This window comes from Anastrepha ludens, chromosome 4 (genome assembly GCF_028408465.1).
Source record: "Anastrepha ludens isolate Willacy chromosome 4, idAnaLude1.1, whole genome shotgun sequence".
NCBI classification, from domain to species: Eukaryota; Metazoa; Arthropoda; class Insecta; order Diptera; family Tephritidae; genus Anastrepha; species Anastrepha ludens.
Genome location: NC_071500.1, coordinates 125,385,670 through 125,457,758, shown reverse-complemented (window position 1 = coordinate 125,457,758; position 72,089 = coordinate 125,385,670). Strand labels below are relative to the sequence as shown.

Below are 72,089 nucleotides of genomic sequence, written 5' to 3'. Positions count from 1 at the left end.
GTTCGTTTTTATAACGCAGTGTTATGAGCCTGATCTCTTATCCGAACAAACTTTTTTTGAAGCCGTGTGTAAAAGAAAGGTACGCAAATAGGAGCACTTTGAAATTTGTTTCTTTTCTAATTTTTTCATTACCACTTTAATGATTTAAATATTTTTTATTGCTAGAAATATGTACTTTAAAATTGGGCAAAAACAAACTTTTTTTTGAAAATTTCTAGGTTTAAATTACTATACGAAGTGTGTTCAAAAAGTATCGCGAATTTTGAATTTTCGTATAATCGAATTTCGATTTTTTTGTAGCGATATGTTGGTACTCATGTCTCTCATTCATGCCGCATTAAGCTTAAAATTTTGTAAAAATATTTAACAAAATTTTTTTTAATTTAATAAATCCACAGGTTAGTTCAAGGAACACTTAGGAGTGTAAAGGATGTGGTCCAGTGGTTTCACAATGGCACTACTCAGGCCTAAGTGTGTCGAATGACAGCCACTCAAACTTACCTAACCTAACCTAATTTAAAAATATAAGCACTTACTTTTTTGTCAATGATTGTATATTCCCCACACCATTATCGACGAATACCTACTGTTCATGCCTGTTATATTCGGTCCTATTGGCTACCATTGAAAAACACAACTCATCCACCGCAACAGCTAGACAAGTAATAAAAATTATAGCTTCAGCATTTTTCAGATCACATACGCCGCCTGTCATAAAAATCGTTCAGCGCAAATGAATAACATAAATAGGAAAAAAAATACTAAAACAACAATAAAAACGAGCATGAAGGAAGTTAACAAATGAACAAATTTCACGCATTAATGTGCGGGCAATAGCTAAATACACTCCTCCTTATGAGTGCATGTGTGTGTGTGTGTGTGTAGGGGATATGACAATGCGTTGTTTTAAAATGGAAGTGGTCATAAAACAAAATGGCAATGAAACAATGGAATGTTTACGGACAGTATAATACTCGTAAATATTCCACATAAACCTTTTATGAACACAATTTTGCCCCTGTACATACATACATAGTACATACATGCATACATACATACATACATATGTACATACATATAGCATTGAAAATTCGTTAATTTTATTATGAATCAAAGTATTTCGATGCTGCATGCAAATACCGTCATATGTAATTCTACTTTAAAAGTGCTAAATTCTTGACACTTAACTGGTGGCGAGGAGTTCATGGGGACTCGGACACTATAGTAATTTTTTAAATATTTATTAGATATCGGATATTTCTATAAGGCGATTAAAAAAAAAATTGTTAAGGGTTATGTGCTTGGTGAAGCCAGTCATATATTATAGCATTCCAAAATGTAGGTAAAAAGTGACAACTTAGCACCACCAGAGGTGAGAAGTCGGAGTAGGTGGCACAAACAACTTGTTGCTATTTATAAGTCCAGTATGTGAGCAAGCAGCCGAAATAGGTATCCATTACAATTCATACTGTCATAGTTGTAATCAACCCGAGAAAAAGGAAACGATCTTCCACTTTCTCTTAGAGTGTACTGCCCTATAGAAGACGAGGTTGTTAACCCTTGACAATCTACCTTTTGGGAACCTCGAAGAGCTCGCTGGCACAGACATAAACAACCTAATAAGGTTTCCCAATCGCACAGACTGGATATAGTCGTGTGGGAATAACCCGTATTATTTGTTGGTAGCCAGGATGTGGAAATCTTGGAGTTGGACCGACAAGTAATCACTATTTCACTGCCTAGAAACTGAAGATTAGTCAAAAAACCTTTTGAAACCATTTGCATAACACTGGGTTCAATGTGAGTACCACATAATTAATGCAAAAAAATTTGGGCCCAAATAACCGAAGGCCATTTTTTGCTGCATTGTAAGGAACTCGACCCATTTTTGAACAGATGATAACTGATAAAGAAAATTTGGACAAATACGAGAAAGACAGCCGAAGAATATAGCGGTGAGCCGACTCAAATGATTGCCAAGCCTGGATTAGGGGTCAATCAGGCTTGGCTGTTAGTTGTGTGGTATTCTCTCTTAGCTTCACAGTCTGTGGTGGACCATAGCTTCATCAACAAACCTCCTCCAATTCAGTCCTTCTCTTCCCTTATTTTTACAATTACGAACGATCATCGCTTTTAAGTCTGCTTCTACGTCATCAAGCCATCTCTTTCTTGGTCGGCCTCTCTTTCTTCCTCCAATTGGACGCAAACTAAACACCCTTTTTTGAATTCTTTCGATAGAACCGTAAAATTTTCGCATTATAGTGTGTGGTATTACAAAAAGGAATAATCCGCCACCGTAGCTAAATGAGTTCGTGAGTGACTACCATTCGGAATTGCGTATGTTCGACTCTCCATGCATGAAATATCAAAATTTTCTTCTAATTGCGGTCGCCCCTCGGCAGGCATTGGCAAACCTCCGAGGGCATTTCTGCCAATAAAACGCTTCTCATAAAAAAATGTGCTGTTCGGAAAAAAATCTTCCTGTCGTAGCTGCAGAAATAAAGAGGAGTTGGAAACAATTCAATACCTTTTTTTCACACGTCCGGCTCTAGCCAGCGGCAGGAACCGATATTTAAGATCCTACTTCTTAACGAATATAGATCATCTATACACCTTACCGATCAACAACCTTTTACGTTTTGTCAAAAGCTCAGGATGGTTCAATATGGAAAGGAAAATGTAGCCCAGCCCCTGCGGCTCACAACGGACCCATTTCGTGGTTTAAGTGGCATTGCTGTCTCCATGTGCGATGCGGCTGCAAAACCTAGCTCCCTAACCAAGCGACTATCAACTTTCAAAGCATTTGCAAAGAGTTTTAATGGCACAAAACTGGCCTCAAGAGAGGCTGAAGATGAAAGGTGAATATGAGCAGCTCAAAGTTTTCACCAATAGGGGCGAGGAACTCTAAAGGATAATCAACTTAGAAGTATCGGATTGTAAATTTAAAAATAAAACAACGAAAATTCAATTTGGTTGATTCATGACATTTATTTTTTAAAGATAATCCCTTTCAAATCTTGTCCGCAACTGCGCTGTAATTTGGTCATCCGTAAACACCAATTTTGAATGACTCGCTGGAAGACTGCGGTCGGTATCCCGCGAGAATAACTTTAGCAATGTTAGCTTCTAATGCAGTGGTCGCCAAACCGTCGATCGCGAGCTACCGGTAGCTCGCAAAGGCAATTCTGGTAGCTCGCGCTGCTCACGTTGCAAAAAATCCAAAAGTCTGAAAATCATACCAGTATTAGCAAATTTCAGAAATTTTCATAATAAATAGATAAACAGCGGCAACACTTCGGTAAGCGATTTCGCGTCGACAAACACGACGCGAAGTCGCGTCTCCGTTCCAGGATCGGCTGGAACCGATTAGCGTGTTCGAGAATTTTTTGGCTTTATATAGGTATACGCAATGCACGTCGACATTGCGCTCAGTTTAATACTGAACGGCATTATCAACGTTCTGCGTGCAGCGGTTGGGTTAGAGTTCGAAACATTATGGCAAGCAGTAGTAAGAAGGCGAAGACATACCATTTCCATTCGGAATGGGAAGAACAATACTTCTTCACAGAAGTTAAAGGCAAAAGTGTTTGTTTGTTATGTAATACATCTGTGTCAGTTCCTAAAAAAGGAAATATTGAGAGGCATAATAAAACTGTACATTCGAATTTTGAGAAGGTATTCCCGTTAAATTCTGCCACCAGAAAAGAAAAACTGAAACATTTAAAAATCCAGTTAATTGGACAACAGTCAATATTTTTGAAAACAATCGACAAAAATAAGGCTGCAACTGAAGCATCTTATCGTATTTGCCAGATAATTGCACAAAAGAAAAAACCTTATGAAGACGGGGAAATCATAAAACAAGCATTTTGGGAAGCTGCAGATTCTTTATTCGCCAACTTTAGAAATAAAGACGAAATAGTGTCTGCTATAAAATCTATGCAACTTTCTGCTAATACAGTGATGAGGCGAGTAGAAGTAATGAGCAATGATATTTTTTTACAGTTAAGAAGTGACTTAGATAACTGTATTTATTTTTCACTGCAACTGGATGAATCAACAGATGTAGTTGACACCTCACAGATGGCCATATTTGTCAGGATGGCTTTTAGTGATTTTACAATTAAAGAAGATCTTTTGAAGTTTATTCCACTCAAAGGACATACTACTGGGCTAGAGCTATTTTCTCATTTAAAAAATCTCATCTCTTCTGAGAAAATTCCAATATCAAAAATGCTAGGCCTGACAACTGACGGTGCTCCAGCTATGGTGGGTTGTGATAAGGGGCTCGTGGCGCTATGTCATAAGGATGAAAGTTTTCCACAATTTCTTAGTTACCACTGTATTATATATCAGCAAGCATTATGTGGAAGTTTTCTGAACTTGAACAACGTTATGAAACTGGTGGTGAAAATTGTGAACAAGATTAGAGCTCAAGCGTTACAAAGAAGATTATTTAAAACCTTGGCTGATGAAATTGACTGTCAATACGGAGAGCTACTTCTTCACTCTGAAGTGCGATGATTAAGCAGAGGACGAGTGCTCAAACGTTTCAATGATGTCCTGCCTGCTATACTCCAATTTTTCAAAGAACGCGATGAGCCGATTCCTGAACTGGAAAATTCGACTTGGCTCAGAGATTTGGGTTTTCTTGTGGACATTACAGAAAAATTCAATGAGCTTAACTTGCAGCTTCAAGGCAGGGATAAAGACTTAGCGGAAATGATTTCTGATATAAATGCATTTATTACAAAACTTGAATTTTGGGAACAAAACCTAAAAAACCGCGATACTAAGCATTTTCCTACTCTTTCCGAAAAGATATCCAAAAATCTATTAGAGCCCTATGACAGTAAATATCATATGGAAATAGTTTCTAACTTGAAGGAAAACTTCAAAAATCGTTTCAAGGATTTCAGCAAAATTGCTTTAGTGACGCAATTTGTTGTTTCACCCTTCATGGACTTTGGCGAAGACATTGCTGTGACAGAAATGGAACTGATTGCTTTTCAAAGTGACTTGACTTTAAAATCTTTAGGTTCAAATACAAAATGTATATGGACTTTAGTAAGTAAAGATAAGTATTCAGTTTTATGTCGTGTTGCGTTGAAAGTGAAAGCGTTATTCAGTTCAACTTATTTGTTCTTTTTCCAATATGAAATTTATTAAAAATAAATACCGCAATAGGCTTACAGATGTGCATTTGGGTAATTGTATTCGAATGACTGTATCAAATTATACTGCAAATATTAAAAAAATTATCGATGAGTCAGAATGTCAACCTTCTCATTAAACATGCTCTTTTTATCTGCCCATATTTTATTTATATAATAATGTACTATTACTGTTTTGTTGTTTTTTTAAGTCGCTTTGATTTGCCATTATGACTGCAAAAAATTTTGTTACGATTGATAGGTGTGAACATGGATGTAGTTATGCATAAGTATAAGCACTATAAGTCATAAGTTTATTATATATAGAACGTATATTAGTAAAATAAATACATGTATTGTATGTCGAATATAACTGTGTATTATTTAATTTATGTTGGCTTGTGCAAGTAGCTCGCTGTTTATTTCAAAATCTTGAAAGTAGCTCAACACATTGAAAAGGTTGGCGACCACTGTTCTAATGTCTCAATCGAAGCTGGTCTATCCACAAAGCATTTGGACTTTGCATAACCCACAAATAAAATAAATAAAAGTCCAAAGGTGTGATATCACTCGATCTTGGTGGCCACTGATACGAGACGGGAGATAAATTCCTCACCGAAACGACTTCGCAGGAAATCCATTGTTTCAGGGGCTGTATGGTAAGTGGCCGTCTTGTTGGAACGAAATGTTTGGAGATCACGGGTTTCAGTTTTCGTTTATCATGGCGCGTTTCGTTCGCCTTTCACTGTTATATTGGCGCTAGCATCGTCTTTGAAGAAATATGGCCGATGGATCCTCCAGCCTATAGGCCGCACCAAACGGTTGTTTTCAATGGATGTAATTATAAAATATTTTTCTCAAACCACCCTGACAACAAAGCCCATGGTGGCACAGCGATAATAATTAGGCAAGACATTAAATGCATTGAATTAGAAAAATACGAAAAAGAATACATACAAGCAACATCGATCCAAATTGAAGATGAAGGCGGCAAACTAACAATCTCTGCTGTATATTGTCCCCCAAAATACATAAATTCCATACCACAATACTACGACTTTTTGAAAACACTTGGCAAACGATACATAGCTGGCGGGGATTATAATGCTAAAAATGCAATTTGGGATTCAAGATTGACGAACTCCAAAAGACGTAATTTACTGGACGCCATAAAAAGGAACAACAGCAAGTTCATAAGTAGTGGCGACCCAACATACTGGTCAACTGATCTAAAAAAAAGTCCAGATCTGATCGACTTTTTTATAACCAAAAACGTTAACCACGAAGATTTGTCAATTAAATCGTTAATTGAATTGTCGTCTGACCATTCGACAATAATAATGATATATCAGAGCTCATATACAAAGGAATCCTCGAATAGAAACATATATAACAAAAAAACCTGCTGGGATGCATTTAGAGAAATAGTTATTCGTAATCTTAACAATAAAATAAGCTTAAAGAACTTTGACGAAATCGACAGTGCGATAGCCTATTTTAATCACACAATAATGAACGCCACTATGAAATCAACTCCACAAGAAACTATCTGTTCCTCGAGCTACAATATATTATACCTGCACACGTCCAAGAAAAAATCAAAATCAAAAACCGCTTACGTAAACGCTGGCAAATAACAAGGCTGCCACTTGACAAAAGCAAGCTAAACGCTGCTACAAAGGAAATCAAGCAAATGCTATTCGACCATAAAAATATGAAACTTAAGAGACGCATCGAAAAACTTGGACCCGGTATAACGACAAACTATTCACTATGGAGAGCTACAAACAAAATCGAAAATAAAATTTAATACAAACCTCCTATCAGAAAATTTGATGGCAGCTGGACTAGAACAAATCTTGACAAGGCTAAAGTTCTCGCAAAACACTTCAAAAGTACTTTTACGAACAATACGCTAATGTAAACCTTTTTTCGACCCAAGCAAAAAAAAATCCATGCAAACCAAAAAATGTTACATTAGAAGAAATAAAACAATGCATATGTAAGTGAAGTGATCCTAAGAAGTCGCCAGGATACGACCTAATAACTGGAAAAATTTTAAGAGAACTCCCAGAGAAGGGGCTTATCTATATAAGGAACTTGTTAAATCAAATCTTGAACTTGAAATATTTCTCAAAAGTATGGAAAATTGTTCAAATTATCGCAATACCTAAACCATGCAAAGATCCTACGCAAGTAACTTCGTACAGAGCTATAAGTCTACTACCAGTATCATCAAAAATTTTTGAAAAGTTACTTTTTGACAGAATCGATCCCATTACACAAAAGGACAAAATAATACCTTGCCACCAATTCGGATTCAGGCAAAAACATTCTACCATCCAACAAGTTCACAGAGTTACAAACAAAATTTTTGAAGACATCGATAAAAAACGAACGTATGAAGCAGTATATCTCGAGGTAGCCAATGCTTTTGACACAGTATGGCACGCAGGACTTCTACAAAAACTCTTGACTTATTTACCAACATACTACTACGAATTAATGAAAAGTTATATAACTGAAGACAATTTTATGTAAAATTCGAAGATAAGTATTCTGATATATTAACAATGGAAGCAGGTGTACCGCAAGGTAGTGTCCTTGGGCCCCTTCTTTACACAGCTGATATCTGTACACCGGCAACTAAGAATTCTCTAATAGCAACATTTGCAGACGACACTGTCTTGCTAGCATCAGACAAAGATCCAAGAACGGCTGCTTATAAACTTCAGGAATTACTTGACAACACCACTCAATGGTTCGAGAAATGGGGAATCAAAATAAATGAAGATGAGACCGCCCACGTCACATACACTAACAAGAGAAAAAAAAATACAATCCAATATTCATAAAGAATAAACAAACCCACCACAACACAAGGGCAAAATACTTGGGTATGATTATAGACAATAAACTTAACTGGAAGTTACACATTGGACAAAAACGACGCGAAATCAAGACTAGGTTTAAACAACTTCATTGGCTTTTGGGACAAAATTCAACGCTCTCACTAAAAAATAAGATACTAATATACAAAGTAATTATAATACCAATATGGAAATATGGCTCAGAACTTTGGGGAACTGCGAGCAGTACAAATATAAAAATTATACAACAAATGCAAAATAAGATACTCCATATAATATCAAAAGCAGAGTGGTATATACCAAATGATAATATCCAAAGAGAACTTAAAGTAAAAACAGTCCATGAAGAAATACGCAACAACTGCTTAAGACACACAAACCGACTACTAGAACATTCTAACAGGGAAATTCGGCTACTTCCATTAAAAGAGTAGACCGAGACGAGGAGGCTTAAGCGCAAACGACCAACTGACCTGCAGATGTAAATGGTGTCACAATTTTATGAATAAATATATAATTAAATAACGAGTTAATTGTTTTTTAAATAAATGTACATAGTGGTATTGGCTTCTAAATACTGTTGAAACCCAAAAAGAAAGAAAAATTAAAAATATTTTAAGTTGAAATAGAAGCATTAATAAAGGGTTAAATCACAATGTCCTGATATTTAATTTCTTCGTATTAGTACTAAATTTTACATAGTATATTTATAACAATTTATCAATACATACCTGTTCTAACTGGAAATTAATTTCCAAATTTTAACTTCACTTTCACTGAATATATATGTATTTAAATATTAACTATTATTTAATAATAATTTTGAGGAACTCGTGGACTACACAAATCCGCGTCGTTTTCTACATGTCTAGGCGTCTGCGTCTCCTCACCCCTGTAATATCACGCGCATGCGCGTGTATACGGATGTCACCATATGACAGGCCGTAGGCTGCAGTATATGGCATAGTATTAGTGTATATTGTCTATGGATACTCGGCAAGCGGTCGACAACTAAATGGGGAGACCACGAAGCACCGTACAAAGCGAAGAAAGAGAATAGCTTGTATGCCGTAGGCTTATAATAGGACTATGAATAAGTTCGTTTCGGTTTTACAACAGATGGCGTAACTTGATTATTATTCCATCGATCCACATTTCCAAACATTCATTGGAGAGCTACTGTCGTAAGGCACAAACGTCAGTATAAGTTTTTTATTTGAAGCGTAAACAACAATATTTTTACCACACTTGAAAATGTCGAACTTCGTGCCAAATAATGTGTTTTTGCGGGGAATTCTTCTTCATTATTTTAATATGAAGAAAAAAGCAGCCGAAAGTCATCGTATCTTGGTGGAAGTTTATGGTGAGCATGCTCTATCTGAGCGAACGTGCCAGAAGTGGTTTGCACGCTTTAAAAGTGGTGATTTTGGCTTGGAAGACGAAGAACGCGAGGGTGCGCCGCCAAAGTTCATGGATACCGAATTGGAGGAATTGCTCGATCAAGATCCGGCTCAAACGCAAGAAGAGGTTGCAAAAACTTTGGGAGTTGATCAATCAACCATTTCCAAACGTTTAAAAGCCATGGGAATGATCCGAAAGGTAGGCCATTGGGTGCCGTATGAATTGAAGCCAAGAGACGTTGAACGCCGTTTTATGGCATGCGAACAACTGCTTCAACGGCACAAAAGAAAGGGTTTTTTGCATCGAATTGTGACTGGCGATGAAAAGTGGGTCCATTACGACAATCCAAAACGTCGGGCAACGTATGGATACCCTGGCCATGCTTCAACATCGACGTCGGCGCAGAATATTCATGGCCTGAAGGTTATGCTGTGTATCTGGTGGGACCAGCTGGGTGTTGTGTATTATGAGCTACTGAAACCGAATGAAACGATTACGGGGGATGTCTACCGACGACAATTGATGCGTTTGAGCCGAGCACTGCGAGAAAAACGGCCGCAATACGCCGATAGACACGACAAAGTTATTTTGCAACATGACAATGCTCGGCCACATGTTGCACAAGTGGTCAAAACATACTTAGAAACGCTCAAATGGGATGTCCTACCCCACCCGCCGTATAGTCCAGACCTTGCGCCATCCGATTACTATCTCTTCCGATCGATGCAACATGGCCTGGCTGACCAGCACTTCCGTAATTACGATGAAGTCAAAAAATGGATCGATTCGTGGATTGCGGCAAAACCGACCGAATTTTTCACAAAGGGAATCCGTGAATTGCCAGAAAGATGGGAAAAAGTAGTAGTAAGCGATGGACAATATTTTGAATATTAAATTTGTAACCATTTTACGTCAATAAAGTTTCAAATTTCGAAAAAAAACCGCACGAACTTATTCATAGTCCTATTACATTTCGTGACGGTTTTTCGTAACGCTAGCTCGTGTGTCGCGGCTTTGAAATTATACTCTGACGCGCGTAAAGAAGTTTCACTTCAAACATTTTACACATTGTTTATTAGTACTTAAACTTAAAAAAATTTGTTTTAATTTTTCTTTACAAAAATTAGTATAAAAAAAATCACGTGACCCAAAGTACAATGAAAAAAAGTTGCTCCACGGTCTGCATCATTTCTCCTTGAAATGTTGATGGATCTGTAAAATATGAAAAAATTCTTGTAAAATAAAGTTGTAGTTAAAGCCTGTCAGCTGGATTTTTGAATTTGAAAATTTTTTGCTATTTACGGCATTTAAAAAAAGTATGCGTTTTACATCATAACTGTCACACTTTAATTATATTTATAAATTTTTTTAAATTAAAATATAAAAAATCCGGTTCAACAGGCTATAGAGAAAACACTTTCGAATATTTAAAACAAAAACGAATCAAAAATATTAAAAACTGTATGAGCTATCACGCAGACCGTGCCGAATTTTTGAAAATTCTGTACGTATGTAATCCCTTAATCGTCGTATTAAAGTGCGCAAATACTCAGAACTTTTTATTCGACCAATATTCGTAAATGGGCAAATGTATGCGAAACTTTCGTACACCTATTCATGCGCAATTTTCGGCCAAAACCATATGAGTGTGTGGGCATAAACATTTTATTACCCACTTTCATTGCTATTATTATAGCTTTTATTGCTCTGTCACTGCTGTTCGTTTCGTTTGAGATGTCGTGGTTTTTACTTTAACATTTACGAATTGTGCATCACATTTGCGCTCTCTTACCGTTATTTAATGCTACCGTTTATTACGAATATTCTGACCACAATAACAATGTTGACCATGCGAGCGATTGTGGATTGTAGCATGGCAACCCTAATTAAAGGCTTACGTTTCTATGAGTGTATGTAGTAAGTATGTCCTTTCCTTTTATGATGAAAATTTCGTTAAATTTTTGTGCTACTCCTCATGCTTTTCATTATTTCTGTTATTTATATGTGCATAAAATATCCGACTGGCACCCGTTGAATTGCTGCGCATTGCTCGAAATTTTACAATGACAGGAAACATGTGTAACTAATGTGTCCTTAGTCGAAGTTTTAATTAGTTGTATCCTCCATACACATATTACGCGCCCATATGCAACTGTATGCGTGTGGCTCATTTTTATTTTTTTAGATGAAAAAGTGCCAAAATAATAGACGGCTTTAGTGAAAAATAGTCCTGGCATTATTGCAATGTGTTGGCAAATTGAAAATTATCGCTTTAACTCGAAAATTTTGATTTAATTTTTTTTGTCTCCCCTTCTTTCAAAAACTTCAACCCTACTGATGTCCTTAAATACACGTCATAGCCGTCGGTCAAAGTTGCGCAAGAAATTCGATAGCATAACCTTCACCGCACCGCACCCCTATGCGTGTATCGTTTCCGTTAAATCCTATTAAAAACTTTGAAGCGCCAATTTATGCAGCTCTGCGCTGGAAGGACATAATTAACTAGCTACTTCCATTAAAATTGCAACCCTGGACAGTCACCAACACAAAAGTTTTAATTTTAATTTCTGCACTTTGCCCACCACCAAAGGCACAATTTCACCCATACACTTAATTCCTTTTATTTTTATTTTTTGCTTAGCCCTTTCTTCTTTTGAAACTATTTTAGCTCGTTATCTGTACTAACTAACACGTTTTTTATCTTATTTTTGAGTAAAACTTTGTGAGCAAAAAAATTGATTAGTAGAGCGAAAAGCTACTAAGTACTCATGGCAATGTAGTTACATACACACATGCGAATATATTTTGTAAATGATTTAGAGCATTGCAGTAAAACTCAGTATACAGAAAAAATGCACGCGCGATCCTAATGCCAATGCCAATGCCAATTTTCTCTATTCCAAATTATTTCAGCGTTTTTCAAATTTGTCTCGGCACCTCTGTCTGAATTTACTTCAGAGATAGAAATACCTACATACATAAATGATATAATATTTGCTTGTCATCATTCCCATTATGGAACCAATTTTAGTTATCTCAAAACAGCCGCCGAAAAGGAAATAGTTTGTAATTTATAAGAAAAGAATCGTCTGGGTCACTGTTCAATTCTTTGCATGCAGATGCGGGATGGCAACTTATTTGATTTTACGACATAGAATGAGGTCTAAGTGAGAAACAGATCTAAGTGCGAGTAGATGATTTCTAATTTTTTAGTTGTGCAGTCTTTCGAGTTCGAGGTTTATAGCAGTATTTTGACCGTTGGATAGAGTCTCTTTTGAAAGCTTGAATCCAAGGATGATAGATTTACCAGGTTTGGCTATTAGCTAGGGGGAAAATAAAATTGTGCGAGCAACAAAGTATCAGATCCACATAGAGATTTCTCTAACCGCAAACTGGAGTTTGAGGGTTGTGTCAGGGCAATCTTTCCAAGTAGACAGGATTGGAACGGAGGGGAAATCTGTACCGAGGATGTTACCTCTGTCTTTGACGGTTCCAGGATGCAATCCGAAGTCGGAGCAGGGGTGTTATCTAAATCAGCCAATTTATCTATTTCCTTAAAACTGTCGAATACTGCTAGAATTTTTCCGGCGGAAGTCTTTGCTATCCTGCAGGCATGCAAAATGCTTATGGAACATGGGAGCGAGGGAGATGTTAACATTGTTTCCGATAGTCAAGCCGCGATCAAAGCTCTGACGACGCCATGGTGCAGATTGAAATTGGTCAACTCCTGTAAGGAGAAGAACAAATCTCTTGGATGTGCAGGAAACACACCTGTGATTTGGGTTCCAGGACATAAGAACATAGAGCAAAATGAAATTGCTGAAGAGCTTGCCAAGAGTACCCTTGAGTTGGCCTCAGAGAGCTCATACTCCGTCATCGGCATCCCCCTGATTGTTGTTAAAGGGGAATTGCACAACTTACTTCTGAAGAAAACGCATAAAATATGGAGTTCCATTTCTTCATGTGCTATTTCGAAAGCCTTTTGACCTCAGTACAATAGACGGAGGACTCAGAAAGTTCTGCTGACTCCACGCCATTCAACTTCTAAACTGAGTTTGCCTGTCACTGGACGATCAGCGCACACGCGAAAAAAGCTACGTTTACCATTTCATCCCCATTACAGAAGCTGTAGGGACCTTTCAGGGAAGGAGACTGCCGAGCACTTTCTCTGTAAATGTCCGGAATTGACAGCTAGACGATTAAGGTCACCTGGTGCTCATTTCTTCGACAGCCTGGGCAGTGCGACAACCTAAATCCCATTAATCTTCTCAATTGAATCTACAGCTCTTCTTCTTCTTCTTAATTGGCTCTAAAACCGCTTACGCGATTTTGGCCGAGTTTAACAAAGCGCGCCAGTCGTTTCTTTCTCGTGCTAACCGGCGCCAGTTGGACACACCAAGTGAAGCCAAGTCCTTCTCCAACTGATCTTTCCAACGCAGAGGATGCTACCACCAGCTGGTACCACATCGAATACTTTCAAAACCGGAGCGTTTGTATCCATTCGGACGACATGACCCGCTGCGCTATGTCTATGTCGTCGTAAAGCTCATACAGCTCATCGTTCCATCGTCTGCGATATTCGCCGTTGCCAACATGCAAAGGTCCAAAAATCTTACGCAGAATCTTTCCCTCGAACACTCCAAGCGTCGCTTCATCGGATGTTGTCATCGTCCAAGCTTCTGCGCCATACGTTAGGACGGGCATGATGAGAGTCTTGTAGAGTGTTAGTTTTGTTCGTCGAGAGAGGACTTTACTGCTCAGTTGCCTACTTAGTCCAAAGTAGCACTTGTTGGCAAGTTGGATTTCAAGGCTGACATTGTTATCGGTGTTAATGCTGGTTCCTAAATAGACGAAGTCTTTTACAACCTCGAAATTATAACTGTCTACAGTGACGTGGGTGCCGATACGCGAGTGCGCCGACTGTTTGTTTGAAGACAGGAGGTACTTCGTTTTGTCCTCGTTCACCACCAGACCCATTCGCTTTGCCTCTTTATCCAGTTTGGAGAAGGCAGAACTAACAGCGCGGTTGTTAAGGCCGATGATGTCAATATCATCGGCATACGCCAGCAATTGTACGCTCTTATAAAAAATTGTGCCTGAGCGATTAAGTTCTGCGACTCGTACGATGCTCTCCAACATCAGGTTAAAGAAGTCACACGACAGCGAGTCACCCTGTCTGAAACCTCGTTTGGTATCAAACGGCTCGGAGAGGTCCTTCCCAATTCTGACGGCGCTGCTGGTGTTGAGCAACGTCATCTTACATAGCCGTATTAGTTTTGCGGGGATACCAAATTCAGACATCGCGGCATACAGGTAACTCCTTTCCGTACTGTTGAATGCAGCTTTGAAGTCGACGAAAAGATGGTGTGTGTCGATTCTCCTTTCATGGGTCTTTTCCAAGATTTGGCGTATTGTAAATATTTGGTCGATGGTAGACTTTCCAGGTCTGATGCCACACTGATAAGGTCCAGTCTGTTGGTTGACGGTGGGCTTCAGTCTTTCACACAATACGCTCGCTAGAACCTTATAGGCGATATTTAGAAGACTAATCCCGCGGTAATTGGCACAAATTGAAGGATCGCCCTTCTTATGGATTGGGCAGAGCACACTTAAATTCCAATCGGCAGGCATGCTTTCATCCGACCATATTTTGCATAGGAGCTGATGCATGCACCTTACCAGCTCCTCGCCGCCATGTTTGAATAGCTCAGCCGGCAGTCCGTCGGCGCCCGCGGCTTTGTTTTTCTTTAGGAATCTACAGCTCTGGCTGGCTATAAATATCTGCCTGTTGGAGGTCTCATAATAGTATCAAAACGGCGCTTTAGTGCCACTTGGGGAGTGCCAGAGGGGTACTTTAGCCATTTCACTTATCTAACTGCTTAGGCTGCCATGTGACAAAGCCCTCGGTAGCCGATTTCTACCCGCTCGTTTCACGCGTATTTACACACTCGTCCAGTCAGTCAAAAATATACTAGCATTTGAACGGTCCTGTACATGCAATATACTTATATAGATAATTGGGCATCACATCCTTTATTCGGTGTTTGGCCGAGCTTCTTCTCCTATTTGTAGGTGTGCCTCTCGTTGTTTGTTCCACAAATGAAGAGGCCTACAGTTTTAAGCCGCCACCGAACGGCAGATGGTTTTTTATGAGGAGCTTTTTCCATTGCCTCCCGCGGGACGACCGCTATTAGAAAAACCTTTTTCTATCATGTGATGGTTAATGCCCGGAGATTCGAATCTGGGCACCTCCTAGTAGTAGTCACGCACCAACTCAAGCCGCTACGACGGCCGCATAGTGCACGTACGCATCTGTAAAACAACTTTTTTAATTAATGTAATTGCACTTCTACCACAAAAGGACAATGAAAATCACTAAAAAGTAATAAAACAGTACATATGTACATACATATGTATGTTGCACGTAAATGCTTGCCCTCGACCGTAAGAGTAATTTTTAATGACTACTCCAAACAGCATTTTTTTTCATACAAAACGCTCCCTTTTCGTTGTATTTCTTCTGCAACGCCATTATTCCCTTTCTACGGATTAAATACTGGCTTTTCACTTCAATTTCGCGTCAATACTTCCAAATCCTCTACTTCATTTGGGCAACGCCACAAACGGCACTGTGCAGCTACTCTCTTTTTAACGGGAACTTTTTACTTTACGTCATTTTACTTTTTTGTGGCGCCTCCACTTAAAACCCGCTCATACGGCCGCTCTTCCTTTCTTCAGCAACATCCAATAGAGTTTTCTCTGTCGTCACACGCCCGCTCGTTTGCCAGGCTTCTTTTATACTTAACTACTCCACTGTTGCCTTTGAAGTGTCGCTTCAATGTCAATTCGCTAATTGACAGAAGAATGTTACAAAGCGCACTTTGAAAAAAAGAAGTAAGGCAAAGGTTCAAGTATGTGTGTGTGTGTGTAGATGAGCAAACTTCGGCATGGAGCAGCAATAGTAACGTTGACCGTTACTATAAATACTTCATTGCTGTAATTGAAGTGCTTCGTGTGAATTTCATTGGTCCACATAGTCACGTGTCGATTTTATTACTTCCCCACCATTTATTGTCTCATTTCACATATGGTTCACTCGTTCTCCATCCTTTTTACGCTCTATACGAGTACACTCAAGAAATGCACTTCGAATTAGTGTTTTTTGTTCTGCTAATGTTGTTAGTTTTGAAATTTCCTCCTTCTGCTTAAAACCGGTAATAGCATTCTCCTTTAGCACACCAAATAGCGGATTTATGAAATTCCTATGTGAGTTTCAATTAGTCTCTGTTTTAGAGGAATTGCGATTCACCCGGTGGGGATGATTTTCGCACAACTCATTTTTTTTGCTAAATAAACAATCGTTTCCCAATTTTTTGCCCAATTATGCACACTTTAAATACCATTAAAATTGAAAGGTAAGTACAAATGAATAAAGTAATTGATGAATTGATGCCTGCATACATGCATACGTTCATATGTAGGGGCAGAGGTTACTGGACTCATGACTTACTAGGACTCCACTTTTATGAACATTTATGTACATATTTTGATATATGACAGAATCTGAATTCTCTCTTGTAAGAGGTCATGTAATATTTAGATAAATGCAGCGAACGGTAATATACGGTAATAATTTTGTTACATTTATTATGCACAGTTTGCTACATTTATCGGGCTGCATCAAAAACTTTTAAATTAATTTTTTTTTTTAAGAATTTTATATTAAAAGTGTAATTTTTTCACTCGATTAGGTGACTTATAACAAAAATTTAACAAATTTCCAAAACTTTTCATCAAAATTTTCAACTTTTTAATTAGGATATTTTAAAATCTTCCAGGAATGCAGTTTTGTGGCCAATTCAATTTTAATATATGTAACAGGTTTGTGACGATTTTTTTGCATAAGATATGGAGCATTTTCTGCCATATAAAGCACATGTTTGAAAATATTTTAGGTCCATAAAACTGTATACCCAGAATTTTCGAAAAATGTTGATAAAAAATTAACAAAAAAAATTTACCATGAAAAATATTACTAACAATGATAAAGTAGCTTAATTATGTGAGCAGTAGTGTATGTACGTATATAACGGGTGATTTTTTAGCTATTATCTTTTTAAACAGTTGGTTTAAACAGCTGACGCACGTTTCGTGTTTTGTTTCACTGTCAAACATCTTTAGTTTGGTCTATAATTTAATCATGAATTGTCTTACAAACGCTTGCAAATCATTGAATTTTATTATAAAAATGCGTGTTCTGTTAAGAAAGTTTATCGCGCGCTTCTTCCATTTTATGGTCAGTTTAATCGACCCACTGAAGCGGCTATTCGAGCTATTGTGACTAAATTTAGAACAAAACTTACATTATTGGACATCAAACCACCAACAGGCTTACGTAGAGTGTGAACTGAAGAAAATATCGCAGCTGTATCGGCCAGTGTTAATGATGACCATCAATTACCGATTCGTCGCCGTTCGTAGCAATTGGGCCTCTGTTACTCAACAACGTGGAAAATTTTGCGAAAGGATTTAGGTGTGAAGCCTTTCAAAATACAACTGGTGCAAGAATTGAAGTCGAACGATCTACCGTAACGCAGAACTTTTGGTGAAAGGGCCCTTGGAAAGTTGACCGAAGATCCACTTTTTATCGAAAAATTGTATTCAGCGACGAAGCTCATTTTTGGATCAATGGGTACGCAGAATTGTCGATTTTGGAGTGAAGATCAGCCAGAAGAATTGCAAGAGCTACCAATGCATCCTGAAAAGGTCACAGTTTCGTGCGGTTTACGGGCTGGAGGTATCATTGGACCGTACTTCTTCAAAGATGCTGCGAATCGTAACGTAACGTGAATGGTGAGCGCCACCGTTAAATGATATCCAACTTTTTTTGGCCCAAAATGCAAGAGCTTGACTTGCATGACATGTGGTTTCAGCAAGACGGTGCCACATGCCACACAGCACGCGTAACAATGGACTTGTTGAGAGGCGAGTTCGGTGAACAATTTATTTCACGTTCGGGACCTGTCAATTGGCCACCCAGATCGTGCGATATAACGCCTTTAGATTATTTTTTGTGGGGCTGTGTTAAAACTCATCTGAATAGACATCAAGCCTGCTTGAATTAACGCATTGGAAGACAACATTAAAGCATTTATATGTGAGATACCGGCCGAAACGTTGGAAAGAGTATGCCAAAATTGGACTAAGCGGATGGACCATTTGAAGCGCAGTCGCGGTCAAATTTTTTTTTTTTTATTAATACGAATGTGAAGCTAAAAATAGTTTTACATCTAGCAAAAGCAGAATGATTTTTGAAACCTGTTAGGTATAAATGAACTACTAAACTGCCACGTTATTGTTAACTAATAGTTTTATAAAAGGTGGTGCAAAATTATTCATCCAGTTTTGTTTTTGAATAACTTTTGACGTGATAACGTCTTATAATTCGATTTAGCCGGCTGCACGCACGAAAAAATGTGTCGTTACCTTGCTCATTGCCGTTACCTTGAATGAACTGCAAGCGAAAGCGCGGAACGAACGACAAAGCAAACGAAAGGCAACGTTCGACATCTTGCTCTCACCTATTTAAGTGAGCGTATATATGTATGTATATGCGCATATGTACATATATAAATTCACGTATTTGTACTTGTATATGCCTTCTTATTGATTATTATTAATTTGATTTACTTGAAGAATTTAAAATAAAACCAAGTTTGTTAATAATACCTGTTGTTTTAATGTTATTATTATTAATTTTTTTATTATATATGAAGGAAAAAATTTATGGTAATATTTACCACATACCTTATAAGATATGTTGTATACTAATTAATATAAATATGTATATAAACATGCATATACATATACAATTTCGCGCAATTTTCAAAAGGAATAAATCTATATGTAAAGATGCATACAAGTCATATGGACATATCAAATATACGAATCTATTCCGTACGCAAGCAAATGTAAGCTTATGTGCTTGAACTGCAAGCGAGAGCGCGGAACGAACGACAAAGAGCACAATCGGTCCCCGCGTTCGGCAACGTTCGACATCTGGCTCTGTCCTACTTGTGTGAGCATATATATGTATGTATATGCGCATTTGTATATAAATTCACATACTTGTATTTGCATATGCCTTCTTCCTGTGTGCATGGTAATGAACCAATTCTCTGTTGAGAATAAACGATGATAGGAATAATAGGAAATGAAAGGGAGTGTTTCAAGTGTAATGTGTCTTGAGAAAGTCAAATCGATGATGATGCCTCTAAGTGTTGTTGACTTATTAACGTCTGATGCACAATCGAAATTGAAGATATCTTTCATGAATTTGATAAATTTTTCGTCATTTTTCACGTTTGTGTAAATGTAACTTGACCTATTCCATTGCAATTCCATTTACCTCCTCCTCTATATCCATACAAAATATCTATCAAACAAATAAAATTCAAATTTTGTTTTGAAAATTGCAACCATTCCATCAATATTTTCTTATGACGTTGTCACGTTAAACTATCGTCAGTAAACCGACTTTACAGGCAACTTCTTTTTTTACTAAATCAAGGCGCATTCATTAAAAGAGGTAGCAATAGACCAACAACAATGTTCTATACGTTTGATTGTCAAAGCAAAGTATTGAAAAACTAGAAAATAAAATAAAAACAACTGAGCTGATTTACCAACACCAACTTTAATACTTAGATTCGCTTTGTACTAAATCAAGAAAATCATTTTAAGTGATGGAAGTATTTATTTTGACATTTACGCATTTCATTACTTCATGATTCTAATTCACAAGTGTCAAATATGATTAACGTACGACGCCATATGTAAGAATTATAAATATTCCAATAAGGTCATTAATTTGGCGCCACCTTATAGTAATAACAACACGAAAAACATATACAGATATGTGTGTATTTTGAAGCAGTCGTAATTTTTGTATCACACAGCTTGTGAAATTAAAAGTCAGCCGACTCTTTTCCTGATTGTGCGTCATCTACCGGCAAAAAGCAGCTATCGTAACTTTTGCCTTTCGTTGTGCCACTAAATAACGCAAATTCCAGCACCATCTAGCACGGACGAGAACAAGTGAGCAAAGAACGTAAACCAAACAAAACGTATATCGTATGTGATTAAGGGATGCTTCCACGCAGAGTCAATTTCTTAATGCCAGATTTGACAGATTTGTGTATTTTTATGTTATTTTAAATATTAGTCAGATCCAAATATAAGGCCTCTTCTATTTGACATTTCCTCGCTATCTCTATGCTCGATTACATTAAACGAAAAAATTGCATGCGAAAGCAACAACAAAGTTATCGAGCAAGATTCGCCGCTAGCTAGAATGGAAAAACAAACCCATTTAAAAATATAGCCCCACTTGCTTTTTCACTTAAGTTCCAAGGTGAAGTCCAAAATAAACAATACTGGCGTCCTACAAATGTTTTTGATGGCGCCATCTTCTTAATGAGTTAGTGCGTTGGAAGTAACATCCCTAGCTGACTTCTAGTGAAAACGTGGTGACATTTGGTTCAGTGGAAGCGAAGTTCTAGCGTCTAAAGTGTCAGTATCGAGCACAGAGCTAATATCAAAGTTTGATTTAAAATCGCTAAAACGTTTTTCGAAATATTTGAATTGATGAAACAAGTTTATGGCGATGATTGTCTATCTCGTGCCAGGGTTCACGAGTGGTTTAGACGTTTCAAAATAATGACAATGAACATACGGGCCGCCCAAAATCAGTAATCACCGAAAACTTAATCGAAATGGTTCGTATATTTATCAAAAATGAATCGAAAGCATTGTTGAAGTTCATGGAATCGGCTTTAAATATCTCCTAAACAGCGGTTCATCGCATTTTAACTGATCTTTTGGGCTCACGAAAGATCTGCGCACGTTTCATTCCGCACAAGTTAACTGAGGACCAAAAATTGTTCAGAATTCAACATTCGAAAGACCTCATTAAAGAAGCGAGAAATGACGAGTCTTCTACCTAGTCGGAAAGTTGCATTTGGCAATGAAAAGAAAACGTTTTCGTCCGTAGAGCCGTCCAAAAAGTTTGTACCAACATCCTGAAGGACATTCCAATCAGTGACCTGAAACACTCTTTCGAAAAGCTTTTAGATCGCGCAAAACACTGTATCGAGACCAGACGGGACTATTTTGAATAAATAAACTCGAAGTTATCAGAACAAAGCTTCTCTCGTTTCTATTTTTACTCAGCCTTGTTTATTTTGGACTTCACCTTGTATTATAGAGTATAAAAGATGAGACATTTAATGGGAACTTCTTCTTCTTAATGGCGCGAAAGCTGCTTACGCAATTTTGGTCGAGTCTGGACACACCAAGTGAAGCCAAGCCCTTCTCCACCTGATCTTTCCAACGCATAGGGTGCCTTCCTCTTCCTCTGCCGCCACCAGCTGGTACTGCATCCAGTACTTTCAGAGACGGAGCGTTTGTATCCATTCGAACGTCATGACCCAGTCTTCATGCCGTCTTAAAGCTCATACAGCTCATTGTTCCATCACCTGCGAAACTTTCCAATACTCCAAGGGCGGCGTCTCTTCTGCGCCAGATTGCCATATCACCCTTCTTGTGGATTGGACAGAGCACACGTAAATTTCAATCGGCAGGTATGCTTTCATCCGGTCATATGTTGCATAGAAGCTGATACATGTACCTTACCAGCTCCTCGCCACCATGTTTGAATAACTCAGCCGGCAGTCCGTCGGCTCACGCGGATTTATTGATTTTGTGATTTCCTTCTGTGCCGAAATCAAATCGATTATTAGTGAAAACGATGCACTTATGGAACAAGTTAATACAGCCAATAGAACACTAAAAACAAAAACTGGATTTGCATTTATTTACAATAAATATCTGCATCATTTTAATTAATATTTCAACAATCATTAATAAACTTGGACTGATTTATGATGTATTGCTGGTAATCGAATAATCGATCATCAGTTTTGATATATGTAAGGTAGGCATTAGTCAGGTAGAAAATATCAACATGCAACACTGTCACTTTAACACTCGGTTACAAGTTGCATTTTCATCACAGCTATTATTTGCCTTTCGTCAGCTTGTTGGAAAATTAAGTTTTGTATTTTTAGTGCGGAAATTTTAACATTTAATTAAAAACTCTATAAAAATCCTACCAATTCATAATGGAGGCTGTGCCACGGCTTCATATGTTGTGGTTTGTGTTGAAAACCAGTCCAACGGGCACCTCCTTCGCCAATCTGAAAAAGGTGAATAAAGAGATGACAAAGATGGACACCCAAATCCAACTAATTCTCATTAATTTACGGCAAAGTCAAGCGAATAAGTTTGCTAATCAGTTTTAGGAAGTTTTGAAAAACTAGACTACATTAAATATGCATTTTCAGTGAAGTTACCCGTTGAGTTGTTTTGAGTCCAAAGCGAGAAAATAGAGACACAAGTAATACATACATACATACATACATACATACATACACATACATATCTATATGGCTCTGACTTTTTTAATAATCGTTCATGCAATTACGGTTGCACTGTTTAACAACGAAAATTGGATGTAATCGGAAGAGGTTTGAAGGGTGGAATGTTGGGTGGGCTTACGGGCACTGAGTCATCCGAATAAAATTCTATTTACATTTGAAGACGTATTAATATTTATAATAGATATTATCTTAGGGGTCTTTTAAGTTCGTTTCTTTTACTTTTCCTTTCTTTTAGATTTAAAGTCTTTTGTTTATTTATAAGTTTATTATAGCAATGTAAATGCGCACATATATTATGAGAAATTATAACTTCTAGTTTATTAGTTTACTATTTGGTGATTCAGAAACTATACCCCTACGATTAGTAAAGTAATTTAAGGCTTTAAGTTTTCTGTCGCCCTTAATACTTCATGTAAAATATTAATTTTATTTTTATGCTCATTTCAGTATATAGCGGAATTCTATCAAGAGGATCCTGAAGCGTATTCCAAAGAAGTGTTCGCTCTAGAAACTCTACGCAATCAGGCTTTACATCCTGGCAAGGACAAATGTGCAATCTTGAAGAGATACTATTGCCAATTACATTCGCTACAAAACCGCTTCCCCCAATTGGAGGAACGCAGCATCTTTACCTTTACTTGGAAAGATCTATACCAGAGCAACGTAAATGAATTCACGGATTTGCGTTATGAGTTGGCCGCTGTGCTTTTCAATATCGCCGCTTCTCACACCCAAATGGGTGCGTCCGTCACGCGTGGCGATGTGGACGGCATGAAGCTGGCCTGTACGCATTTCCAATGTGCAGCATGGGCCTTTGGAGAACTGCGTGAGCGTTATGGCAATGTTAACGGCGGTGGTGATTTCATGACCACCGAACTGCTGGTGTTCATGCAACAAGTGTCATTTGCCCAAGCGCAAGAATGCATTTTAGAAAAGTCACTGATAGACAATCGAAAACCGAATATTGTGGCAAAGGTTACAGCACAAATTGTGGTTTATTATGGTGCTGCTTTGGCTGCTCTGCTCACGGGTGGCGACGATGGTCCAGTAGCACAGGTTGTCGATAGTTCGGTGTTTAAGCTTTGGAAAAAATATGTGCGTTTCAAAATATCTTACCTAAACTGCATTCTATACTTGTATCAAGGACAACACGCAGAGGAACAGCAAAAAATGGGCGAAAGAGTAACGCTTTATCAGGTAATTTTTATAATAGTTAAAAAAATCAATAAATACATAAATAATATGCAATTGAACTCATAACTCACAGGCAGCTTTTGAAAAGTTAGAGGAAGCCAGAAAAGAATCCAAAGGCTTACCGGACCAAAAAGAGATCAATGAATCGCTCATTTTCACGGCAGATGTTGTGGAAGGAAAACGCAAAAATGCTAAAAATGAAAATGAATTTATTTATCATGAGGCGGTACCCGAGTTGTCCTCAATAACAGCAGTGCAAGGCGCAAATTTGGTAAACGGCACCAGTTTTAGTGCAACAGACCCTGAAGTAGCAGGCGAAGATATCTTTGCTCGTCTTGTGCCCATGAAAGCTCATGAGGCTAGTTCGTTATACAGTGAAGAAAAAGCCAAACTACTGCGTAAATACGGCTCGCACATAGAGGAAAAAGATACAGAACTGGCGAGTTTCATGAGTTCGCTTACTCTGGACAACCTTAACATTAACGAAGAGAAAGCTAACAAAATTCCTCAAGGAATTGTCGATCGTTGTGCCGAGCTAAATGCAAATAAAACAACTATTCCGGAGCTAATAGCTGCCATGTCACAATTAGCTGAAATATGTGCCGATGTCGAAACGAATCTCAAAGAAATTTCAGTAATTCTTGCAGAAGAGGAGCGTCAAGAAATTGAATTTCAAAAGCTTACAGGTGTGCAACGTACACCTAATCCGCACATAACCGAGCTGACGCGCGAATTTCAAAAATATACAGAAGCACATGCACGCGCCGGTGAGTCAAACGACACGCTACGGAAAGCAATGGAGTTGCACGTAAATAATCTAAAAATCTTGTCCCGACCACTACAAGAAATACAACAATCTGTGCCGAAATTAAGTGCAGAGTTGAATACAACTGAGCTCTTCAAAGATGTCAAACTAATTTTAAACAAAGCCAATGAAATGAAAGCGCAACGCGCACAGTTCCATGCCGATTTACGTATAGCAGTAAATGATGATGACATAACCGCCAAAGTGATAGCGCATGGTAATCAGGAAGGTCTGCAGCTGCTCTTTGACCGTGAGTTGGCCAAACATGAGCGCCTCACACAGCTATTGGATCAAAATATGCTGGCACAGAAGAATATTTTGCAAGCCCTTACAGAAGCCTATGCCAAGGCTGCACCTGTGCTGAAGACATTGGCCGATGTTAAGCATAAACGCGAAGCATTTTTTTCATCTCTAGCAGCCTCGTACGATGTTTACGAAGATTTATTAGCTAAATCTGCCAAGGGACTAGAATTTTACAAAAAGTTATCGGGTAAGTAACTAGCACAAGCTTTTGAGAAGGTGTTTTTTTACATATTTACACTCTCTTCTTAAGGTAACGTACAAAAATTGCTAACCCGCTTGAAAGCAGCACGTGATGTGCAATCAGAAGAACGTCAACAGCGCCTGAAAAATCAAACTTCGAACGCGCCTAACCCAACTTTCAATACAGCTAAGCCAATTTCACCAAATCCTACACCGAACTCAGCTACTTCGGGTACGCCCAAATTGCGTGATTATCTTAAATCAAAAAACACCACCGCAAGCAGCATCGCTGCAGCTGGTGTCTCCGATGTGGCATCAAGCAATTCCATGTCGCAGAATACCCAGTACATTCCGCTAGTGCGCCCCAATCCGCTTGGTTCGGAAAACCCCACACAAGCTGTTTGTTCTTCAGGCGGTTTCTACACCTCGCACGGGTTGAACTCCAGTGGCGCTGTGCCCGTGGTGGCACCCAACGAACCACCACCACCCTATAGCTTGCAACAGCAACAGTATTACGATCCCAACACCGCTGGCTATACAAATCCAATGTACCAACAGCAGCAGCAAAATATAGCACCGCCGGCCTACAAATTGCAAGCGTCCCCAAACTCGCAGTTTGCCAATTTGAATGCTAGCATGTCAACAGTGGGTTATAGCAATGCGCTCAGCTTAGGGCAACGCGACGATCTTGCGCAGCAACAACAGCTGCTTCAGCAACAGCAACAACAACAACAACAATTAATGATGCATCAAGCCGTCGCCAACAACACTATGTATGGGCAGCAACCGGCACCTTCCGTTACTGGAGGCTATGGAGGGAATCAAGGCAATTTTATGCAACAGCAGCAAGCAAATTTAGCTAGAACAGGCAACTCAATGTTGCCTACAAGCGCTTCTTACCCGTATGACACCAATATTGGGCCCTTACAGACGGCTAAATTGGGATTTGCAGCACAACCAGTGCCGCAAGGCTCCATACCAACCCAAACTATTGGCGCTTCTACAGATATCAGGGCTGCAGCTGAACATGCAAAAAACGTTCCAAGTCAAATGAACAATGTATGCGCCAGGCAACCGTTATATATATGTTTGTATGCTCCTTCTATATATTCTATTATTCAACTTTCAGTTTCAACAACCCTACCCGCAAGTATCTGTAGGCAACCTAAGCACACCCACTTCGCGACCTTTGTATGTAGCCACTTCTGATGGTGCACAGGCTCCACCTACAGCACCATCGCAGTCACTACAACCTCATTCTATGGGTAATTCCTGGCAGCAGCAACCGCAGCATCTTGGCGTTGCAAGCGGTGCTGCGGCAGCACCCCAATATCAGCAGCAATCAGTCCAACCACATCCAAATTTTCCGTCTGGTAATAATGCGGCGGTCAACCCAGCCAGTAACGAAGGAATTGGTGGCCCTTCCTTGGCTCAACAAAGTGGCCAAAATACTTCGATTCCGTTATCAAGCAACGCAACACCAAATGCGCATCCTTACACAACAATAACCAAACATCCTGGATACGGCTTTAATCCACAAACTGGTCAATATGAATACGGCAGCGGCTATCAACAGGCTAGTAATAAATTCTATGGTCAATACACGTCGTCCAGCACACCACAATCCGCAAATGTGGGCACTACTGATTCAGAGAATGCCAATAAGATAAATATCGCTACAGGCTTTGATGTGAGTAAAATTGAAAGATTTTCTTTAAATAAGCATTTCCACTGGTTGTATATTTATGCTACTTTTTCAGTCGCTCGTTGTTTCGCACACTAAATCATCTGTGGCCTCCGTTGTGCCACCTTCCGATAAGCTTAGCGCGGACAATGCTTCTAATTTAAGTTACTACTCAGCGCCATATGGTTATCAATCGCAAGGTATTGCTTCGCCATACGCCCTGCAGCTACAACAACAGCAACAGCTGCAGCAGTCACTGGCTTTAGCGCAGCAGCAAAAGCCACAACAAACCAATTACCAACAGCAACAGTCCACTTACATGCAAAGCGGTGGTGCTTCCATAGCACCCACACAAACGACAAAAAGCGCTACTGGATACGCTTCCGTTGCAAAGCATGGAGAAACATTACCGAAATCCGATAGTGCTGCACAACCTGAAACGAAGTCTGGTGCAACTGCTGCTCAGCCACATGGCGTTGCAAAACCGGCAGCAAAGCCGCCAGTTAAAAAGGCAACCAATATTGATTTGTTGACCGATATCGATTTTTCAGAAGGCGGATTAAGCGTGCCACCACCAATATTACCACAGCCAGTGCTAAAGCCGGAAATTGTGGCCAGCCCGCCTAGTAGTCAAGTGGCCGTTGAAGTTAAACCGAAGTCTGCGCCTTCTGAGGTAATAAACCATAGGACTAGTCTATACATCTAATTTCTAATAAAAATGTCTTGTTAGTCGTCACCGCAGAAACAGTCGGATTCTACATTGGCGTTACCAATAACCCCTACCACTAAAATCGATATACCAACGCCCCTAACTACACCGCTTTCACCGCTGACCACTACCAAGGCTGCAGTATCACCCACGAATTCTCCTGCTACCCGTAAGCCCAGCTTCGATAACATTTCCATATGCTCAGACTTGAGTTCATTAGATACTAACTTTGATTGGGATTCAGTTTCTGTGCGTAACGAGCAGGCCGCCGATAAACATTCCAATTTGTCTTCGAATGCCACATTTCAATTAAAACCTTTCGATCCCTTTAATGATGACAAAATACTGAAATATTTTCACAAAGAGGTTGAACGTTACGAAAAGCTAATCGAAAGTCTCAATGTAAAAATGTTAAACGGAAATACACAGTTGTCCGCTAAGTGGAAAGAATTGCACGATTTACTTTCCAAGGATTCCAATAAACGTACAACGACCATAGCGAAATTATTCCCAGAGAAGAATCGTTCTCTCGATTGCATTCCATACGATCACGCACGTGTAAAATTAGAAAAGGACACTGACGACTACATAAATGCCGCGTACATTAAGGTTTGACCCACTGAAATTCTCAATTAATTTCTGGAAAGTTGTATATAACTCTTAACTATTGTTTTAGAATCTTGGCACAGGCTGTCCAAACCTAATCATAGCACAAACTCCTCAACAAAACACCACTAATGATTTTTGGTCTATGATTTGGTCACAAAAGGCACGCACAGTTGCTTGTTTGCATACGCCAAATGAAGTGAGTATAAAAAGTTTTGTTTGCTCTTTTCGTTATCGTGAAAATTTCTTATATCTGCTAGATGTTGGATCCATACTGGCCGCAGGAGTGTAACGTGGAAAATCACTACGATGATTTCACCGTGAAATGTGTTAAAATAAATACGCTTTCGCATTGCGTGGAATATAACCTTAAATTATCGATGCATGGGGCCGATGCGATTATCGATTTGTCGGTGTTGCAAATTAAGGCATGGACTAAAAGGTAAATGCCATCAGTGTAAATAAGGTGAAAAGTTATTTATGTGGTGAGCGACTTCAAAAGTAGTTGTTGTTGTTGTAGCAGCATAAACATTCCCCATACATATATGGGAAGTGCTGCTGAAGTGACAGTCCTTGGCCAGATATAAATCCGGGTCGTTCCGGTAACGTAGAACCGACTGTCGTGGGAACGACTTCAAAAGTTGTCTTGCATGGAGCTTAGAGAGCCGTATATGGCATAGTTTCTTGGAAAAAAGTTTAAACGAAAATATGTATTATCTTTGCTTAGTGACTTCGTGATTGTAATTGCCATAAATTCTTTTATTTACCACTTCTCCTTAATTATAGCTTACCTTCGCAGACCATAGGCATTGCTCGCAACGCTTTGCATGCACATCAGCAGCGCTGCCTGGAGTTTAATACGCCCACTTCGCCATTAATAATGAATTGCTTAAATGGATCTGAACGTTCAGAACTCATTGCAATAGCGATTTGCGCTATCCTAGCTTTGCAAACGGCTCGTCCAGTACTCATTAGTATGAATTTGTGAATTATTTGGTATTAATGCTTTTACTAAATTTTTCTTTCTTACCTTTCACAGATGTGGTTGACTTCTGGTATCGCATTTGCACGCAACGTCAAAATGCTTTGCGTGATATGGATACTTTGGAGCAATCGATGCAAATTGTATTAAATCATGCTCATGATGTGCTTAATAAACGTAAGTAAAAATCCATTCAAAAACAGGTCTACTGAAATGTTTGCGTAAAAATGGACATCATCATCATATAAATACATCAATGCATAAATAACAAATTCATAAATTTTATATGCCGTACTTATGGTGAAAAGTGGTAGGTATTGGAAAGGATATAAACATAAAGCATTTAAACTGAACTCCATAAACAATAAACGCTAAAATAATGAAATTTGATATAGTTACACAAATTGTAAATAGCTGCCTTATGGTGCAAAGAGGTAGGTAGTGGAAAAGAGGGCGCGGCAGCTGTCATATAGTCTCAAATTTCCAAATCGGTTTTTTCGGGAACAACAAAAGCTAAAATAATTAAATTTGGTGCAGTTACACAAATTGTAAATAGTTTCAATTCAAATAGTGGTCAAGAGGACGTGGCACCTCCAATATAAGCTGAAACTTTCATATAGTTTTCTCTGGAACCGCTTCTCCTAAGTTATTGAAATTGCATGCCGTTACATAAATGTCATATTTAAAGCAAAAAGGGGGCCTGGCATTTCCCTTACAAACTTAAAACTCACATCTTGTGTATAAAATAAATCAATCAATGGAATTTTCAAAATCTGAAATTAATACTAAAAGCAGTAGCTTTATATACAGTCAAACTTCTATAACTCGAACTTCTAAAGCTTGAATTTTCTATAACTTGAACTAAATCGAATAGCAATAGCCTTTAGAGAGCAATAACGAATCAATTTCAGTCCCATAAAACGAACTTCTTTACCCCGAATTTCTCTATAAATCTAATAAGAACTTGTTCGCCTGCTTCTCTAAATCGAATTTTTTTAGGGGAAATCCCAAATTAAGTACTTTTTTCAGTTTTTTCGGGAAAGTACTCATTTATTTGTACAGCGAATGTTTTTTTTTTTTTTGACGTTTCTTCTTTGTGTCTTCCCACAGACGACGGCATTATTAAGCAACATAGCAGCAGATTCTGATTTGAGCGGAATGGAAAGTGATTCTGATGGTTTGGTTAGACTTGGTTGATCCTGTAGATCGTACATAGACCACTAATTGAACGCTACCACTGACGGTCCTAATGAGAATCTCTTTTTAATGAAAACTCCAAATGGAAATAAGGTTTGCTTATGTTTGCGGTTTCTTTAAAAAAAACATAATAATCCCCATAAGTCGAACATTTTGGGTAATTGTGAGTCGAGTTATTGAAGTTTGACTGTTAGTTGCATTGTACAGTTCAATCGAAATTGGATAAAATCTACTTCTTCTTCTTCCTCTTAATTGGCGCGACAACCGCTTACGCGATTTTGACCGAGTTTAACATAAGCGCGCCAGTCGTTTCTTTCTCGTGCTAACCGGCGCCAGTTGGACACACCAAGTGAAGTCAAGTCCTTCTCCACCTTATCTTTCCAACGCGGAGAGGCCTTCCTCTTCCTCTGTTACCACCTACCTGCTGGTGCCGCATCGAATACTTTCAAAGCCGGAGCATTTGTATCCATTCGGACGACATGGCCCAGCCAACGTAGCCGCTGGATCTTTATTCGCTGCGCTATGTGTATGTCGTCGTAAAGTTCATACAGCTCATCTTTCCATCGCCTGCGATATTCGCCGTTGCCAACGTGCAAAGGTCCAAAAATCTTGCGCAGAATCTTTCTCTCAAACACTCTTAGCGTCGCTTCATCGGATGTTGTCATCGTCCACGCTTCTGCGCCATGCGTTAGGACGGGCATGATGAGAGTCTTGTAGAGTGTTAGTTTTATTTGCCGAGAGAGGACTTTACTACTCAATTGCCTACTTAGTCCAAAGTAGCACTTGTTCGCAAGAGAGAGTCTACGTTGGATTTCAAGGCTGACATTGTTATCGGTGTTAATGCTGGTTTCTAAGTATACGAAGTCCTTTACAACCTCGAAAACATAACTGTCAACAGTGACGTGACATGACAGGAGGTACTTCGTTTCGTTTTGTCCTCGTTCACCACCAGACCCATTCGCTTTGCCTCTTTATCTACTACTTAATTATTATTGGTCGAATTTTCCACCTCCGACGATACTATTTGTTTTAAATACTCCATATAAAAATGATCTAAACTACAAGGTAAAGTCCAAAATAAACAAGACTGGCGTTATAAAAATGTTTTTGATGGCGCCATATTTTGAATGAGTTAGTGCGTTGGAAGTTACATCCCTAGCTGACTTCCAGGGAAAGCTTGGTGACATTCGATACAAAAATCAGTTTCAAACAAAGAGCTAATATCAAATTTTGTTTTAAAATCGGTAAAACGTTTACCGAAACATTTGAATTGATGAAACAAGTTTATGGCGATGATTGTCTATCTCGTGCCAGAGTTCATGAGTGGTTTACACGTTTCAGAGAATGTTGTGAGGACATAAATGACAATGAACATACGGGCCGCCCAAAATCAGTAATCACCGAAAACTCTCTCGAAATTGTTCGTAAATTTATCAAAAATTAACCGAAATCATTGTTGAAATTCATCAAATCGGAGTTGAATATCTCCAAAACATCGATTTATCGCATTTTAACTGATCATTTGGGCTTACGAAAGGTCCGTGCACGTTTTATTCCGCACAAGTTAACTGAGGACCAAAAATTGCTCAGAATTCAACATTCGAAAGACCTCATTAAAGAGGCGAGAAAAGACGAGACCTCTACGTATTCGGAAAATTGCATTTGGCCATGAAAGGAAAACGTTTTGAGTCCGTAGGGGTCATCCAAAAGGTTTGTACCGACATCCTGAAGGGCATTCCGGTCAATGAGCAGAAACACTCTTTCAAAAAGCTTTTAGATCGCGCAAAACAGTGTATCGAGGCCAGAGGGGATTATTCTGAATAAATAAACCCGAAGTTATCAGAACAAAGCTCTTTTCGTTTCTATTTTAGCTCAGTCTTGTTTATTTTGGACTTCACCTTGAATGTCTTCTACTACATTAGAGATATACTATATAATAAAGAATATTGTATTTTTTTCCTGGGAAAAATTCTTATTTACGGGATCTGTTTAACATAAAAAACCTAATATATTAATTTGGGGGGAAAAAATCCATTAGTTTTGCGTCAAATATTTGCACAAATGGTTTAAAACTGCTTTATGATCGATCTCTAGCTGCTGGGCTATGCTAGGACTACTAAAATGCCGGTCAACTGAAATTTTCTTCCGAATTTTCTCTTTGTTGGCTTCCGTTGATAACACCCTTTATCACAACTGAATGGAAAAACTAAAAAAAAAGCAAAAGAATTGTTTTAGTGTGAAATGTCACCTTGACAACGAGCATAATTTTTAAATCGTTTGATCGATGCTTTACGAGATATCGATCACTACGACCATCTACCGAGAAAATCACGTATTTCTTTTCGCCCAAACTGATATTTTAAAATCTATAATGGTATTAGCTCAAACCCTGAGGTTGAAAGCCCTTCAAGTCATAAGATATTTTTTTTTTTGTTAAATTTAAAATGCCTGGGATTTTCGTATACTGCTTGCATGTAATTGATTATATTTTAAGGGGTTAGGGGTAGTCAGAGGCCTGAAAAAATGATGATTTTCAATATTTTTTTTTAATTTTTTAATGGAAAAAATTAATAATTAATTTGTGTGGAGCCCGTTTCTCCAAAAGTTACTTGCGGCGATCATCACAAGTCCTTAGAGATACATCTAAAATCAATCGGACAAGAGAAATTAGTTGTATTAATAGAAATTAACAACATGGCGGCCTCAGGAAATATTTTTCAGATTTTCGAGAAAAAAAACGACAATTAATTGTTTAAAAAAAATTCAAATTAAAAAACAAAACCTTCCATCAGGCACGAATTTCTTATGTCTTTCAAAAGCAGTATACATTTTATTGAAATTTACCAAGCGGTTTGTAAGTTACAGTGATCAGCAGTTCAAAAAACATAGTTTTGAGAAAAACGCATTTAAAGTTTTGCTATCGATTGCCGGAGCGCCCGAGCGCCCTTTGTTAATTGTTGAAATTGAAATTTGAAAAGGTCGAGCCAAGGAGCACCAGGAGATTTGGTGGCTCCTAAAACACTCAGGCTAAAAAGCCCATTGTATTTAAAGCTCTGGAAAGGGGGTTGATAGTCAAGGAGGGAAGGAGAAAAGTATCAGAGAAAGAGAAGGAAAGAATAGAGCCTAACTATCTCTAGTCCTGTGAGAGATTTCCAGATTCGTTGGCAAATCTGTAAATATCGTCCAGTTTTAGAGAACGAATATTACTCATTCTCATGACATCGGAACCCAAAACTCGTAGCCGTGCTCTAGCAAAGGCAGGACACTCACAGAGAAAGTGCTGCATTGCTATACCTCCTCCAAGCATGACAGGCACACTGGGACCTCAATGATTCCAATGGTGGTCATATGCTGACCCCATGGGTTGTGTCCTGTAATGATACCGACCATCAACCGAATGTCTTTCCTTCTAACGTTTAGTATAAAGTTTGACAGTTTTCTGTTCGGACTTGTCACAAATTGTTGAATAACCCGAAAAGTATTTGTCGAATTCAATTCAAAATTTTCACATAATATTCTTAAGATACGACTTTAAGAAAATGCAAAAAAATCCAATATTTGGAAAATTCTGACTACCCCTAACCCCTTAATTAATCATGACTTAAATTATTATTTTTTAAGGTGGCATCATGACCTCCTATCAAATGAAGATTGCGCCCCAAATCGCCTCGAAGGAGAAGGAAGAAATCAAGGATCCCCTAAACGAACTCGATCCGCTATGGAAAATGAAATAAATAAAATAATCGCTTTCCTGGATGAATAGTGCGAAGAGCATCATTGGTGGGATGCTGCGTTGACTGAACATAGTAAACTTCTCGGTTTTATATTTGGCCTGCGATTCAACCGATTTAACGCGAAAAAAGTAAATAATTGTAACGGAAAGCAAAATATTGAAAATCATTGTTTAAGGACCTAGTATTTTTATTGAATAAACGAAAAACTAAAGCATACATATTTATAGAACTTATGAAACATAAAATGTTACACTTCAAATTGCATAACTTTAAAACTATTTACCATTATACATACTTATATACTTATTTATTACATATTCGACCGATGCAAAATAAATTTAAATAAACCCTACATAGCCGTAACTAATCATTTATTACGGGAGCTTTGGATTATGCACATCAGAATGTAATTGAATAAATAAAACTCGTTTTGTGGGTTTTCTAACAATTATTATTGTATTTATTAGGTATTAATTTTTTTTTTTAATATTTTTACCGCAGTGCACGTAACACTGCAGGATATTTTTTTCATTACTTTATTCACATCGAAAGCAGTTTTAAATTTATTTCTGCAAAAAGGTACGATTTATGCAAAGCAAGTCGCTTGCTTTTCAATGGAACTTTTTCTAACTTGAAACTCCGCAAAATCGGTCAAATTATACGAGTTACAAAAAATACAAGAATTTCTCCCAATACAAAATTTTATAACTATTCGAGTAAGTGTTAAAATATAGGAGTTGTGCGCACTAAAAAAAGCTGCGCGTTATATTTTTCACAACAACTAAAAATGTAACTTCATTTATATTACCATAAAATTTCTTTCTTTAAATATTAAATTACGATCGTGAAGATAAATTATACAAAAGGACCAAATTTGGGTATTTATGTAACAATAAATTCTCAAAAAATAATCATCTATGTATGTATGTATTTATATTTTTTTCTTTATGTTTATGGCATAAAATAGCGTATACGCGCCAGGTTGTCACTTTGCATACGAGACTTCCAACAAATAAATTCATATTTTAATTGCGGTGTATTTGAATCTAAGCAATTTGTTAATATACAACATGAATTATCTTGTCTTACTTTATTTCTTTCTTTATACACATATTTTTACATATAATTTCGAGTTGCCGAGTAAAAAACAGGAAATCGCCAGCTCGCGCAGAATTACATTGAATTGTGAACTTGGAAGCAGAAATAGGGTGAAGTCTAAGTGAGGCGAAGGCAATGCTGCGGCGGGATGTGGAATAACGAAAAATGTTAAAAGGAGCCCTTCCTTGACCAGTGAACTAACGATGATTGTGTTTGACGTGACCTTATACGAGGTTTGACGGATATTTTCTTCGCCGATAGGTCCAAGAATGAAATAGGGTCTGGAGCCGGATGGTACTTGAACGATAGTAATAAGTATCACTATGCTATGGGGGGAAATGGCAACTGTTTTTCAAACGAAAGTTTTTGCCATCCTGAATGTAGCCGAATGGATAATCGAGAGAAGATGGAGCGGGAAACAGATTGGAGTTTTCAGTGACAGTCAGGCTGCACTGAAGGCCCTGGAGACCGCGAAGCAACTCTCAAAGATTGTTCAATAAATCAATAATCAGAAACAGTTCCGCAGGAATCATGAATTAGATCAGCGATTATGTATGCAAACTACATAAAGAGCAATAGTCCGGTCTAAAACCCTGCAGAACTGCAAAGTGTTTTGTGATAAGTCCGAACAGAAAACTGTCAAACTTTCTACTAAAACTTGGAACGAAAGACGTGGCTGTGGTCGGTATCATTACAGGGCACAACCCATGGGGTCAGCATATGTCCACCATTAGAATCATTGAGTACCGAATGTGCTTGTCGTGCTTGGAGGAAGCGGATAGCACTGAGCCCTTTCTCTGTGAGAGTCCTGCCTTTGCTAGAGCACGGCTACGAGTTTTGGCTTCTCGTACTAGGCCCATGAAGCACGCGATGAATCTTGGGATTGCTTCAAGTCCTTTCTGTAGAAGCTGTTCGGAAGATATAGTGGAATCATCTCTGCTGGCCTGCTCTTGTCGAGCAAATACTTGGACATCTGGCCTCTGGGCTACCAACGAAATTAGCCACTATTGGTTGTCATCCTCTATTCTAAAGCCCCTTCTTTCTTTTTTCACCTGTTTGTTTTATTTTTTTCTTTCTGTTTGATACTTTGAGCAAAAGTTAAGACTGAGATTCACAGTGGCGTAGACTTCAAGTAGCGAAACTAAAGATTAGCGGCTCCGCGGAATAGGTCATCGGAAAGGTTACGCTAATGGGTAAAACCGCTAGAAAGCTGAAAGATTCCTTGTAGCACTCACTGCGTATTTATAAGTAAATGCGCATGCCGCCACAAAAACTACTATAAATATATTCTTGCACAGCCACGGGCTGTACTATACTAAGATCAAAGGTTGCACAGGAATGCCGCAGAGTCCTAAATGATATTAGTGTCGTATTCAAAGTCAACCGTATTTGGGTTCCAGAACACAGAGATATTGACGGAAATTGTAAAGCCGATGAGATAGCCAGGCAAGGTACTATTCTTCAACTGGTGTTTCATGCTCGGATATTCGAGCCTACGCATTTATGAATGGTAGTCACGCACAAGCCATTCGGCTACGGTAGCCCGTTGGTTAAAGAGCTACTAAGTTTCGTTTTCCTACCTTTGTTTTCAGTGAGGTTTTTATTATGGAACTACTAAGAGGGTCATGTCTCTTAACACGTCCAGAGACATATTCATCAGTTGTCCAAGAAAATTCAAGGTGTTCGAGGAACCGTTTGAATATAGCAGCGAATAGGCTGGTAGGGAGTTTTCCATTAAGAGGTGTTATTTTAATATTCAAAGAAAAATGCTATTTATTAATATAAATGATCGGATGTTTATTTCATTATAAAGAGGAAGGTATGCCGTTAATAGTGGAAACTAACATCAGGCAAATGACCACCATGACCACGCTTACAGGACAATATCCTTTTTATAAATAAAAATTTTCCATAACCGAATTGCAAAGTGGCTGCCCTATGTACTCGATAGCCTCACGAATTCCATCTTTGAGGTCTTGAATCAACCCTGGGCTGTTGGCGTAGAGCTTCTCTTTCACGTGGCAAAGAAAAAAGTCACAAGGTTTTAAATCACAAGATCTCGGTGGCCAATTGTGATCTCCTCTTCGAGAGATAACACGGTCCGGAAACTTTTCACGTAAAAGATCAATGGCTTCGTTGCTTGTGTGGCACGTAGCGTCGTCTTGGTAAAAATAAACGTTGTCCAGATCAATACCATCCAATTCCGGCCATAAAAAATCTCTCTCGTCTCTCGATAGCGCAATACATTCACCAATAACACCTGTTATTGGAAAACCCTTTTATTTGGTGACATTTGTAGGTACTTCGAAATACGGACAACAATTTCCATAGGTCTCTACTTTGCTGCTCACTTAGAAATGAATAAATGAATGAGAATGAGGTTCGCACTTCCACCTCATGGTCTTTTGTGCGCTCTACTTATCACAGCACGGATGAGAATCCAAACCGAGTTCGGCTAATAAACTGGGCTGAGCGCTCAGCATAGGAGCCTTTCTTCCGGCCGAGATGTCTCAACCTTATAACATCGCATTTACTATATCATCACATTCGAGAAAAAGGTAGCACACCTTCTACGGTCTCCAGAGAACTCACTCACACAGTCTCCGGGAACTAGTCGCAACAGCGACAGGAGTCTGTGAGCCAATTTCTGCTCACTTAGGTAGAAAATAAATTATTTTGGTATGGCAAAAAATTTGATTTTGAAAAAATTTAATTCAAAATATGTGGCAGGTAGAAAATATAAGAAAAATAGTTATCGAAAAAGCTTCACTTAATACACACACAGGTGTTGAAGCCTTAGAAACCAAGGCACCCAATTATGTTACAATATTTTTTTGGCAAATCAGTACATAAAATTCTAATGTCTACATTATCTTATGTCTACTTATATGTCGTTCAAGTTAATTTATTTCGTTGATGACAAAACTTTACAATTTTTTTTTACATACTAGTACATATTCGAATTATTTAAGGTAGAGGGCGCAAATCCATGACATATATTACGGTATATATTTACTCACACATACTATATGTGTAAATTCCATTTATCGCGCGAATATATATTTACAAATATTTTCAAATCTATCGATTTCTTAAGAAAAAAAAAAAACATATAACATAGAGAAATATAATACATATAAAAAATATTACATTATAAAAATACACAATTTTCGCCAACTATTACCAACTGATGTCACCCTCATATTATTGGTTTTATTTAATAAATTATTTTCAGTGCAATCGGCAAATTGGTATACGATTTTTGCTGTTTCCAAATATTTGTTTCTTAATATTTACGAGTAAGATCGGGTGAAATGTTGCTATGTTCGAAAAATCTGCATAGCCAACCACCAGACATTCATAAATACAAATATTTTATACAAAAAATATACATACGCACATATAGAGTATCCCTTTAAACTACTATTGACCAATCACAGTAAAAAGCAACGTTGGCTTTAAAAATTGCCTTGAGGCCATTTTTTCAGCGCCAGTTTCACTGTGGTGAATTTTTAAACTGAGTTTAAGCCTGCAAAATCGAGCGCTTAGAGTTAGTTTAGTTGCAAGACAGAGTGTTGAACTTTCGCGCAAAAACTAACCCTAAATATTAATTTAGGTGAAAAGATCCATTATTTTCTCGGTAGATGGCTGTAGTGATCGATATCTCGTAAAGCATCGATCAAACGATTTAAAAATTATGCTCGTTGTCAAGGTGAAATTTCACATTAAAAAAAATTCGTTTGCTGTTTTTGTTTTGGTTTGTTCCATTCTGTTGTGAGTTACAGGGTGTTAATAATGAAAGTTAAAGAGAAAATTCGAATTCGGTACATTTTACAATTTTTCTATGATAAAGGCGAAAATAAAAGCCGGGGCGCTGAAATTGTGAATGATGTTTTTGGTGCCGATACTGTAACAGTAAACAGCTAATTACGTGCAATTTTGGTTTCGTCGATACCGTTCAGCCATTTTTGATGTTAAAGATGCACCTCACGCAGGAAGGCCCGTCATCGAAAATGTCGATAAAATCACAGAGATATTCGAATAGTAGTCGTAGCCTCGCCCAGAAGCTAAAGATCCACCATAAAACAGTTTGAGCAAAAATTTTACGCAAAAATAATGGATTTCTTTTTCACCAAACTAATATGATTGTTATCATAACCTCAACTCTAGAGCAGCATGGCAGTCCACAAAGGATCTCAACACGAGCAAATGCTTAGTCGTCAGTTACTAGTATTTGAAAACAATTGGAAAATTCCAGAAGACGTGAAGGAACGGATCATAGGCAACAATCGGACTTTTATCATAAATACAGAGGAAATTAATCAAAAAACAGAAATTACAGAACAGAATTAATGAAATGAAACAAAAAACAAACTTAACTGAATTTCTGCTTAATGCGATTTGAAACTAGATATAAGTCGGTTAGAAAAAAATTTACTTTAATTAGAATGGCGAAAATTTTTATTTACATGATCAGCCACTTACCCATGGACCAATTCCTTATGGTGATTTTTTTTTTTAATTCAAAGTGGCTTTCAATCATCAACATCAGACTTTCAAAAATCAATTATCAGATATAGTAGAAAAGTAGAAAAACTTACACCAGAGAAAGACTTTTTCGTATAGGAACCAACTATGTGCCTGCCTTGTGCAGTTAAAAGAGACCACTTAACGAGCGAAAACAAGATTCCGAAAAATTTACTGCTAAAGTTAACAAGGTGACCCCGATGTTTTTGCGCTTTGTCATGGCTTGAAACTGGATAGACGGTGGTTTTTGGAGTCGCTGATACTGACACGAAAAAAATTCAATTTCAAAATTCAAACTGGCGAATAAAATATTGCACTAAAATTTTAAAAATGAATTTAAACTCATAAATGATGCTTGAAACTCATTAAAAGCAACATCATAAATTTTGAAAAGGGAAACCGTTTCATGCTTAATGTATGGACAAATAATGTGTTTGCAATACATTTTAATATGCTGTTTTTATATCCATACGTATAGCTTCTATTGAAATCACATTTGAGTATTCAGTTCCATGAGAGCTATAAGCTAAAAAAAATATTAAAAAATAAAAAAATATTAATAAAAATAAAAAACACATAATCTTTGCATTGATGATTTTCAGAAATAAGGTTGAGGTTATATTAAAAAAAACAGTACTGTGCAAAATGATTGCAGAATAGCTTTAACACTTGAAAAGAACATTATTATTGTTTATTATGAAAATATATAGATCTTAAACCTAATTAGAGATAAGAGTGCAAACTATAACGGCCATCGACACAAAAAAAACAAAAAAAAAGTTAAAATACAAGAAAATTTATGAAAAAGCGAAAAAGAAAAATTGATATAAAAAAATTAATAAAAAACATATTAAAACGTAGTTACAAAATTGTTGTTGTAGCAGCTTACTAAACCCTGCCGCTGCAATGCAGTTACCGGTCGTCTTCGTCTAACTCATTTAACGGTAGGCCCAACAAACGTGCTGTTTCGACAAGTTGCGTCCAGAGGGAGAGGGGTCTTAGATGAGTCTGTTTGATGTGGCTTGTGAGAAGGTGCTTAGTATCGTGCGGTGTGCCTTCTCATGCGGGACATATGTTCAGTATGTCGGCAGCGATTCTGGATAGGTAGGAGTTTAGTCTGTTGGAGTATCCAGAACGCAATTATGCCAAAGTTTCAAAACTGATGACGTAAGGTGGTTTCTAAATGAGCTTTCAGCTGCTACAAAACAAATTTTCAAATACCGTTATCTCGTATACTAGAGCCAAATCTACCAAAACCTTTACCAAAAAAAATTTAAAAAAAAACCCCGAGCATAGTTTTGACTGATAGTTTGAGTTTGCAAAGAATTGGCAATCATTTAAACCAGCTCTTTTAAATGAATACATTAATATACGTGGTCTTAATTAAATTATTATGTCTTAGTATTAAAAATAGAGTAAATCATTGGCGCGTACACTTCACTCTGTTAGGTGTTTGGCCGAGCTTCTGCTCCTACTTGTGGCGGCGTGATGCTGTTCCACAAATTGAGGGACCTTCAGTTTTAAGCCGACTCTGAGCGGCAAATGATTTTTTATATGGAACTTTTTCATTGCAGAAATACGCGCGAAGGTTTACCATTGCCTGCTGGGCGCCGAACGCTATTAGAAAAAATTTTTTCTATGCCTTAGTATTAGTTGTTTTTTATTATTGTTTGTTACAGGTAAGTGTTGAAATGCTTTCATGTGTTTCTATGTCTTTTTTCGTTTTTTAACTAGGAAAATAGCTTCTTCTTGTTTTAATTGTGTTCATAGTTTTGATTATTTCGTTTCTTATCGAGTCACTTTTTCTAATATACTACGTAGTGTAACAATTAGTTCTACATATACGAGTGTGTATGTATGTACAAACGCATGTTTAGTTAATCTTAAAACTGTAATGTTATTAGTTTTGCACATTTTGTTCTTTATCTTATTATCATTATTATTTTATTTTTTGTTTGGTTTGTGATTTACTATTTGATTATTAGCATTTTTATTACATATTTAGCTGCATTTGTTCTTAGAATTGCCAAAAGGCAAACGAATAATTAATTACAAGCGAAAGAAGTGTTACTGTTCTCAGCGTCTATTCAAACTAAATTATTTTTTATACATTATTTAAATTAGTAAAACAAAAACTATTTGTGTTTACATATTTTTTACACTTATATTTGGCTATAGCTCACTGTAAAATCGGCGTCATGGGAAAGTGCCGAAATTACTCGGCAATTTTCAGATATGATCCACCAGCTTTTTCTGTATAAAATATTTTAACGATTTTCTGCTTAGGTACATAATTTTGATGTTTAATAAAAAATTTCGGTGTAGTTTTTGCGCATTTTTGCTTTTATGGCTATTTCTAATGCATAATATTTATATGTTCACTAATTCGTTGTCGGTAGTTCGTAGAAATTAATACAGAAAAATTACAAAAATTCTAAAATTTGTATACTAACACGTTTTGAGAAATATCAGTAGGATAGCTGAAGCCTGCCGAAACAGCCGAGCGATCAATCTATAAAATACAGGCTTTAATAGAAAAGTAAACGCCTCCCCTTCAGCTTTCTTTTCAGGCGCGGGAACAAGAAGAATTCCGAAGGGGATAGGTCTGGGCTGTAGGGACCCCCATCTTGGCCTGTTCACATCTTCGTCTGTTTGCGTCGTCGAAGGCCTTCCAAATCGCTGTTTGTCTTCGACGTCCTCTCGGCCTTCCTTGAACGACTTGTGCCACCGTTTTACCTGGGCACTGGACAGAGATTGGTCCTCACAAGCCTCCTTGAGTAGCCCAATGGTTTCGGTACTCGTTTTGTTTAGCTTTACGCAAAATTTGATCGAGTAACGTTTCTCCAACGATCGCTGTATTTTCGCCACTGCAAAATCCTAACACACTTTTAAAACAGCTTTCACGCGCGGAGCGATGTTTACTGTACAGCTATTGCCAGCGAACTGGGACCGGTTTCTAGTGGAAGGGGAAGGTCGAACGATCATTTTCCCCCACCAGCCGATTCGGTTGATCGCTTGGCAAACGCTCCGCACGGGAAGGCTGATTACTTTTCAATCAAACCCTGTATAGTCACAATCCATCAACAGCAGAAATAGTTTTGTATGGAATGGGTATATTCAGAAACGCATTATAAATGCGCAGTAATTGCAGCGCTGGCAGCACTGCCAATGTGACAAGTGTTGCAATTGATAGATTGGCAGTATTAAAATTTTTCCTGCAAATAATGCGCGACGTTTGATACAAAAATGGCGTTTTCGAACGCGATGCATTTGCAGTACTGCCATATTTGCATTTCTGAACGCATTGCCAACACTGCAAAAGTACGTTGCGCATTATAATGCGTTATTGAATATACCCAATATTCGAAAAAGGTTAAACGATTAAAAAAATAACGACCTCTTATCCCCTTTACTACTCCGCGTCACTATAGAGCAGCAGACTCCGGCTTCTTGAGGCTCCATTTTAAGGCACCCTGAATAAGTTGGCGTATATTGACTTCAGAGTACTGTTGAGATTTATCAGGGAAACTGGATGGTTCAAGCGAGTATAGTTTAGACAAGTGTGCTGTGTATCCTAGCGGGATTATATCTGTAGCCTAAGTATGCCGCTTCATCTAGTGGCTGCCATCTCAGCCTCACCCTAACCTATGCATATCGACTCAATAAGTCCTTGCTCTTTTTTTTGTATTTTTATTCCTTGAAAATATATTAGATTAGATTGGATTCTTTACGAGCTTTGCACTTCGTCTCTCACATGGTCTTTTGTGCCCTCTACTCATCACAGTACCTCATCCAGACCCAGTTCCATTATTAAACTCAGGATGGAGCTGAGTTAAACTGCCTCCGTTTGTGCCTTTCTTCTGGCTGCAATTGGCCAAGATGTCTCAACCTTCTTCGCACTATAGCGTTGCATTTCATTCGATGTCGGATTACTTCATCATGTCGACTTAAGTGGTATGTCAGGATGGTATACCATGTCATACTGGACGTGGACATACCACTACAAACTCTTGAGCGAGCTGTTGCTCGTAAGCAGACCATTTTGAAAATGAAATTTTACTTTTCCTCCAGTTTTACTCAAAATTTCTAGAGCTAGCAACCCAGTGTCTTGCTAAGGCAGCCGATTTGTCAAGAGGGAACGAGAAAGCTGCTTACTGGGCAAACCTTTTTTTATTGAATCATTGCTAAAATGCTAGTGATAATATGCTGCTTTAGGCTTGAGAAATTTCCATAAATTGACAAATCATTACTAGATTATTCTTCGCAGGAACCTCAAGCAAACAAAGTAAATGCCCCAAAAGGACGTCAAGTATGTGCTCAAGTGTGGCTGCAAAGCAACTCAAGGGTCAGGGTTGTAACAATTATATGTCTTTATTTTGCTGCGTGTGTACTTACAAAAATAATTCGTGTTAGAACTAATGCATTTTTGGGTAAGAGTTCAAAAAGTGAAATAAAAATAAAAACCAACACTAATTCAGCTTAGAATTCAGATATATTGTTTTAAGGCGTGTTCTGCATTTCCATTCCGAAAAAATTGCGCTTCCAATATTATTAAATGAACAATCCTCCCTATGCCTATTTCGTTCACTGGTTGTGGTTCCGAAAGTAAAGCCCCCTTGAGTTGTCGGAATGAAAAGTATCGATACGACCTCACGCAGGGTTGAAAAACCAACACAAAACACAAATTAATGTTGTCTTACTGCTATACTTGCTAGTTGTTCCGACAAACAAACAAAAAAAACTTAGACCAAGGCATGCGGATTTTGTTGATTAATATTGGGTTGTTCGGAAAGTAATTTCGTTTTTTCCCGACAGAGGATTTAATTGTATTTTTTCACAGCTAATTTCACACTTAAGCCGCAATGTCATTATATATTTTGACAGCTGATATGTGTATGAATAAGTTCAATTGATTTCACGCAGTAGTTTTTGGTCGGTGCCCTTTTAAATATGGAGAGCAATAAGCACCACTTTCGTCATATTTTACTTTCTTACTGTTAAAGCCAGAAAGAAATTAACCGATGTGTATGGAGAAGATGTGTTGGCAATACGCCAGTGCCAGAACTGGTTTGCAAAATTTCGATCCGGCAATTTTGATGTCGAAGATGCACCACGTTCTGGAAGGCCGGTTGAAGCTGATAAAGACGCGATTAAGGCATTAGTGGATGCAAATTGGCGAATAACAACACGTGAGATCGGTGAGAGGTTAAATTTATCGAATTCAACTGTTTATGACCACCTGAGTGGCTTGGGTTTAACCTCGAAGCTCGATATATCAAAAAAAAAAAAACGAAATTACTATCCGAACAATCCAATAAATAAATATTTCCATGACTTATTATAGCAAGCGAAAAAAGCTTTATTCTAGAAAAATATCCACAATTTAAGCAAAGAGGACTTTAATAGATCTTATGCCAAATAAGTGGATCACATTGACTACACGACGCCGTGTAAATACTTGGAAATATCGTCGATAACTGCATACATCAATATGTACACGCATTTTTATACGATTCTAAGTGTAAAATATGAGTTCAGAAAATTACAATAATCACTTAAGTGTTTTTGTTTTTACAATTCAAGAACCAACATTAAAATTTGTTTTTAACACAGTTCGTTATTTTCGCTTAAAATACTGTAAATCATAATTTTTTAAACATTGTGACACATATACATTAACAAATACATATATAGAGATATACATACAAACAATAATGGGGCATGCATACACATTTCAAATATATGTACGGGCATACATATGTGCATACACATCGAAATATGTATGTGCATGTACTCAAATAAGAGAGAAAAGCTTACAAGTAGACTTTACAAAGGTTTCATTTAGTTTTACGTACATATGTATGTAGTATGTACAATGAATTTGTTCGATTGGAATTAAATTAAGAGCTGCAGGAAGATTACCATTAAAACTAAAAAACATACGATATTTTTAGTATATTGAAAAATGGTACGTATAGTCAGGTGCTGAGAAGTGCATGTGGGCGTTCAACTTTTCGGAATCTGGCATGGAATCAACGTGAGATCGAAATTAATTTTTTTTACAGCACTTAGACGAAGTATCGGTATTCCATATTTTGTACGAGTAGTACAACGAACGCCGTGAACTCTATTGATTCCCTTCATTTTTAAGTAGTTTACATCCACAGAGCAAATATTAAAAACAAATGTATGTAAAAAACAATATATTAAATACTAGCCTCGAGAGGCTCCGAGTTAGGGCAGTGGTGATAAAACTATGTAGTTGGAAAATTATGTTATAAGGCATTAATGACATGGGCATAAAAGTCTCGAGCCTGACCCTTAGATGGCACTAGCTTTATTGCATTCACCTCTTTTTCAGTTAGCACAAATCTTAAAAAGACAGCTGTCAAAATTTCATGATATTCCATTCATTAGTTCGTGAGTTATTGCACTAAGAGTGACGCTACTTTTGTAGTGTTCAAAATAATGAAACAAAAAAAATTTCGGTTTTTTAATTTTACACTACTTTTTGAAGGGAAAAAATAGCGTACAAACGAAGTAATGAAACATTTTATAGGTACTCCGCTCCATCAGAAACAACAATAAAACGATGGTTTGCTGACTTCAAACGGGGTCGTAGAGACACCGATTATGCACAACGCAGTGGACGTGCAAATGAGGCGGTAACAGCAGAAAACATGAAACAAATCCACAAAATTGATATCAAAAGATATCAAAAGACCGTGTTGGCTTTATATTGCATGAGCATTTGACTATGTGAAGCCTCAGTTCAAAGTGGGTGCCGCGTTTGCTCACTGTTGACCAAAAACAAGCGAATCGCAAGTCAATCAAAACAATGGCAAAACTACATGAATTGAACTTCGAATTGCTTCCACATCCACCGTATCCGCTAGATTTGGCTTCCAGCGTCTACTGGCTCTTCACATACCTAAATAAAATGCTAGCCGGTAAGAAAGTTCGCTCGAATGAAGAGATTATCGTTGAAAATGAGACCTATTTTTAGGTAAAAGGTAAAACGATCTACAAAAGTGTTTGAGGCAAAAGATAAATCGTTCTACAAAAGTGGTATTGAACTGTTAGAGCGGCGCTGGAATGATTGCATGGTTCTTGATGGAAATTACGTTGATGAATAAAGCTAATTTGAAATAAAAAAAATCTGTTTTCTTTATTAGGCCCGTTGATGAATAAAGCTAATTTGAAATAAAAAAAAAAATCTGTTTTCTTTATTAGGCCCGGGGCTTTTCAGCCCATGGCTCTTGTTAGCACGAGAAAGAAACGCTTTATTACACTCGGTCAAAATCGCGTGAGCGATTATCGCGCCAATCAAGACTAACCATAAACGTCGTTTCTAAACATACAAACAGCGATAAATAATTATTTATAATCAGCACAGTTATGAATATCGCTTTTAGGTACAAACTTATCAGCACAAAAAGATTTACGTTTGTTAAAAATATCGCTTATGCTCGCACAGCCTTTCGTTTGCGCTGGCAGGCTCTACCTTGAAATTCCACCTGCAGATATGCTCCTCCACAATGCCTAACCTCACATGCCTCTCAAGCTCATACTAAAACTAGTAGACATTAGACATTTTTTCCTTAATATATCCCTAAGAATATGTCTGGTAAGCTTCCTGAAAGTATGGTTTGATGAAGAAATTTGTTTCACATGACTTTGGTGGCATAAAATAAAGATATTCGACTTAAACAAAATATTTTCAATCACTAATTTGTATAGAGTTTCTAAATATCACGGAATCGTTGCGGCTTAATTGTTATTGAATAATTTAATATCAAATGGGTGAAAACAACTTATAATATAATACAATAACAACAACGGATATTTTTACATAGTATGCATGTTTGCGTTAGTTGCTGTAGTCATTTTATGTTTTATGTACGTATTTTACATTCAATTTTCATTGTGCAACCATTTTAGTTTTTTTTTTGTTGTTGTTCGTGTCGCACTTCATCTCTGCGCGGTCATTTCTCATATATTTTTGCCGATTACCGCTGCAGTGCCAGCCCTTGGCCGGATATAAATAAGGGGCGATCCGGTAACGCATGTAGCTCCAACTGTCGCGGAAAAGCGTGGATTATTTATGATTTTAGTTTTCGTATACCAAATGTGCAGTAAAGCATCTATGTTCGCTATCTTTACATCTGTAAATCTTTGTTCTTTCTTACTTTTTCTACACAATTTGTCTGGTGGAAGTTCGGTAATCTAAAAATTATCTATGACAAGTGATAAGCCATGTTTGTTTCGAGATTTGCTCGTTTAACTCGTATTCGGTTTTATGTTTCCCGCGACAGTGTAGCTCCGATGTTGTAACAATCAGCTTTTTGTATGTGTCTCGACGGCGCTACTAACAGCTCCATTATTTGTTTCCAAATCGATTTCACTCAGCAGTGCCCAATTTTCGCTGTCGCTATGCACATGTAAACGTATCTCTTTGATGGCGCCGATTTTTGCATCAATGGCACCCTCTGCGACACCCAAACCATCGAATGCACCCACTATTAGATACTCGTCTGTGGTCGAATTATACGCACTCCACACAGAAGAGTTTTCGCTCAATGAATCGGCTGGTAACACTTCAACGGTAGTGTTGTAAAATCGATCCGAAGGATGTTCGCTATTGCCGCTACGAAAGAGATAACGTCGTAGTAGTGTTGGTTTTTCGAAAATAAATTGCACCAGATCACCAGGTTGTGGTAACAAGCCCCAAAAGTACGTTTCGCCACGATATGCACGCTTGAGTAAAAAGTTCTTATAGGCGACAATATTTGATCTGACGCGTGCCGATGGATTGTGTATGTGTGGATAGAATGATGGTACTTTGGAGCCGAATTGTTTATCCTTCAACTTCTGAACTTTGCCCTTGAGTGAGGAACTCGTGCCGATATGTTGGAAAAGTGATGGGCGATAGTGCAACCAATATTTGGCGCGTTCCAAATTGCAATGCTTTTGATCTTTGTCCGAGCGGCAAACTTTCGACTCGATGAAATAGAGCAGTAACCAATCTACGGGCTTATCATTGTAGAACATTTGGAAATACGTGATTAAATATGGCAGTTCAGCCGATTTGAACATTTTACCGATGAAACCCAACTGACAGAAATCGAGTACAAACCACGATGGCTGGTCGGGCTTGGCTAGAGCGCTCTTTGTTATGGCAAACTTTTTCATAGCCGTGATAAAATTCGATTTAGCCAAAATATCATCCTCCAGCTGGACATAGAATGTGCCTGAAAATGTAAATGGAAGTTAATTTTAATATTTTGAAAACTGCAAGTTTATTATACGAATTTCTAGTTTCTAGTTGGGGTTTTATAACGAGGGAAGATCGCGACAGTTTAAAAATCAATCACCTTTAAAGCGGTTGTTGTTGTTGTGGAAGCACCATAAACATTCCCCATATATGTACGGGGAATGCTGCTGTTTTGACAGTCCTTGGCCAGATATTACTCCGGGTCGTTCCGGTTACGAAGAACCGACTGTCGTGGAAACGTCAGTCGTGGGAACGCCTTTCGCTTTGTAAAGCTAATACGATTGATACTCCCGTGGGCATACGGATCTGGTCAGACTTTTTCGACTTTGGACGTGAATTTAGCATATTTCTATTATAGCTACCGACTTAAGCTTCCAGATAGCTTCCTGAAATTTAATTTTCTATCGATTTATGGAAATAACCTTTAAAAAGGATCTTCGAACAGGACAAAAAACGACCAAATCCGGGTGCTGAACCAAAGGTTTTAAAAAAGGAGTCCAATGGAGGGTTACAATTTTCTTACATAAATTAATGAAACAGTAAGATAATTTTGACGAAAAAAAACTTGTTTACACAATAAAACTTAAATTAATATGAATTCGAGAAGGAATGATTTCACAACTACGGAGATTGAAAAGCAAAATTTCGTCGAAACTACAAGTATACTGTTATAGTTATTGTTGTAGCAGTTCACTGATCTCTAATAGTGCGGTGTAGTTAAGGGTTTTTAGGGTAAAAAAAAAATCGATTTTGGTTTATTTGAGAAAATGAATGTACATAATCTCAAGAATGTTGTGTCCAAATTTTAAGTCAATCGGTGCAAAACTCACAAAGTTAGAGCATTATAACCGTTGGCCGCTCCGACTCGGCTACCTGCTATAGTCGAACTTTAAATCGATTTTCTGGAAAACGACGTTTTTCAAGTCGGTGGACACTTTTTCTCTGAATCTACTCGACCGATCTTCCTGAAATTTTGTACACACTTTCTCTACATAATTACCGAGGTAACGCTGGGAGGTTTTTTCTTTTTTTCAATTTTTATTTATTTTACAATAAACAATATTATGCGATTTATCGTCTAAAAATCGCACTTCTACTTCAAATGTTAAAAAAAATTGAAAAAAAAATTTTTTTTAATAAAAACTCGACAGGGTTACCTCGGACAATTGATTACTTAATGAAAACTCTTTGATTTTTCGATTTCAGATGATCCAATGCTGAGAAAAACTGTCCACGGCAAATTGCCTTTTTTTCGAGACGTCTGCGTAGATCTGCTGTCAACGGCTCAATTTTGTATATTTTCTTGTGAAAATTTTTGAAAATATTTTTGAAATATGAGTTTACAGTATACTAATTGGATAAATAAATTTACATGAATCATCTTTCCAAAAAAAATTCATAAATAAGTGCATATTTTTAGTGGAATTAACCCTTAAAAACTGCTTGGTAGATTTCAATAAAATGTATACTGTTTTTGAAAAACATAAAAAACTCGTGCCTGATCGAAGGATTTCTTTTTAAACAATTAATTGTCGGTTTTTTCTAGAAAATCTGAAAAATATTTCCTGAGAGCGCCATGTTATTAATTTTGAAAAAAAAAGTAATTTCTCTTGTCCGATTGTTTTAAGATGAATCTCCAAGGACTTGTGATGATCACCGCAAGGGACTTCTAGAGAAACGGGCGATAACCACACAAACACCGATAACTTTTACAATTATTAATTTTTTTTTTTAATTTTGCTAACGTCAAGTTGAAACATGATTCATTAATGCTGTTTTTATTTTTCTAAAATATCGCAACCGGGTAGCAAAAAAAATTATTGAAAATTATTATTTTTTCGCACCTCTGACTACCCCTATATCCTTAATCAGTTGGGTAATCTTAAATTTACTTCAAATGCATTTATATCATTCTTCCATGACCATCATTAATATGTCTATATGTCATATTTGTGCTCCCATTTTCGTTTTCTACGAATATGCACTCTGTCGGAAAAGAAAATATAGCCAGGCCATGTAGTCAGGCTACACAAGAAACAAGACATTGAAGAGAAAATATTTTCATTTCCGCAACAGTCGGTTCTACGTTATCGGAACGACCCGGATTTATATCCGGCCAAGGACTGTCACTCCAGCAACATTCCCCGGGATTGTTTATGCTGCTACAACAACAAAGAAAATACTCAAAAAATGCATTGCCGTCTGCAAATAAACATTCTCGATTTAGACAACAGAAATTGCAAAAAAGCAAGCGTTCCCACGACAGTCGGTCATACGTTACCGGAACGACCCGGATTTATATCCGGCCAAGGGCTGTCACTTCAGCATCATTCCCCATATATGTATGGGGAATGTTTGTGCTGCTACAACAAGAACAACAACAAACAAGCAAGAAAATACAAAGCATACTGGCTGAAGAAATAATTGCTATATGAAGAGCACCAGCCTTGGCTTTGAGTGCATCGATAGTGGACTTAGCTGTAACCTTTCTGGTATTTGGTTTAATTGCGGTTCCGAGTGTAGGTTCAAATTGTTGAATTACCCGGACCACAGGAACTAGCTTTAGTAGTTTTATATTTAAATATACTTAAACATGTTCAGGTTCTCTATGTTTTCGCTATTTCTTCTTCCAAGTGCTTTTAAATTTCACCTGAGGCGTCATGATGTACGCACATTCCACTTTTAAGATTTCTATAGCTAGATTTTATACGCTTTGCATGCTTTTTTGTTGTGTTCTGCTAACAATTGTGTAATGAGAAGGTCGCTTAGTAACCTTAGTAATAAGTAAGTGGTGCGTAGATGTTACATACTGAGGTATTTTGCGAGAATGTATTGGACTAAAAAAACGAATTCTAGTTTTAAATTGATTTAGATACAGGAAAGTTCAAGAAATGAGTGTATGTAAGATATGGTATTATAATTTTTATTAATAAATTAATAATTATTAATAATTAAGAAAACTTAAATCCACCACTTTACAATCATCGTACAGACTAAAATGCGTTTACTGAGCTTTTGGAATCATATTTAGACACAAAAGTATCTTTGAAAACAGGCGATGAAATTGAGACAGCTATAGCTTTTTTTAACGACAAACCTATTAAGGCAGTTAGTAAATCTACACCCTCTTCACCAACTAAAGTAAAGAATGACTACATACCTGATACGATAAAAAAGAAACTAAAACAAAAAAGAAAGCTAAGGAAGAAATGGCAGACAACAAGATTTCCAGACGACAAGAAAAAGCCAAACAAATTGGGAAAAGATATAAGAGACCTACTTCAAAAGGAAAAAGACAAAAAACTTAGCAATTATCTCAAAAATACTGACGCAACAAAATCCTCAAACTACACACTTTGGAAGGCGACGAAAAAAGTGGTGGGTGCCAAAATACATTTACCACCAATAAAAACAAAACAATACATTTACCACTTCAGAAAAAGCAACGGTCTTAGCTCAACATTTTAAAGATACTTTTGAAAATAATAATAACGACATAAATCTCATTTATGCAGCAAACGAGAATAAGAAGCAAATTAAAAAAAATCACACTTAAGGAGATAAAACAATTAATAAAAACTCTAAAGAACAATAAATCGCCTGGATACGATCAAATTTCGGGAACAATTATGAAGCATATGCCTGACAAGGCAATAATTTATCTAAGAAATATTGTCAACGCTGCTATAGGTCTCAAATATTTCCCTAGTACCTGGAAAGTAGCTGAAGTTATAGCGTTCCCGAAACCTAACAAAACCGCTACACTAGCGACATCATATCGACCAATCAGCCTACTACCGACAATATCTAAAATTTTCGAAAAAATATTATTTGACCAGATAAATCCTATTATAACAAGCATGAATCTGATACCCCAACACCAATTTGGAATTAGGAAAAACCATTCAACAATCCAACAGATTCATAGAGTAGTTCACAAAATTAATGATGACCTGAATAAAAAAAGAGTGTGCACGTCCAAACCTCGACGTAGCTAAAGCTTTTGACAAAGTGTGGCACCCTGGGTTACTCCATAAATTAAAAACACAACTACCTAATGACTTTTACCTTATGCTTAAGAGTTACATCCAAGACAGAAAATTCTATGTTAAATATAACGACGCATGTTCAGACATTCAACCTATGAACGCAGGCATTCCCCAAGGCAGTGTCTTAGGACCAACATTGTATCTATTGTACACGGCTGATCTACCGGAAGCGAAGTCAGAAAACAGCATGATTGCAACATTTGCGGATGACACAGTGCTCATGGTATCTCATAAAGATACAAAAGTCGCAAAACAAAATTTACAAAACGAATTAAATGTGACATTAAACTGGTTAAAAAAATGGAACATCGAAATTAACGCTGACAAAACAATACAAGTAAACTACACAAACCAATCTATCATTGCAAAATAAAGTACTTATTTATCGAACGATAATTGCTCCGATTTGGAAATATGGAATTGAGATTTGGGGCACTACTGCAAAAAGTAATCTAAGTATACTTCAACGAGTCTAGTCTAAAATACTTAGGACCTTAACTAATGCACCTTGGTACATACCTAACGCAGATATTCATCGCGACCTTGATATCGATACTATTGATGAAACAATACAAAGCGCTAGCAGAAGACACATAAATAGATTATTAACGCACACAAATTCTATGATGAGGAGACTACCAAATAAAGAAAAATCTACCCAAAGTCGGCTTAACCGTCAAACACCAACAGATCTTGCAAAATCCATGTAATCAATTGTCAACTAATCGTATATGTCATTGTTTGTTAACCACTTGTCTTTAAGTAATATGTATATTTCTTGTATATGAGCTTGGGGGCATTGGCCCTTCAATATCACTCTCATTCCATCTTTTTGTAAATCAAATTACTTATTGTCTAACGACAGGTATAATATTTTATAAATAAATAAATAAATAAATTATAATTTATACATTTTTCTACTTTGACATTCAGAATTCCAAATTTTTTCTGTAAAAATTAAAAACAAACCAGTAAAAATTATTATTATAAATTTCATTTTAACAAATCAAAAATATTATATTCAGTAAAATACTCATATCTGTGGGTTCATGTTTCTCGTTCGAAATCCACTATGGACATGGAACATCAAATGATAAAAAAGGGTGTTTCTAAGACGGTCGCAGCTCGGTCGGTATCGAATTTTTAGAGGTGAGAATAAAAATGTCAGAAACATTTTAGTTGTTCCCACAATAAAACAAACCTCCCTCCCGAGACTGCATATTTGCATTACATCGTGGTGGAGCCGTGATTGTTTCTATTGACCACAATAGGAACCTGCGTCCGTCCAGGCCCTCTGGCTGGGATGTATGAAGGTAATACGTCCCAGTTAGATCAAAAGGAACATCGAAAATGCGGTAATGTCATGACCAATACTGTCTTGTCACTGTATCAGTTAGACGTGAGTGATAAACTCAGGCGTCTGTGATTGTTGATAGTTCGTCTCTAGTCGACCTGAATTATGTTTCTAAATGAATACAGGTTCAAGCCCCCACGGTACACTAGACAGGGCTAGTTTGCTGGTCGGGAAAAACCCGAGTCATTCCGGTAACAAAGAACCGGCTGCCATGGAAATGAAGCGCAAGCGGCATAGCTATCAGCTTCTATCTACTGCAGTTTAGCAAACTTGAACGCCGCCGCACCCGAAAAGTGTTTGTTTTGAGCTTATTAAATCAGATTCAATCGATATTGGCAAACTTCCATGTATTTCTGTCGTTTGGAGTCGACACTAAACTGTAGGGCTCTCTCGGAGTCCACATTAAACTCTGGCGACATACAATCTTTTGGTGTAATCAACAAAATCTAGAAGATTTAACTACTACATATTTGCTGACATTTTATGTGCACTTACCTTTTGATTGCGCGTAAGACATCAAGTATGCAAAGTCCAAATTTTGTTTACTACGCCACTTTACACGTTCCAATGAGTCCTGTAAGGTTATACGTAGCGTTTCAAAATTCGGATAATAAGACGCAGCTGGTGCTATAATATCAATCAGACCACAATCAACGTATATTTCGAAATTTATTTCGACTTGTCTGGCGATTGCATGCACCAATTCTTCTTCTGACTCGCCAATAAAAACTATGATTAACGTTTCGTTTTGCTCCTCTTCATTCATGTTTTCGATGAGATTCTGTAACGTGCTCACCAGATACGACTGCTTATCGCGCCTCACCGTCGGTATGCCTAGCACAATACTCACATCTGTACGGCCTTTCGAACGAATATAAGCCGGATGTAACGATGCAGAATCATCGAGTAAATGTGGCATAAAGTTGTAAGCTGTCGGTAGACGTATAGCAGTCGATGAACTAAATCGCTGAGTTGTATGTGAATGTGTGGCGTTTTTAATTAATTGCCGCGCCTCGGGACTCAACGATTTCAATAGAGTAGGTAATCCTATCGCTGGCATTACGGATGTACTCGTGTTAGTTTCATTACCCAATGGTAAGGGAGCTACAGTCGCCATCGGTATTGTTGTTGCGTTAGTGAGGTGCAAATATTGCGATAGTATTGCCAAATCTTCTTGTCTGGATCGATACATCGATTCTAGGTACTGCAGACGGAAGCGACACTCGGCCAATTGTTGTGACAATGACTGTTCGGTGGATAATTCTGGACCCATAATAAGTAGGATGATAATACATGGTGTTAACACCAGAACGGTGATCGCCAGTATACAGTTACGTTCACGTATTTTGAACATTTTCGATGCAAATCTTCGGCTTAGTCTCGGGTGAACGAGTGGAACAAAGCCGGAATGTTTTCCCGCGTTAACCATTAAACATAAATAAGATAAAAGTGAGTATTAATCACACAAAGGTGATAAATATTTGTTCGTTAATAGGAAAAATACAGCTAATTAGTGCTTCGCTGTTCTATAGTTTGTTCATATAGCCTGCTCAGTGAGGTTTTAGAGAGTTAAGTTGCACGCAAAATCAATTCTTAGTGCATTTTACTTGATTTTCAATGCCGCACCACACACTAGTTAAGTCTAATAAAAATATTTATGTGTATAGAATTTCAGTTTGTTTTCATTTTCTGGATACAAATGTTGTCATGCAATTTTCCAGCCTCTTCAGTTTCTTTCATTGTATGGTCTATGGGCTTCTTTTGTTGTGGTGAGAGGAGTTCGTTGCTAGAATATTATATGAATGCTCTGCTAGAACGTTTTATCACGTGTACTTTAGTATATTTATATCATTGTTCATTGCATGTTTGCCTTTTGAGTGACGATAGCTGTAGGTGTCATAATTCCTATGCGCCGTTTTTTGATTTATCCAATCGATCGCAATTCTTTATTTGGTTCACACGAAATACTGTAAATGATAAATAATTAAAATTATGCAAATAAACAATTCTTACTAGAGAAGTGAATGCAAATGCAATGTGTTTGTTTCTCATTAAGGAAAAACTCATTCCTTACTGTGGAAACAAATTTGCACCTTACAAATTGTGGGAACTTTTTATATTGACAAGAACCTGTGGCAAGGAGTGTGATTCTAGGAATGAACATAGTGTATGCTTTCTATTAACCATTTCATAAAAGCCATTTGAGTTCCGCAGTGATGTGCTAGGCATATGAAACGATATATAAATAGCTCAACTCGCTGCATATTTATTGATGAAAATAATACTGAACCCAACCCCAGAATAGGTTTAAGGATAAGTAAATGCTGGAGAAAATACAACTTAGCGCGTTATAGTTCACGTGGATATCCTTGGCGACTGACACGCGACGCGTTCTTCAAATATCATTCAATTACCGCAGCTTTACATATCGACCCAGAAGTGTAGATATTTTCACAAGGATGCACACGTCTGCCAGTTCGTCCGGGCTTGACGCGTACTGCGGGCACCAATCATCAAATGATAGTATCACAATTATTCGAATAGCAATCTCCCCTTGACAGAATCTGCTCTTTGGAGGCGGTATAAAATTGTATAACTCGGTCCTTTTTTTCTTTGTAAATATAACACCAAAACGTACACCACAAAATTGGAGGAGCTCGCCGAAACACGTAAACAAAGGTTGTAGGTATTTTCCAGGCTAATAAATATGTTGATAAGCATAAAAAACGCAGCTGTATTTATGCATATATGCTGAACAGAATTTCCCACATATAATACCTATGATGTGTCATAGATGAATGATTGTTGACCATACTTGTATGTATATATGCACAATGCTAAAAGGACTCTTTCACTTCGTTTACGCAAAACTTGTTAGATGAACTACATATTGCAAATAAGTTGCACTTTTATATTGCAAATGGTTTATTTTAACTATTATAAATTTTTACACAATAACTTTGACTTAAAAGGCAAGCCAACACCTTTTTTTAAAGAAGTTTGATGTAAGTGGTTTTTTCGTAGACCCTACCTTCGTGATATCAAATTTCGAAGAATCTGCAATCGCCTTTTTGGTGTATCATTCTATTTGCGCACATATACCCCAAAAGAGTTCACCTACGATCGGAGAGCAGATGTCTTCCAACTTACATCGATTCACTTTGTCAGTCTGTGACAGTCTGAATAAATTATAACAAATATTCATAAACACGGAAATCTAAATAGGAACTTCATTCGGTTTTGATGGCAATCACTTATATTTAAGTTTGCTTCTTTCATCCATCGCCATTACTTCGTTGAAAAGAAATTCGCATTATATTATATAAAAATTGCAAACATTTGCAATACTTCAATTATGTACGAAGGATTTTATAGAAATTTTATATTTCATATTCTAAATTAGAATTTCAGCAAAAGTTAACAGCAGACTTCACGTATAAAATTAAATTATCGCCCAAAATGTAAAAACAACATATTGCAAGCAACAACATTGCCAGCGTTGTCGTATCAGTATTATCCATGTTATCACTGGTTGAATAAATCCACTGTTAAAAACTAAAGGCCACAATATACGAATTTAAAATTTTCTATTATTGTCTATGCAGTAAAAATCAGCGACCACAGCTACTTAAATCAGCTTCTAAAATCGAATAACAGTATTATTTTCAATTAAGCTATCAGTTTATTGGTACTCGTATTTTCCCGAATATATATAATTCATATTGGATTTAAAAATTTCTTAGCGAATATACTATATTAGGAATTATTAGGAGCAAACTGTAAATTTTCTAAATCCATTTCTTATATTTTCTATAAGCATAAACTGGCAGTTTTCTTCAAAAGGGGACAATCAGCTGATACGGTTCCACGAGAAAAGTTAACTGACAGCTTCTGGCAGCTACGAGCACGAGCGCGGTCTGCGTTGTTGATGGTCACAGTACACAGAATACAGAGTGCAGCACCTTCCCAAACCGCTACTTTATTCTTCGTGATTTTGCCAACCGGTGACATTAGTGCTGCGAATAACCAAACTGGGCCACGGCCACCACCACAGATGATAAAATACAAAATTACGCCTTCCGAATTTGCCGTGACGTCAGTGCTGCGAATATTCAAAAAAAAAGGAAGAGCAATTTCCTGTTTCTGCCAAACACAAGAAATTATACCTGTACACACACACTTTTTTGCCACAGGGTCATCTGCAAAAAAACTACATTGGGAGGTATTGTTATGAATTGTTATGCTATCACACATTATTTATTTATTTCTTAATTGTCTACCATTGTAATTCTTAAAAACAAGTTAGAGTTCTTACAGACTAGTGGCAAGTAAAATTTAGCAGTGAAATGTTAAGAAAAGAAAATGTTGAAGAAAATGTTAATGTGTTTCAACACTAGTCGAATTTCTGTTCTGACTTTATTCCACTTTCTCATGTGGCACTTTGGTAAAATGAAAATTGAGTTGTCAAATTTCGAAGTGTCAGTTAATGCTAAGACAGACATTCAGTAAGGTCATGTCAAGGCATAGATGTGCTTTAACAGGGAAATTCGCGGTTTCAGAGGTTTTTTAAAATACTCTATAGAAGATGGAGATCTGGGGTAAAAAAAATTTACAATAGCCAAATAAATAGAAAAAAATCAAAATTGCAACCCTACTGCCGCTATATGCTTAATGTGCCTTGGATATCACAATGTCAAACTCGAATTTTAGTGATCAATTGATCTCAGCTGTGGTTAAATTTCATTCTCTCCATGCTTGAACGCTTCCAGACAGCTTGAAATGACACATAATCAAAGACGAGAATGTCAGCTGGTGATCACAGACAAAAAATTACCTCTAACGTCAAGCAATGTGCAAATTCGAATAATACAATTAAGTGATCACGATGAAGTGCTTAATTTCCTTAGAACGCATTATTATAAAGAGGAGCCATTGACCATTGGAAGTGAACCAAAGGAACAAGATCCAGAAGATGAAAAATTCAATATGTCACAGATTGCGCACGGAACTTGCTTATTGGCAGTTCAGCAAATCGCTGACGATAATGAAGATAGCGATATTAGGGAACGTGTTGTTGGTGTTTTAATATCAGGGCCGAAGGATCAACATGAAGCTGAGCATTTATTCGAGGAGGCGGCCCGTTTCGGTCCCACTAAATGGGGAATAGCTCTAAAATTTTTGGCCCGAGCAGAAGAGAACTCCAATGTGTATGAACGTTATAGTGTGACAAAAGCTTTGCATATTCATATATTGGCTGTGGATACAAATTTGCGTGGGCGCTCGATTGGTGTGAGGCTTGTAGATGAATTGAAACGACTGGGCCGGCAGCTTGATTATCCGTTGTTGACTTTGGACTGCACAAGTTACTATTCAGCAAAACTATGTGAAAGATTAGGCATGGATTGTGTGAACGTCGAAAAATATCAGAATTACCTCGACAATGAAGGCAAACCTATTTTTAGACCTCCACCACCACACAAATGCCTTAAAACCTTCGCCATGAGATTGTAATTTAAATATTTCAACTATTTAAAAAGTTGACAACGAACAAATGTCTGCTTAACAATTAAAATGATGTTTTATTGTTATTATTCAATTTTTTTATTTAGCTTTATCTAATGCAAACTTTCAGTGGTCTGATTAAATAAAAGATAATTTTAATAATATCTTATCGCTCACGTTTTTGTTGGAGAACTTATATTTCGAACACTTTCAGTCATATTAACGGGTTGGTAATAAAAGTTAAAACATGTCTCTCGTTGAATTATCTTCGGCGGTGATAAAAGGCTCGTTGTACCATTATTGGCGGTGCTACACATGTGTATACATCATTAGTTATGTTTACGTTCTTCTGCAAAAAGAATTTGCCAGTACGAAGGCAATGACGATTTCATACAAGGTGGCAGCGGTAGCACAAAAACAAAATACATGTAAAGACGTGAATGTGTGTTTGATAAGGCTTTGAATTCATGGAATCTGTGTAAAGTATACCGTTAATTTTGATATTCAAATCACCGAACTCCAAAAACAATTTACATGCAAATTTTGTTTTTGTACCGCTATTATCACCATCTATGAATTCGCCTTGGCCAGTAAATGATGCCAAGGCACAATCTTGTTTATATACATATTTTGTCTCTAAATTGTCAAATTTTGTTTAAGTTACTCTCACTATCAATCTTTGTTTATAGATCGATAGATATATAAATTAGGTTTGCTCTTCGACCGTTTGTAGATTTTGACATTTTTGGGACCATAAAGTAAAAACAAAATATATTGCTCTTGTTGTTGTTGTTCTACTGCTGCTACCTCTTTAATATGCCTTGATAATAGCGTTTTCTTTTTTTAAAACAAAGATTAACTCTTTAAACGCACTGCGAAAATACCTTATATTTATATGTGAAAAGAATAACAAAAATCCAACCCTTCCACAAATTCTATGGTGAATATAATAAAAAGATATATAAAAATGTCAAAAAATATACCAATTAAAATACAAGGTATAATTAGTAAGTCGAAGTTTCTTTGCTTTTTCTCTCTTTGAGTGTAAATATTTTTTTTTTTCAAAACCCATCATTTATCATGCATTGCTGCTGCAGATGCCTTGTTATATTTCATGGCAAGGTTGAGAAATTAATTAAAAAAATGAACAAGGTGGTATTGTGGTTTTCGACACGCAGTTAAACAACGACGAGAAGGTGAATAAACAGCTACCAAAGTTTTTCCATCTTGAGTAGAAAATAAAAGAAGTTGAAGGGCTACAAATACATGTGTATAAATCTGTGTTGAAGTGCAAACCAAACGGAATTTAAAATAAAAGGAAATTCAACGAAGAAATAACACTATAGTTAAGGAAAAATTTTGTTTCCTGGTCGTCATTTAGAAAGTGTTTAAATACACGAATACCAAAGCAGAGTGTATACATATATTAGTGGAGAGTTTGGTATGTAGAGGAGTTGCCCCACGTAGAAGAAAATATATAAATTTCGGAAACTGTTACAACCCTGTGCTCTGGATGGCTTTCCACTACGCGATAAAGAAAATAAATAAAAACAATATCAAAAACGAATTAATAACGAAACCAACAAATAACGGCTGGTTAAATATTTTGTGGAGATTTAATTTTGGTGATTTTTGTGGCTACGGTAATTTGACAGGTACAAGTTTTATCGGTCACAAAGAAAAACAAACATAGTTACAGCAACATTTGTCTCCACGAGCATCTCTCCACTCCTTAATCGTTTCATAAAAAACTTATTCGTCGCGATAAATTTACTCGCTAATGTATTAACGTGAAGTAAATATAAAAATTGCGTTTGTGTTTTGTTGCTTCGAAGTTTTATTTGCAACATTTCTGTATAAACTTAAATAAACATTTTGGGATAAGGGTTGACTGATAATTAAGACCTTTAAGCTTAAAAGTAAACACAAAAACAAATTGAAAAGCTCTGAGACAAGTAATGGAATTTGGTTTGAATACGGTTTTTGCGCCGTCGACGCAATCCAAAATAGCAGTTGAAGTATTTCCAACGCTGGATCGCCAAAGTGATAATAGTGCTTTTAATAAAACCTGCGATAACAACGCTGGTAATGGCGCCAATGTTGCTGACCACAGCATTTTAAATTTGTTTGCCTCACCGAAGGAATGTTGTATAAAGAAAGAAGGTAAATTAAAATTTTTTTAATACTTTAGTACATTGTAATATGTGAGGTAAATCTTTGGATTGGCTTTTAAGTGGGGACAACTGAATTTGAGAGTAAAAGTGGTACCGTTAAGAAGCCGCAGTCCTATGCTCTCCAAATACTTTATTATTATACCTTATATTAGCTGCCAGAAGTTCATAATTTCCGAACTATTTGAAGTTAAACTTTTTAAATTTGTTTACCGCCCAACGCTATTCACCATATAAAGATAAGAACTGATTTCAATTGTTTTACTTTTACAAACAATTTATATTATATACAATTCTATTTCCAATTAAAGATTTGCCAACTAAAGACCAGTATGAGCTAGCGTCGCTAATCCTTAAGAACGCACTAAATGTAAGAAGAAACAATGTCGATATAATCGAGAGTCAGACACTGACTCAAAAGCAAAAAAACAATTCGAAAATACTCCAGTGCAATAGCAGTGATCATGCGCTGCAGCAGCAGCAAAAGGAAGTGTTTGCGAAAACGTCAGATGACTTGTTGGCTGCTTTGAGAGTTAAAAACACAAATACAACTAGCAAACTGATTAAAAACAAACAGATCGCCACTCCAAATGTATCAACATCATCATCTACATCAGCATCAGCATCATCTACATCTACATCAGTAACATATTCATCAATTTTAGCCGCACCAGCAACGAATTCCTCAAGCTCGACATTAACAGTGGCTGCATCAAGAACACCAGTTATGAGCACAAAACCTGCGGCTAGTACAGTAAATGGCATCAAAAATGGTTTACAAATTCCGTCCGATATCCTTGATGATTTGGCAAGTCGTTTTATTATTAATGTTCCCGATATGGAATTGAGCAATTTTATAAGGATTTGCTTTCAAATTGAGTTGGCACATTGGTTTTACTTGGATTTCTTCTGTGCTGCAGATCAGCAACAGCAACGCGATGAAGCAGGCAAAAAGAGGAAATTACCATCTTGCGGTATGAAACAGTTCGCGATACAATTATTTCAGGTAGCGACAAAACTACATATATTCTAATTAAATTTTAATACAATCAGTTTACTCATCAATATAATATAATTTACAGCATATTCCATTTCTACGTGAACATTTATCGTCAATCGATAAAATATTAGATGATTGGAAAAATTACAAACTATCAGTGCCCACCTATGGGGCCATACTAATATCCGAGGATCTCAATTTTTGCCTTTTAGTGCAATCTTATTTTGCTAAAAGCTCATGGGGCTTTCCCAAGGGGAAAGTCAATGAGAACGAAGATCCAGTGCATTGCGCCACGAGAGAAGTGAGTTAAATACACTATATAACATATTTATGCGCATATATAAATTTATTGACTATTTTCATTAATTAATACTGTTAAATAACAGGTTTATGAGGAGACTGGCTACGATATAACTAAATTAATAGTACCAAATGACTACATTGAGGCTGTGTTCAATTATCAATATACACGCTTGTACATAGTGCGCGATGTGTCTCTAGATACGCAATTCTCTCCGCGGACTCGTAATGAGATTAAATGTTGTGATTGGTTTCCGATCGATTCGTTGCCGGTCAATAAAAATGATGCCATATCAAAAGCCAAATTGGGTATAAACGCCAATTCATTTTTTATGATAATGCCATTTGTTAAACCACTTAAAAAGTGGGTGCATGATAAGCGCTCGGGTTTAGAGACGCAACGTAAATATTCTGATTTTACAAATTCCCCTGCAACGCTGATGACAACAGCAGCGGCGGCCACAGCAGCAGCTGTATGTGGCGGCACTTATAACTGTAATAATCAAAAGCACACAAATGCAAATAGTAGTAGTAAGAAGATTAAACCACATACAAATTATGATGATAAGCATAACGCCTTAAAAATGAGTGGTGGAAATACAGCTAATTGTGGCAATAGCAATAATGCAACTGCAGCATCAACAAGCAACAGCAGTAATCGCTCAAAAAGACAGCGGCATAAATCGATGGGTGATTTGGATGGTATTAAACTAAATAACTTAAGTTCAAATAATTGTAATTTAAATACCATTTGTAAAAATTCATCTAACATGATAACAACTGCCTCTGATAACATTGAACCAATTACGGAATCGATTTCTAATAATGGTGAGTCTGGTAACTGTAAAACAGGATCAAATCATAAGCGCAATGGCAGTTCAGTAAAACTGGTTACTGCCGGCAGCAGCAATAACGGACAAAATAGCAACAACAATAATGTGGCTGGCTGCACGTCATCCAAACGCCAATTGTTTCACAGTCAAAGTCAAAATGGCAGTAACCAAAATGGAGAAAAGGTGAGTACTGCGTTTTCACTGGTGCTGAGCTTAAGTTCTGTTGGTTTTTGTTCACTGCAACACTGTTCTATTTTCAGAGAATTGATATTATTTTGTGTAAATTTTCCTAATATCTACGAAGGGAGATAATTATAGCAGTGCATATTTTATATTTGTTATAGGGACTTTCAAGTACGCATTTCTTTTTTTTAGCTGTCACAGTTTGAAGACTTCGTTTTTGACAGATATTAAGCAGGAAATCCTGAATTTACTAAAATGAGTGCGATCTTGCTCGAGAACTGTTTTTAAATATTACTAAAGTCCAATAAATCAAGTCATTGGTGGGGTCTGATAACAACATTTCGCAAAATTGGGGATATATTCGCGCGTTTTAATCGCCCGACAGAAATAAAAAAGTTAATTGAAAAATGTAAGTAAATGGACTCGATAACTCCAATTCAGTTTCGTCCGGGACGTGTCGTTATCGGCCATGATCGCCCGATTTTTTAAACTTCGCACTATTTTCTGTCCTACATAGTCAAACTTAAGTCGGTGTATTTATCTTCGTCGTACTCGAGTTAAGAGTCGACTTTTACTTCTGAAGTCAATTTAATTTTAATTATAAATTTGCCAAAAGCTAGTACTAAACCTATTAGATAGAAACTATTAAAATCGGGAAACAAATTTACTTTTGTGTATTTTCGGGGCGTATAAGATCAGTTCAACTGGCGCCGGTTAGCATGAAAAAGAAACAACTGGCTTTGTTAAACTTTGGTTTCGTGCCAATCAAGAAAAAGAAGAAGATAAGTTCAATAATTTTTTTGCGAAAACCAAGAACTGCTTCGTTTTGAAAATATCAAATTTGATTTTGAAATTATTGACGATGCTAATTAGGCGACAAAAATATATAAAAAAGTTAGTACTTATCTCAGTTAGCTAATGACGATTTGTAAACTCGAGTTCTTAATAAGAATTTCCAGTAAAAATGTGTGTTTAATTTGAAATAAAAAAAGAAACACGGACTTGAAATATCCCGCATAAAAAGTTTTCATAATAATTTAATTTGATTTTAATTGATTTTTTAATTATTCAAAAATTTATTAAAAAAAAAACTTATTAAAAAAAAATAATAATTAAAAAAAATAATTATTAAAAAAAAAAATTTATTTAAAAATAACATATTAAAAAAAACGTATTTAAAAAAAAATAAAAAAATAAAATTATTTAAAAAAGAAAGTACAGTAGGTTCTGTTTTTATGCGGTAGATACGTTCCGCAAGAAACAGCATAAAAAAAGCCACTAGTTCTATAGTAAAACTATAGATACGTTTCAAAAGTGCTAAAACCGCATAAATCTGAAATAATGTAATAAAATCGCATAAAAAAGGGCACTAGTCCCATATTATAACTATAGATACGTTCCATAGACCGCATGAATCTGAAATAATTAAATAAAATCGCATAAACAAAATATTGTATTTTTGAAAATTATATCTTTATTTAAGAAACGTCAGAATCGAAAAATAAATTTAAGTCAGAAATAGAATCAGACAATACCCACATGTTGCGCGTTCGTTTAGGATTTGGCGTAAAATCACTTTCGTCACTTTAGGAAATGTACACGTCTGATCTAGATAGTTATGCAGGCGGTTCCATACTTGTAGGGTTAGCATTTCTGATGTAATCTGTGATGAGTTTTTGCTTAGCTGGTTTAGAATCTTGTTTATATGTACAACTCCCGATAGGTCGACATGCATTTTGTAATTTAAAAAAAAACCGCACTATTTCAAAACCGCATAAAAAAAGCCGCATAAAAACAGAACCTACTGTATTAAAAAAAAAAATTATTAAAAAAAAACATATTAAAAAATAATTAAGTAATTTTAAATTTAATTTTCACAAACAATTTTATTTCAAATTTTCAAAAAAAAATTAATTTAATAATGTTTAATTATCAGCTATTTGATATTGTTTTTTAATCTGTCGTTTGTTGTAGATTGTCAGCTCCTTCGATTTGATTCGCAAAGAGAAACAACAGCAATTGAAGGCATCAGCCGAAAAAGCTTCAAAGGTACAAAGGCAACAGCAGCAATCGCAATCGAATGCCGGCTACAACAGCGGACGGGTGCGCGCTAAGTCGCAGAGTGATAAAATGTGCGTACAACAACAAAGTACTAATAAAAACAGTAACAGCAACACCAATAACAATAACAATTGTGGTGGCAATAACAAACATCGCGTACAAAAACAATTATCAATGATTATTGTTAACTCAAATGCTATAACTCATAGTGATAATAAAAGCAATCACAACAACAATAATGCGATTAACAACACTGCCGCCCATAGTGCTCGAGTTGCATCTAATCCTACACCAACGGCGTCCACTGGCGCCGAATTACTCGCATTTGCTGTAGAAGCAGCCTCAACTCCAAGCTTAACTTCAACAACGAATTCGGCCCAGAAGCCACGGCCAGCATCGGCAACTTTGCATTTTGCCACACCGACAGTTGGTCAACCAACTCAAGAACTACAGCGCATGGCATCGGGCACAAATTTGCGCATCCTAAAACGCAGTACATCATATAATACACAGCAGCCGCAGCCGCAGCAACAAGAACTGCAGCCAAAAAAGAACTTAATACAAATATTGCAACAACAAGAAGCCACGTCCGAACAGACACAACAGTTTGAAACTGAACAAGAAGTACGTCATCGGCATGAACAGCAGAAATTCACACCCAGTTTTAGTTCCTGGATGAATTTCTCATTTACAAAAAATTTTATTGCAAATGTGTTTTGTTAGGAAACACGCCAATCAATGAGACAGTAGCCGATTGGTTAAAAGATAGGATAGTGGAGGAAAAGCAGAATTATTGTATGCGAAATGTAACAGTTAAGAAATCGGGGGAAGTGTTTCTTTTTTGTTTTTCTTTTTCTTTTTTTTTTGAAGACAAGCTTGAAACGATTTGAGACCTTATTTGAAACGAAATTTTGGAAATTTTACAGCAAATACATGCATTTTTCAAATATTGAATTGAATCGCATGTTTAGTAAGTGGCGGAAATATGCGAAACGAGACATAGTAGGAACTGAGATATTTGGAGTAGAAGAAAATTGCAAAAGTTTGACAAAAATGATAAAACATTTGAGTTGGTATATTTGTAACACAATTTTAGAATTTCAAAAATGAAATAGGCAAATTAATATAACTTTTTATGCATTTTCTTCAATGCTTCCTTCGCCGTTTTAACTGTTTCTTTTCTAAGTATACGAGTACCAACTACAAAACCACTTTATTTATTTCTATTGAAATTTAAATTTTTTCTTTACTTTGATAAAAACGGAAGCGTACAGACGAAATTCATTTTTGATTTCTAATTTTGGTTCAATCTATATAAAATAAAAATAAAAACATAAATAATTGTCTGCTTTTGTTGGGACACTACAATTACTCCAATACTTTATAACATTTTTAAAAAGTAAATTATTGTGAAACTTAAGTTTTATAAAATAAAATATTAGAATAATTATAAATCATTTAACGAAAATGCCACCTACAAATAGTGAGAAACCACTAGACGACTAATAGGTAGGCTATAAAGCGTAACAGTAGCCATAAATTGATGGTACAAATACCAACTAAACCATCATTTCATTCCATCATCACGCTCTACCAACGCCTTGTGATAGTACAATAAATTTTACTTTTAGTTTAATTGATAAATCATACTGTAAATCATATATATGTACTGAAATGTAAACAAAAAGTGCAAAGTAACTTGTCGTGTACAGAAATGAAATGCCTATTTTTTGTCGCTCTATTTAAATGCTCTCATTGGGTTCTTCCATTTTTATAATGAAGATTAATTTCGGTACAAATATATTCTTGCTATTTTCATGTGGCATTTGAGCGCAAAAAATGTACAACGTACCTCGAGTTATTGCATTTTTACTATTACTCAGAATAATGTTCAAATTTCTATGAAAGTGACAAATTACTTACAACTTTCATAACATATTTTTGTGTAATTGTAATTTGTATTAAAGTTTTCCAGTTATTAGTTCCTTCTTAGGTATTTATCTTTCGGCTGAAATAAAAAGCAAAACTACTTACTTATATATGAAGTCGCATGAGGCAGATTAACATAAAACAAAAAAGAGCCTTTGCATCATGGCCACAATTCGAACATTTATGAGTTACCCTAAGCGACGGCTTCAATTGGCTTTAATATGAAGATAAATATACATATATTTAATTGTTTTGATTTTTTTTTTAATTTTTCTCATTAAGTTAATTTAGTGCGAATATTTTTGTAGTGCAGTTTGTTCGCACAATTGAAGTTGAAACGTCGAAGAAAGAAATTTAATATCAAATGTGTTTTCACTTTTTATTTTGCTGACGACGCGTAGAATGCATAGATTGTTCTATTTTTATGGAGACATACATTTTTGTGTTACTATAGGAATAATTTTTTTTTTTTTAATTTTGATTTTAAAAATACTTAAGTATTTGAATATATTAGGGCAATTCACAATTCACTGCAAATGATCTGGCGTCATGGCATTCGCAAATTGTGATGACAAATGCAAGTAAATACATTTTGATGTTGTGTTGCCAGGGCAAATTGTAAATGCCAGCTTAATTTTACTTAATTGTGAATTGCACTGATATGTGAATTGAACGGGCTGCCCATTTGGTACGAGCTTGGATTAGTTAACTGGCAGCCAACTGAAGGAAGTGGCGTTCAAGTAATTTCACGTTTCAGTGATTTCTTTTACTATATTTTTTTTTACCCCATTAAGAAGAGGGAATACTGTTTTAAGATAAAAATTTGTAGAAATTTCAATTAGCTACTAAAAAGTGCAAGCACATTTGATAAAATAAAAAGAACTGCCAAACTCCAAATGCCAGTTTTATGAAATTTAGTCAATATGATTTTGAAACTCTAAGCGTTAATAACTGGATTATTTTAGAATTTAGTTTCAGTTTACAGAAATTTAATTAAAATTCATTCACTGTTTTTATAAAAGTTTTGAAAACTGGCATTAGGAGATTTGGCAATGTAAAACAAAAAGAACAAAAAAACAAAAAAAAAAAATACGTAAATCAAAAATAACACTCAGAACATCCAAAAACTCAAATTACGAACAATAAACCAGACAAATAATGGCCCATAAAAATTGTATACTTGTGAACAACGTGTAAAAGAGTGAGTTGATTTCGACTCGTAAAACATCCAATAAAATTTAAACATCTTTTTTGACAAAGTACAGAATAAAAAACGAATTTTTAAATCTTGCTCAAAATGCATACAAAATAAAAAACGAATTTTGAAATCTTGCTAAAAATTCAATAAAAACTAATAGTACTGGCATAGTTCTCGAAATTACATACTTTTTCTACTTTTTCTCACAAATTTCAATTTGTGAAAATAAATTTTCGCAGTAATTTTCTTTGAGTTTTTTAGCTTACACTTCTTAGTTGAAATTGCAGTAAATGTTGCCAATTGAAATACATACATACATGCAGTATTTCCGCATTTTTCACGAAATATTTTACAATACAGCATTAAAATGCTTTAAAAACACGTTCCCGTGGCATTTTAAGTGCCTTATGTCTACTAATAGTAAATCAGATTTTAAAATTTTATATTTAAATATTGGCAAACGCACAAACAAATCTTACAAAAGATGAACCTAGATTATAAAATGTGATTAAAATGCAATAACATAAAATAAAAACATTTGCCAGTCATAATTATTTACTTCAACAAATTATTGATTGTGTTTTGAATATAAGTAAATATTATAGTGTGGGCGTGAAATGAACTGCAATTTGGATTGCTTCTTACTCTCGTATGCATTTTAAAATCATATGTTGTTACTGTTTGTATGTAGTTATCATTTTACCACGACGCATATCATTTTTGAAATATTGACGTTTTACTTCTTCCTAAATGAATACCATTTTTTACAACTTTTAATATAAAATAACTTATTTTTATAGCAGAAAAAATATTATATTTCCAAAATTTTAACAATATTTTTCCGAAATTGTGACGAAACTGTACAATTTTTAAAATTTCCCATCGAAAAAATTCTTTTTTATTTTGTACTTTCAAAAAAAAAAAAAGAAAAAAACAACAACCAACCACCCTACAACTTTGTTTTATTTTGAACGGGCGGGGGCTAGTGGAACAACACAAGATCAGCAATCAGTGCAAAATGACTTAATTTGCATCATTGGCACAACAGGCTCTGGATAAGAGCAGTAAAGAACTCTGAGTACTAATAAAATTTGTCACCAACGCAAGCTACGGTTACTTATCATTCCCACGACAGTCGGTTCTACGTTACCGGAACGACCCCGATTTATATCCGGCCAAGGACTGCCATTTCAGCAGCATTCCCCACATAAAGGCGTTTCATAGCGCTTGAAAGTACAAGGCCGGAACTTTAAACGCGTTTTTCTCAAAATGGTGTTTTCAAAGTCGGTGACCAACATTACTCGAAAACGGCTACACCGATTAGTCTCAAATTTTAACACGAGTTTTTTAAATATAAAGGGTTTTCCAATAACAGTTGTTATTTTGAATTGGATTGCGCTATCGAGAGATGATTAACGATTTTTTATAGCCATTATTGGATGGCATTGATCTGGATAACGTTTGTTTTTAACAAGACGACGCTACGTGCCACACAAGCAACGAAACCATTGATATTTTACGGGAAAAGTTTCCAAACCGTGTTATCTCTTGAAGAGGTGATCACAATTGGCCACCGAGATCTTGTGATTTAACACCTTGTGACTTTTTTCTTTGGGGCCACGTGAAAGAGAAGGTATACGCCAACAGCTCAGGGTCGATTCAAGACCTCAAAGATGGAATTCGTGAGGCTATCGAGTACATAGGGCAGTCACTTTGCAATTCGGTTATGCAAAATTTCATGAAAAGGATATTGTCCTGTTTTTTCTCTCATTTGCCTGATGATATTTTCCACTATTAACGGCATACCTTCCTCTTTATGATGAAATAAACATCCGATCATTTATATTAAAACAATAGCATTTTTCTTTGAATATCAAAATACCACCTCTTATTGGAAAACCCTTTATTTATAAATAAATATAAATCGCTGATAAATATTTTTTTATAAACAATTTAAGGGCGAAATTTTGGGGAAAAGTCGATTTTTTTTTGAGAAACCGCCATTTTGTCAAAAAAAATGTATTTTGCTTATTCCTTCGATTAATTACTAGATTTAACATTAGTTTTATTTAGTTTTTTAATTTCAGAGGATCCAGTTCATAGATATAGTGGTCACCGCAAAACATCTTTTTTGAGAGGAGCTGCCGGAGTTCAGCTGTAGCTCCTTTCCAAATAAATATTTTTACTACTACTAAGTCTTAAAATACAGTTAAAAGGTGTGTACAAATTTTTAGATCAATAAATTTAAAAGTTTTTTCAGAAAAAATTCTGAAAAATTCACTTTTTTACTGTA

The 72,089-nt window shown here is 36.6% G+C and overlaps 4 protein-coding genes across 4 annotated transcripts; 3 read left to right on the top strand and 1 right to left on the bottom strand.

The window, feature by feature from the left end:
* Window positions 1-22,460: 22,460 nt before the first annotated feature.
* LOC128861066 (tyrosine-protein phosphatase non-receptor type 23) lies at window positions 22,461-34,669 on the top strand. The gene is made up of 12 exons (XM_054098956.1): window positions 22,461-22,689; window positions 23,371-24,120; window positions 24,191-25,412; window positions 25,476-26,464; window positions 26,535-27,095; window positions 27,166-27,762; window positions 27,820-28,407; window positions 28,475-28,603; window positions 28,665-28,846; window positions 29,191-29,378; window positions 29,444-29,563; window positions 34,205-34,669. The coding sequence occupies exons 1-12, from the start codon at window positions 22,606-22,608 to the stop codon at window positions 34,315-34,317; spliced, it is 5,523 nt and encodes a 1,840-aa protein (XP_053954931.1). The 5' UTR covers window positions 22,461-22,605; the 3' UTR covers window positions 34,318-34,669.
* Window positions 34,670-45,559: 10,890 nt separating this feature from the next.
* LOC128861067 (alpha-1,3-mannosyl-glycoprotein 4-beta-N-acetylglucosaminyltransferase A) lies at window positions 45,560-58,114 on the bottom strand. Its single transcript, XM_054098957.1, has 3 exons — window positions 57,651-58,114; window positions 55,115-56,586; window positions 45,560-49,193 (listed from the first exon to the last, which is right to left on the bottom strand). Exons 2-3 carry the CDS (start codon window positions 56,046-56,048, stop codon window positions 48,280-48,282), a joined length of 1,848 nt encoding a protein of 615 aa, XP_053954932.1. The 5' UTR covers window positions 56,049-56,586; window positions 57,651-58,114; the 3' UTR covers window positions 45,560-48,279.
* Window positions 58,115-59,134: 1,020 nt separating this feature from the next.
* LOC128862493 (arylalkylamine N-acetyltransferase 1-like) lies at window positions 59,135-60,290 on the top strand. Its single transcript, XM_054101152.1, has one exon. The coding sequence runs from the start codon at window positions 59,399-59,401 to the stop codon at window positions 60,128-60,130; it is 732 nt and encodes a 243-aa protein (XP_053957127.1). The 5' UTR covers window positions 59,135-59,398; the 3' UTR covers window positions 60,131-60,290.
* A 995-nt stretch (window positions 60,291-61,285) lies between these two features.
* LOC128861065 (uncharacterized) lies at window positions 61,286-68,978 on the top strand. The gene is made up of 5 exons (XM_054098955.1): window positions 61,286-62,284; window positions 62,604-63,298; window positions 63,375-63,593; window positions 63,679-64,608; window positions 66,583-68,978. The coding sequence occupies exons 1-5, from the start codon at window positions 62,080-62,082 to the stop codon at window positions 67,390-67,392; spliced, it is 2,859 nt and encodes a 952-aa protein (XP_053954930.1). The 5' UTR covers window positions 61,286-62,079; the 3' UTR covers window positions 67,393-68,978.
* The last annotated feature ends 3,111 nt before the right edge of the window (window positions 68,979-72,089 follow it).

Bases quoted from the DNA above. Each gene is read 5' to 3' on its own strand.
- LOC128861066 (XM_054098956.1), top strand. From the start codon at position 22,606: ATGGAGGCTGTGCCACGGCTTCATATGTTGTGGTTTGTGTTGAAAACC. The intron at 24,121-24,190 runs GTAATTTTTATA...CATAACTCACAG, and splicing joins AAAGAGTAACGCTTTATCAG to GCAGCTTTTGAAAAGTTAGA. The intron at 26,465-26,534 runs GTATGCGCCAGG...TTCAACTTTCAG, and splicing joins TTCCAAGTCAAATGAACAAT to TTTCAACAACCCTACCCGCA.
- LOC128861067 (XM_054098957.1), bottom strand. From the start codon at position 56,048: ATGGTTAACGCGGGAAAACATTCCGGCTTTGTTCCACTCGTTCACCCG. The intron at 49,194-55,114 runs GTAAGTGCACAT...TTACATTTTCAG, and splicing joins GTCTTACGCGCAATCAAAAG to GCACATTCTATGTCCAGCTG.
- LOC128862493 (XM_054101152.1), top strand. From the start codon at position 59,399: ATGACACATAATCAAAGACGAGAATGTCAGCTGGTGATCACAGACAAA.
- LOC128861065 (XM_054098955.1), top strand. From the start codon at position 62,080: ATGGAATTTGGTTTGAATACGGTTTTTGCGCCGTCGACGCAATCCAAA. The intron at 62,285-62,603 runs GTAAATTAAAAT...TTCCAATTAAAG, and splicing joins ATGTTGTATAAAGAAAGAAG to ATTTGCCAACTAAAGACCAG. The intron at 63,594-63,678 runs GTGAGTTAAATA...GTTAAATAACAG, and splicing joins TGCATTGCGCCACGAGAGAA to GTTTATGAGGAGACTGGCTA.